The sequence below is a fragment of the Cenococcum geophilum genome (genome assembly GCF_001692895.1).
Source record: "Cenococcum geophilum 1.58 unplaced genomic scaffold K441scaffold_95, whole genome shotgun sequence".
Classification (NCBI taxonomy): Eukaryota; Fungi; Ascomycota; class Dothideomycetes; order Gloniales; family Gloniaceae; genus Cenococcum; species Cenococcum geophilum.
The window spans coordinates 80,100-147,521 of NW_027137653.1; the positions used below are offsets into that span (position 1 = coordinate 80,100).

Here is a 67,422-nt window from a genome sequence, read left to right on the forward strand (position 1 = left end):
AGAAGTTAAAGTCGTAGTCATCTTTAAGGGTAAACTTAAATCGGCCAGGGGACTTCTAGTTTATTTAGTAGTAATAGCAGTACTTTATAAGATGTTTAATCGCCTTAACCTTAACTTCATAACCTGCTCGTTAAAGAACCCTAAGCAGTCAGTGAACGGATAGGTGGCCAAAACAACGATATAGTTGACATAGCTCTAACTCGGTCAAGTAACTCCAAGCAACGCTCCTTTCTAGCTGTTAAAGGAGCAACCAAGGGTGACCCCACTTGCGTACAACGGGCACCCGATTATCTCCCTAAACAAGCATATTCTTAAGGTTATTAAGCTTAACGCCTAATTTGTCTATATCTTAGATGCAGAATAGGAACGGGGTATTCGCGGGAACAACGTAGAAAGTAATATATCCTAACGGGGTTTAGACCTTAATTGTGCCGAGAGAGATTATAGTACCCTTGCCAAAGCGAATTGTATATTGGCCTGCCGTTAATTAGTTAATTTAGACAGAACTATTAAGCTGCTAAAGAGCTCGGACTTAAGGTTCTCCTACTATAGATACTCCTGCGGCTCCAGTATCTGGCATAATACTATAAAAGACGTTCGCCGAATATCTGTCGTTAAAGGAGAACGCGGAACTTTCCTTTAGCTTATTAAAGATATCTAACCTTATAACAGAATGGAGCGTAGATTGGTTATTAAGGACAGCAATGGTTTATACGCTATTTACCTCACCATACTCGGTAAAGTATTAGTCGGGAGAGTAGTCCTCAATTTCCATATCCATAAGGAGCTGTTCAGCCTCATCAATCTCACCCTTAAGATCTTCTTCGCCTTTATATTAAACCAGGAAGCTTTAGAAGTAGGCTATAGTAACTTCTCAGTTTCCAACGTTTCATGCGCTCTGGCGAAACTTATTATATGCCTCCTTTTGTTTATTAAGGGGGTATCTAGTTAACTAGCAATTTGGCTTCTTACAAATGTAGTATTTCTTCTGCTAATTATTATAAAATAAACCTCCACAAGGACCTCTACAATTGCTTTATAGTTGACATTAATCATACCCTCTACCGTATCCCCTGCCACAACTACTATATATTCAATCAGTCCAGTTATAATCGTATTAGTCGGCTGGGTCGATTAAAGTAGGTTAGAGTTAGGCGTTAAATTACTATACTTCTTAAGAGCGTAGGGCGGTACCGATAGAGGATCTTAATTAAGCACATACTCCTTTATAAGTACTTACAGGGTTAAAGAAAGCAAGGTTACATTCTTCAACACCTCGGCATACGCTAATAACTTAATTACATAGGCTAAAGTCCTCTTAATATAATTCGGATAAACCACGCTAAATTATCTAGAGTTAATTAAAGAGCTTTTAAAGACAATCAAGTCGAGAGGCACCTAGGTTTATAGCAATAATTCTTAGGAAGGTAATCTCTCTCCATTCCAACATATACTGCTACTTATTCTCCTCTATTTTAAAGTAGCATCTTATTTTATATATTATTCGGTTAAAATCGTATCCTTTTCCTACCAAACGATTATAATAGAAGGTACTAGCTCGGCCCTTAAGCATAACTGAATAAGTAATGTAGTATTAATTAGGTTCTAGTCCAACCTTCTAGCAACAGTCGTAGAAGATACGTAACTTTAAATTGAGGATATTATACAGTTCTCCGCCAAACTTCTTCTCCTATTCTAAATAGAGCTTTATAAGCTCTGTAAGCATTTTTAAGGTGCCTCTAATTAGTATTTAGCTGCATTGCATTACAGGCTACAATAGTAACGTAGATCTAGTTAGCGGAGTTTAAAGGTTATTAGACCGCGAAGCAAGGGGATCTTACGCTTATTAGGGGTTGTTAATTAAGGCTGCGGGTTAAGCTGGTTAATACAGGGGAGTTAAAGACAGAGGTGGAGGCAATAGATATAGAATGTTAGAACTCGTGCCTAGAGCGATAGAGTTAGAACGTATCTCTAGTGGTGTATTACTTAGGTTCCATTATGATTTAAGCTTCTTCATAGTGCGTAGTTGGTGCTCAATCTCTTATAGAGTCCATTTATGCTCTTCCTTTGCATTAATAACGTATTCCTAAATATTGTCCCTAATACTACCCCCATCCATAGGGACAAATACTCTATACTCCCGAAGGAAGTTACGGAAGTCCCATACAATATCTTTATTTATAGGAACCTATATTTCCTTTATCCATCTAATAAAGTCCTCCTTTATACAATACCATAGCGCGGTATTATCGTATTTGCTATCTTTATAGTGTTCCATACAGTATACTAAAAATCCATTTAGGTCCTGTTGCTCGGCGGTTACAAAGTCGGTTACGGCTCTATCCCATATCTCCGGGTTAATATCTTTCTCATACTTCTTTGGATAGGTTAACGCCATAGTAGGTAGAATTAACAAGGTGTTATACGTCAAAGGTAGGTAGGATTTTCGGTTTTATAGGATCTCGTAGGTTTGCTGTTAAAAGGTAGGCAATTTAAGATGTTGTTTAACGCGTTTCGGACGTCAACTTAGGACCTTAGGTTTAGTAACACTTCTAACCTAAAGTACTCGACCAAATCTTCGTAAACGTAATTGTTCTATATAATAGATATAACTTGGTATCTCCTAGTACTTAGTAACACTTCTATTACTAGTTTTCCGCAAGTTTAAGGTAGCACAGTATCGCCGGGATCCATTCCATATAAGCGCATATGGCACCCCTATACGAGACTATCTCTTCTGTTAATAACCTAGCTGCTCTATAGTTAACTATGTATTCAACCACTAATCAGTGTTGGTGTTATAGGGTAACTCACTAATGCTACTTAAGTAGATACAGTGAATGTTAGTTACAAAGCTTATTGTTTAGAATTAGGGGGTAGGTAAGGAACCTAAGGTTCCTTACCACGCTAGTGCCGCGGCGACACGTGACGACACGTGACGACCGCTTGCCTCATTCCCGACAATTATCTATACTTTTAGAATTTTAGGCCGCGCTAAGTTAGTAAAATATTATAGCTTTCTTTTTACTATTAATATAGTCCCGCTATATTTTAGTAGTAAAACTAGTCTAATTAGTAATAAAGTCCTTTATCTAAATCTAAGCCAATCTAGCCTACTTTACTGCTAGGTAGGCCGCGTTTACGTAATTTAAGGTCTTATATATAGTTTGCAAAACAAACCTAATAACCGTTATACTAATAAGCCTATAACCTAAACACGGCTAGATAGAGCTTTACTCCCTAAATATATAAATATATCGCTTATATTATACTATTACTATTACGGCACTAACCTGACGCATACTGTTTTATACTATTTTATACTATTTCCTACTATTAGCTGGCCCACCACTAGTGACTTAGCGGCCGGCCCTACTATTTATATATAATACCCCCTTTCTACCTTCTTCCCCTCTTTATACCATAACGTAGTTATTTAGTTTACTTTATTACAGCACTATAACAGTTTATAGTATCTTTAATTTACGCCCTATCGCGATTACTAATTTCTTATACCCTAGCTAATTAACCTCTACTCTAGAGCAATTGCGACCTATACGCGCCTCTGCTAAAACTAATATATCCCTAGCATAGTCCTAAAACAATCCTTAGTTTTTACCTAACGCCTAGATAGGCAACACTAATAACGCCGAGATAGCCGAAACCTAAAACCCCCGCGACGTTTTTATAGACCTCTTTATAGAGATATACCCTAATATTATATAAATAATCCGCCGCTTCTTACTATACCCTAAGACCTTTAAGCCTAGCAAAGCTTACCTTACCCTTATTAACTATACTAACGAGTTCCTTAATAATATTAAAGTAGGACTATAGTATATATATAATATAAACACCGCTAATAAAAAAGCTAATAAAAACCTTAGTGCCCTTATTACTTTCTAAATAGGAACTATTAACTCCTAGGTAAAGACTATCGCCGTTTTAAAATAATTAACCCCTATAATAACAGTAGTAACCTAGCAGAAAAAACGGAGATCTAAAGACCCGCTAATATTTAGCGGAAAAGGCACCCCGCTAAAATAATAAGCTAATTTTAAGACCTGGTATATTAAGATTAAGGAAGTCTTTAACTGGGACTAGGATTACTTTAATATAGTTTAGTCCCAGATCCTTTATATCTTGGATATACTAGAGAATAAGGCCTATAAGTTTATTAAGTAGGGCCTAGAGCTTATATATAAGAACCTAAATAATATATCTGCATAGAAATGGCCTACTAAAGAAGATATGCTTAAAGACCTTACTGCCTACTATAAGGTCCTTAATATAACCTAGGTTTAAAAAAATAAGCTTAATTATTTCCCCTAGGGCAAGCGTAATTACTAGTTTTAAAAGAGAGAGCTTAATAAGCTAATAGTCCGCGCTAAAAAGACGGATAAATAAAAGGTGGACCTACTCTAAAAGTTTGTCTCTCTAAAGATAGAAGAGCTGGTACTTAAACTTGCATATAAAATTAATAACAGTAACTATATAGGTTAGAGTAAGTAGATAAATATATTTATTAAGAACTTTATAAACTATATACACTAAGCTAACCTTAAGAAGAATATTAACTACTACCTACCTACCTAAGCCTCTGCCCCTATATTAACCCTAACCCTAGTAGTAACTAGAGAACCTATAGACCTTAATAAAATCTTAGATATAGAGCGTAAGCGCCGCGTTAATAATAGATTATATCTTACCTATAGCTACCTAGCTATTAGAAGGACGCCTATAACCCTACTAAGATAGTAAACCTAGTTTTAATACTACCCTATTAAATAATACAAACTAATAACCGCGGATGCGGCGACTGTAGAGTTTATTATAAACGTGGCAATCGCGGAGCCTATTATAGCCGCAGCGAATAACCTCCCCCCTTTAACCCTACGGCTTAGTTACTTTAAACTATACCCTATATAGGAGCCTAACCCGTTAATAACGCCTAGTATTAGTAACTCCGCGCTAGTAAATATAAATATAGCCACATTATTAGTAAAGTATTATCTTCTTATACCCTAACTAAGACTAAGACTAATACTGCTAGCTAGATAAACACTGGGCTACTCTGCTAAAATAGCGCTATACCCTAGTTATTAAAAGGCAGACTTTTAAACTAAGTCACGTCTAAGGGTTTAAACTATATAAGAAGGAAGACGAGAAGATTAAGTCCCTATTACTAGATTAATTAGTCCTTTTTATTAGTAAGCTATTACTTAATCTTAGATTAGCAAATAGTAATAAAAAATTAATCCTTATTTAAACCTAACTCTCCTTATTACGTAACCTATACCCCTAAGTTTATATTAATATAATAAGCCTAGTAGACTTTAGTAGTACTATAATGGTATTTACTAATATAGAGTCTATTATAAGAAAGTATAACGTTATAACTAAGAAGCTGCTAGTACTTAGGCCACTATACCTCGCAAATAGTATTCTAACTTCGCTTATTATGGACTACTTTACCGCCTAAATATTAATCGGCCTCTATACTAAAGCTATACTCTTTTTTATTACTAAACTCTCGCCTACTACCCTAATTATCCTAGGTATACCTTAGCTTTAAAAGCATAAGCCCTATCCTAGCTTTAGGGAACTTAAGATCCGCTTTAACTTAGACTACTACTCTAGGTACTACCTTCTATAGGGGATAACTAACGGTAATAGGGACGCCCTATATAGATACTTAGTACTACTAACCCTAGTGCCTAGGACTATATATAAAGCCCTAATAATAGAAGATATTTTTAATAAAGGGGAGCCTATATAACTGTAAAGAAATAAGATAGTAGAAGACTGGACTACTTTAGTACTTAAAATCAAAACGACGGGCTAGCTAGCCCTGCTAAGACTAAAGAAAAAGGTTTACTTTACGCCGCTACTATTAAGAATCTAAAATTAACCTAGGCACTATTTAAACCCTAGCCGCCTAGCCCAATACTCGGAACTAAGCTATATACTATATACGCATACTATAGCTTGTGTTATAGTAAGGACTAACTATAGAACTACTAAGACCTAAATAATAGAAACTGTACTACTGTAACGCCTAACCTTATACCTATCTCCCGCGCGTACCGTATAGGGCCGCCGCTTTATTTCCGCCCCCCTAGGCTAACTAAGCTGTACTAGCCTAGCCGTAGCACTAGAGAACTAAATACGCCCTAACCTAGACGACATTAAATGCACTTATGCTATTAATTTTACCCAGTTCTATAAATAAAAAGACGTAAAGGTAATAAGGATCTATATAGCAGAGCTAGTAGAACTAGTTAAATAAGATAAGCACTAATAGCTGCTTAAAGAGCTGCCTATAGGCCTAATAGAAGTACTAAACCTATTAGAAAGGTCTTTCCGCTGGTTAGTAGAAGGCGACTATATAATAAAGAAAGCCCGTAAAGTACTCCCCCCCTATTTCTATAACTTCCTTAAGATAAATCTAAAAACTAAACCTAAGCTTTTATATCGGAAGATAGTTGATATTAATATTAAAAAATTCCTAAAAGGTAAACTAGGATTAACCCACGAAGATATTCTATAACGCCTATTAAAGGAGTTTTATAAACATATTAAGTACTTCCTCCCTAAAAACATAGATAAGCTGCCCCTTTACTAACTACAGGACTATAAAATTAAGATTATCCCTAAAAACTAGGCCCTATACTATAAAAATAGACCACTCTTACCTACTAAACTTAGGTGTATAAAGAAGTGAATTAATAAGATACTGGATAGGGGTTTTATCTACAAATTAACCTCACTAGCTACTATACTACTCCTCCTCGCTACTAAGCCTAGTGGCAGTATATAAATCTGCTATAACTACTAAGGCTTAAACACAGTTACTATTAAGAATTGGTACCCACTGCTACTAATCCGCGAGACACTTAATGCACTTTATAGTGCTAAATACTTTACTAAACTTAATATAATTGCTGCGTTTAACTAGATCCGGATTATAAAGGGCTATAAGTGGCTTATAGTATTTATTACCCGGTTCGGACTCTATAAAATACTAGTTATACTATTTAGCCTCTATAACGTACCCGCTATATTTTAAAACTATATTAACTATATTCTATATAACGCCCTTAATAACTACTGTACTGCCTACCTTAATAACGTCCTTATCTTTTCTAAAACACGCGCTAAGTATACTAAGTATATAAATAAAGTTATCTAAAGACTTAGTAATGCTGGACTTTAGATTAATATTAATAAGTTTAAGTTCTACTCTACTAAAACAAAATACCTTGGCTTAATTATCTTAACTAATGGTATAATTATAGACCTTAAGAAGGTACAGGCCTTATAGGAATAAAAGGACCCGATATTAATTAAAGAACTATAATAATTTCTTAGCTTTGCGAACTTCTACTAATAATTTATCTAAGGCTACTCTGCTATCGCTATACCTATAATAAAACTCCTAAAGAAGGATATTAGATGGCTATAGGGACTAGAATAAGCTAAATCGTTTAAGGCCCTTAAGGGAGCCTTTACTTTGGCACTAGTACTAGTATACTATAACTATATAAAGAAAACAGTAGTAGAGATAAATATATTAAATTAGGCTTCTGGCGGAGTCCTTTCCTAATATAATAATAACGGAAAAATTAAAACTGGTCGCATTCTTCTCCGTAAAGCACTTTACGCTAAAGTATAACTATAAGATCTATAATAAAGAACTCTTAACTATTGTTAAGGCTTTAGAGGAATGGCGCCCTAAGCTATAAGGGACTAAGGAGCCGTTTAAAATTATTACTAACTATAAAAACTTATAGACGTTTATAACTACTAAGCAGCTAAATTAGCGCTAAGTCTAGTAGGTAGAGTTCCTTTTATAATTTAACTTTATAATTATATATAGACCTAGTAGCAAAGCTACGCTCCCTAACGCCCTAAGCCGGCTACTAGGAATAAGGCCTAAGAACGCTAATAATAAACGCCTCCGCTACTAAGCCTAAGTTATTATACTACCCTAGAAAGTTAACCCTATAATCTTAAAAGAATTACTATATAAATCCTATAACTTTAACAACGTAGAGTTTATAGTTGCTCTGGATCCTAAAATAGCTAAAAAGTTACTAGATAAGTTAATTTAGCTAAAATACTAAAAGAACGAACCCGCAATAGATATAGTAGCGGCCCTATATAATTAGAAAGCTTACTATTAGCTAAAGAAGATTAGGAAATTACTCTATTGCAATAAGTTAAAATATAGTATTATTAATAAACAGATCTACTTCCGCCAATATCTCTTTATTCTTAACGCCTTAGACCTCCGCCTAAAAGTTACCTATTACTCTTATAGCAGCGGCCCTACTAGTTACCCTAGCTGGGTTAAAACTCTTAACCTCTTAAACTAAATATACTAGTGGCTAGGAATCTCCTAGTTTACAGCTACCTTTATTAAAGACTATACCCTATACTTTTACACTAAAACCCCCTATTTTGCCCTACCTAGTTTTTTAAAGCTACTAAAATTACCTACCTACCCGTGGACCGATATCTTAATTAACTATATTATAACACTGCTAGTATACTAACGCTACGGTAAGGTATATAAATATATCCTAATTATTATAAACCGCCTAACTAAAATATAATATCTTATTTTAGTAATAGGACTCTTAATAAAGGAGCTAGTTAATGGCTTTATTAATAATATATATAAGCTCTATAGTGCACTAAGCATAATTATCTCTAATTACGGTATATAATTTATTAGCTACTTCTAGCAACGACTAAGTAAACGCCTTAAGATAACCTTGCGATTAAGCTTAGCCTAGTACCTAGAAATAGACGGCTAAACTAAAATTATTAACGCTGCCGTAAATAAATACCTCTATGCTTTTGTTAGCTTTATATAGGACAACTAGGTTAACTACCTACTACTTATTAAGTTTACTATAAATAACTAAGTTAATAAGAGTATAGGCATTTCCCCATTTTTTATAAACTATAGCTTTAACCCTTACCTTAGAATCGAGCCTACTGGCCCCTACCTACTAACACTATTAGTATAAGTAAAGAAGGAGTTCTTCTACGCAGACTTTATAGCCAACCACTTTAAGCGGATATTAATATAGCTTAAGGCCCTAGCCCGGATTTTATAGTAACGCTATAAAAATAATGCTAATACCTATAAGGATAAGAGCGTATTATTCTACAAAGGTAATATGGTTATAGTTAGCTTAGAAAATATAAAAATAAATAAACCTAAGAAGAAATAGGATAATAAATGGGACGGCCTATACCCTATACTCGCAGTATACTAAGGGGCAGTTATAGTAAACCTCCTAAACTATATCTAAGTAAATAAATCCTTTTATATATCTAAGGTCCGCCTATAGGCTACTAAAGAGATCTCTAGCTAAGCAAATATTAATATTATAGAGCGCCGTAATATATAAGGACGAGTGGCAGAGAAAGATAATAATAGCAATATAGAAGATAAATAAGAGTTTAAGAAAATCTTTAATATATATAATAAAGACCCCTAAGGCCTAACTTATAAAATTAAATAGAAATATTATAAGGATATAACCTAGCAGCTAAAGGAAGACCTAAAGGGTTGCGAATAAGCTATATAGCGCTTTTATAAGCAATACCCTAAGAAACTAGGACCCCTAGACTAGGCATGAGATAAGGAAAAGTTATACTAAGGTTGCGGCTAACCACTGTATTAAAATTTATAGTAGTTAAGATGTTATAGAACTTTAACTAGCGGTTAAAGTTATTTAATTAGCTAAATTCTTGCCAAGAAACGCCACGCGGATTAATTTAGGTGGCGGTATAGAGTTCTACTAACCTTACTTACTAAATTAACTAATTAGGATTTTCCATGCCCGGTATAGAAAATCGCCATTAGCTTAGCTAAGGGCGGTAAGTAGAACTAATATCTTTATGGTAAAAAATAGGCAACCCTATATACTGCCTATTTTTAAGTTATTTGTTTAGTTTAGGGACTAAACTATTTAGGGGAGAGGAGTACTATCACGGCACTAACCTAACGCATACTATTTTATACTATCTTGTACTATTTCCTACTATTAGCTAACCTACTACTAGTGACTTAGCGGCCGGCCCTACTATTTATATACAATACCCCCTTTCCACCTTCTTCCCCTCTTTATACTATAACGTAGTTATTTAATCTACTTTATTGCAGTACTGTAATAATTACTTACTACTAAAGCCATTTGTACCTAATACTTAGATTATTCTAAGCCGCCTATAACAAAGCTTTATAGGAAATACTATAGTAGACTTATTAATGGGCTAGGTATATAGATATAGGTTAAGTTAATAAATAAACATAACTGGCGAAGTAGTTGTCTAATAAATTAACTCCAATTATATTCTAAGATTTACTATAAAGAAGAGAACTATCTATAGTAGGGACTATAGTCCTTTAAATATATAATACTACGCTTAAGAAATGTACTAAGTACGTCGGTACGTTAGTATGTCGGTATATTATATTCCTACGTCCCTACATTCCTACGTTCCAAACTTGTAACGTAACTTACTACGTAACTCAGCTACCCCTTATTTTATAGCTCGATCAGTTCTAGCACCTCCCGTACTATCTTAACTAACCTATATATATCTCTTCTTAATAGTTCTACTACTGCCGATATAAGGTCCGTAACACTTTATCTAATACTTACTAAAATTACTCTTAATATATTCTCTATACCAATAATAAGCTCTATATATAAATAAGCTTTTAGTTAAGCTAAAAGGATTATTACTAATAAGCGTAATAGACTATTAGCCGATATAATTAAAGGCCTTTTATTAAATAGTTTAATTAACTATATTAACTCCGGTAGAGCTTTAACTATACGCTAGTTAATAAGCTTAAATATTAATCTTATTAGCTATAAGCTAACAATGGAGGTAGAAAAGTTGGTTTAGTAAGATATATTTAATAGAGCTTTATATTTAATTAAATCTAATATAAAAATAGAGCTTGTAGAGCCTTTACTACTAACTATTCTATCTGTCTTTTAAGTTTCTATAAGTACGTAGGACGAATTTAGCTATATTTAAATACTCTATTAGGTAAATTAGGGTTAAATTTTTATTTAGTAATATTAATATTTGTATATAGAGAGGTGGTACTAAAAATCCGCAATAAAATACTATTAAGTCTATATTAATTTCCTAATTAGGATAGCTAGCTAGTAGCTTAATAGTTAGTAGGCATTATCTAACAGTTAGCAGATAGTAAGCGATCCAATTAATACAGTTAGTTAGCTATTTTGCTTAAGCTTATAGCTAGGCTAATTATTAGATATACTATACTTAGGGGTAGCCAAGACCTAGCCAAAGGCTAGGCTTAGCACCTCTTTATAAACACCTCTGGCTTATAGCCCTTCCCTTTTTATTAGTTTGTCTCTCTTTTATTACTATACTCTTTACCATATTGTCCACTCCTCTATTAACTCTTCTATAACTTATACTCGGCTTATTTACCCCCTACTGTATATCTAGGCAATATACTTTACACTATTATAATAATAAGAGAGCAACTAACTAATTAAAACTTTAGATTTTGGAAAGCTTTATTTACTACCTTACCTAAAGGCTTACTAACTCCCTTTACTAGATCTAATATTATTTTAGTAGTAGGTTAAAAGGGTATTAAAGAAGCTATATTTAAGTTGCTGTGAAAGAACTATGCTATAGTAGACGCGTAGGAAAAAGATTTATGCCTAAAACACCAGAAATAAATATATAAACTCCGCCTACTAAATAAACTTATACTTTATTTATATACTAGATATAGAAATTTAAATAAATGTAGGTGGTTGAAGTCTTAAGAATTTTGGTATAAAAATGCAGAGATACGAGCCTTCGTGTTTACGCGAATTTTACACGTTGGTGGTTTGGTAAGTATGGCCCACTATAATTTTCACAATAAAATTAGTAGGGTCGTATTTGTCCGACTAGGGTCGTAGGTGCTAAGCAGTAACTTCGGTTATCTCAGGTGCCTCAGCCGCTTCTCCGAGGAATTTGTGGCGTTGCATAGTCCCACTCTCTTGCCACTGCCCCACTCTGCCCAATTAGCGGCGCGCACTAACTCTTGCGAACTCTTAAGCCAATAGAACGTCGCGCTACCCCCTAGCCCCCCTGTAACCCCAAAATTCCTCTGCGAAGTGTCTGATTATGGGCGCGCGTTTGCTGTAAACCGGGCGCGATTCTTAACGTATGCCAACTTTAAGCAACTCTAGCAGCGTAAATATACCAGTTATAGTCTTAGTGCGCGATGCATTTAAATTAAAATCTCTTCTTTTATTTAATTATAATAATTATAATTAGCTAACTACTGTATTAGGGGGCGATATACAGCCTTAAAGTTTAAAGATGTATTTTTAAAACTGGTTTTTTTTGCCAGCTGCATCGAAACAACGGCCGTACTCTACCACTACTACTCTATTTCCTTCTAAATTTACAGAGGTGCCTCTTTTATCCTATAATAACCAGCTCACCTGGTTAAACTAGTAGGTATAGATTTGCTTTGCAAATCCTATCCCTCCATCGTGCTGCAGGGGCTGCTTTGTAGCAGGGTAAGCTTTGGGCAGAGCCTCGTGTAGGGCTTTAGTAGAGCATCGTGCAGAGCATCGTGCAGAGCTTCGTGCAGAGCCTTGTGCAGGCGTGCAGNCGTGTAGATTGCAGACGTGTAGATTGCAGACGTGCAGACGTGCAGACGTGCAGACATTCGTACGGGCGTTCGTGCGATTAATTAATTGTATGGACGTTCATAAAGCCGTTCGTACGGGCGTTTGGTTGATNGATCATATAGACGTTTATAGAGCCGTTCGTGTAGACGATTATAGAGCCTTCCTAGTAGTATATTAGTGCTGCATATTAGGAGAGCTTTGGAGCTCCGTACTAAGCTTCGAGTAGAGCTTTGAGCAGAGCCTCGCGTAGAGCTTTTAAGCAGAGCTTTTGAGCAGAGCTCCGTGCAGAGCCTCGAGTAGAGCTTCGAGCAGAGCGTCATGCAGAGCGTCGTGCAGAGCGTCGTGCAGAGCTTCGAGCAGAGCTTCGATAGAGCTTTGAGTAGAGCGTCGTGCAGAGCCTTGTGCAGAGCTTCGAGCAGAGCTTCGAGCAGAGCTTCGAGCAGAGCTTCGAGCCGAGCAGAGCTTCGAGCCGAGCAGAGCAGAGCTTTGTATAGGCGTTCGTGCAGGCGTTCGTGTAGGCGTTCGTGTAAACGTTCGTGCAGGCGTTCGTGCAGGCGTTCGTAGACGTTTGTAGGGGCGTTTGTAGGGGTACTAGGGGGACGGTCGGGCTCTATTGCGGATGCAATATAACGTATTCGGTAAGCAAGTGGCCACTGCAAGCATGTGGCCACCTCACCAAAAAACCAAAAAATCGATCTTTAGTATCTCAACAACAACTAAATAATAAATTCTAAAANTTTAGATTTAGACTTTCATATACGCTTTGCAACTCCTATTAAAGTTGCATAGTAATTAGTTNAGTAGTTTTTAAGATATAGAGATTTTGCTTTATTTTGGCCCCAAAATCATAATATCTTAAAAACTACTAGACTAATTACTATGCAACTTTAATAGGAGCTGCAGAGTGTATATAAAAGTCTAAATATAAATTATTACAATTTATTATTTAGTTGTTGTTGAGATATTAAGGATCGATTTTGTGGGTTTTTGGTGAGTTTTTGGAGGTGGCTACATGCTTGCAGTGGCCACTTGCTTACCGAATACGTTATAGAGTAAGAGATGAGCTTTTGAATAGAGGTATTAGCGAGCTAAGCAGCGCTATATTAGGGGGCGATATACAACGTTAAAGGCGATAGAACTGTTTTCTACTAGCGAGGCTGTATAGCCTTTATAAAAGGCGCCCATAATCTCTTAGACCCTCGGAGAGGAATCCACCTCGGCGCTCTGTAATTGGCTGCTAAAGCTAGCGCAAGCACTAACGCATGCGGCGTACATGAGCTGCGGCGCCAGTCGCTAATTGGCTTAGGTGTGGCGGTGCCAGCCGCTAATTGGCTCAGGAGTTTGCAGGAGGTAAGGTGGATTTTCTCTCCGAGGGTCTGAGTCAACTGAGATAAAACTTCGGTACGGCGTTGCCCAACGTCACGTGGCCGGGTGTAGTGATTCTCCTAAATAGGGGCTCAATCAAGTCAACACTCACCCTATGCTTCGTTAGCTGCCTCGCAGAGAACAAGAAGTCTCGTGAAGCGGCGCCTCTACCGCGGCTCCATCCGGCACGCCCCGTCACCATGTCCGCCACCAAGCCCACGACACCGCCAGACAACACACTCCAGAACTTCAGCCGTCAAAGTCCTTGCGTCTACTACCTCTCTAACTCCGAGCCAACCGAAACCGAGACAAGCGCAGAATCTGTCATCAATAATGCCGACATCGATAATGTCAATGCCAGCAGCAACCATAGCGATAGCAGTCCGCCCAACCTCATCATCCTCTGCACCTGGGTGAATGCCGCACCCCGCCACATCGCAAAATACACCGCAGCCTACTCATCCCTCTACCCCTCAGCCGCGCAACTCCTTATCACCACCTCCCTCGCCGACATGTCCTACCGACGCAACCCGACCCAGCGCTCCCGCCTCGCTCCCGCCGTCCGCACCATCGCGGCAACCTCATCGTCGACGCCGTCCCCCTCTCCCAGCCTACCGAACCCGAACCCCCGCATCCTCCTCCACATCTTCTCCCACGGCGGCGCCCACACAGTCTGCCAGCTCGCGACTGCCTTCCGCGCCCAGACCTCCCGCCCTCTCCCCATCGGCGTCATGATCCTGGACAGCACGCCCGGCCACGGCACATACAAGCGCAGCCTTGACGCCATCGTCTTGAGCATGCCCAAGTCGGCCCTCATACGCGTCCTCGGCACGCCGCTCGCGCATGCGTACCTGTCAACTGTGTGGTTGATGGATCGGTTGTTGGGGGTCGAAAACGTCGTGCAGCGGTTGCGGCTTGGTTTGAGCGATAAGAGGCTGTTCGCCGAGGAGGCGCCGCGGCTGTATGCGTACTCGAAGGCGGATAGGATGGTCTGGTGGGAGGATGTGGAGGAGCATGCAAAAGCAGCGGAGGACGCAGAGTGGGAGGTGGAGAGGGTAAGGTTTGAGGAAAGTCCACACGCAGGGCATATCTTAGAGGATGGGGAGAGGTATTGGGGTGCTGTGAGGAGGACTTGGGGGAAGGGTAAGGGGTAGTGTCGGCCATTGCGTAACGTTTCCACAAAATTCAATCGTTCCGATACCGATTTGGCTGAGAATAGAATAATGTGAAAGTTGCATTTATAAAAGTGTTCATACATAGTATCGAATGCTTATACAATCACGACCTTTATGCCTGTGTCTGAAAAAGGTCAGGTGAGATCAGCTGATCGTTCTGCTTATTGATGTACCCCTTTACCTCAGAAGCTTAGACCTTACCTCAGCAGGCTCAGACGTGATTCTGTTGGTGCGGATTTTCAATCGGTCCGCAAGCTGACTAACTACATTTGTGCGAAACCACCAGAATCACGTCTGAGCCACATTTCCAAGGTTTCTTAGTAAATCCGACGATATTTGCGTTGCGGAGGTTGCGGATATTAAAATAACTCAACACCAGTATTTTATATTATTCCCTAAAGTTGATCGATTATATAACAGAACGTAGGCTTTTAGAATATATTATTTTTATTACTTAGGTATTTTTAGGTCTTGTGATCATTTTCATTAAAAAAAAAAAAGCGTTATTAGCAATTCTGTGACCATATATAACTTTATTAAACGCTGGCTAATATATATAAAACCTATATAGATCTATAATAGGTACCTTAAGGCACCTACTATAGCCAGGTGGATATATAATATCCACAATATATTAGATAATCTCCCTATAAACCTCATTATATGCTAAGTACTAAGTTATAGATATTTAAGCTAACCTATAGTATACTACTATAAAAACTTATTATATATAGAGATAGAGGGTTAAATAAGATACTAGAACAGCTGCTACTATATTAGGTGCCGGATACTTAAAATTGAAGAAGTTATAGGATGGAGCGGGAGCGACGGCTCCGAATAGATATCCGCAACGTCCTCAATCGCACTGCGGGTCTCTTCGTGCAGAGCTTTGAGCAGAGCTTCGAGCAGAGCCTCGTGCAGAGCTTCAAGCAGAGCCTTGTGCAGAGCTTCAAGCACAGCCTTGTACAGAGCTTCGAGCAGAGCTCCGTGCAGAGCTTCGAGCAGAGCTCCGTACAGAGCTTCGAGTAAAGCCCCGTGCAGAGCTCCGTGCAGAGCTTCGTACAGAGCTTCGTGCAGAGCTTCGTGCAGAGCTTCGTGTAGAGCTTCGTGCAGAGCTTCGTGCAGAGCCTCCGTACGCGGAGCTTTCGTACGCGGAGCTTTGTGCGGAGCTTCGTGGAGAGCCTCCGTACGCAGAGCTTTGCGGAGCTTCGTGCAGAGCTTCGTGCAGAGCTTCGTGCAGAGCTTCGTGTAGAGCTTCGTGCAGAGCTTCGTGCAGAGCCTCCGTACGCGGAGCTTTCGTACGCGGAGCTTTGTGCGGAGCTTCGTGGAGAGCCTCCGTACGCAGAGCTTTGCGGAGCTTCGTGCAGAGCTTCGTGCAGAGCTTCGTGCAGAGCCTCCGTACGCGGAGCTTTCGTACGCGGAGCTTTGTGCGGAGCTTCGTGGAGAGCCTCCGTACGCAGAGCTTTGCGGAGCTTCGTGCAGAGCTTCGTGCAGAGCCTCCGTACGCAGAGCTTCGTGCGGAGCTTCGTGCAAAGCTTCGTGCAGAGTTTCGTGCAGAGCTTCGCACAGAGCCTCGTGCAGAGCCTAAGTAGGCGAATCGCCCGTTCGGCGGCGCTTTTTGCTTGACATCGCGGGGGTTAATAGGGTGGATATATTGATCGATTATAGAGCTGCCTCTGCGGATTAATTTGACGGTATTTCTAAGATAATAGCTGTTGTGGGGGGGTAGATTAATTTCGTTTAAGAAGGTGACCGCTCCACATACAAACAAAGTCGGATCGCTTAAGAAATGCTGGAAAAGTCTCTCAGACCATAGAATCAACTTTTTGACAAAAAAGGTTAGCGATATCCGCTTGCGGATATACGTATGTCCGCTAATTGATTCTACGGTCTGAGCTTGCTTACCTCAGCAAGCTTAGACGCGATTCTGTTGGTGCGGATTTTCAATCGGTCCGCAAGCTTACTAACTACGTTTGTGCGAAACCACCAGAATTACGTCTAAGCGTGTTTCGTAATACTTATAAGCATTCCGGCGATATCCATGATTTTTCCTATACTTGCAGTTAAATTGCTCAACCACAACGGCTTAAAATACTACTAAAAGTTCATCGATTATACAACAGAATCTAGGCTTTTAGAATATATTATTTTTATTACTTAGGTATTTTTAGGTCTTGTGATTATTTTCATTAAATAAAAAAAAGCGTTATTAGCAATTCCGGCGATATATATAACTTTATTAAGCGCTAGCTAATATATATAAAACCTATATAAATCTATAATAGCTACCCTAAAGAACCTTAGGTAGTTATTGTTTGGGTAGGCTGTACAGAGGCTCCGCGTATAAAAGCTCTACACGAAGCTCTACGTACGGAGGCTCTGCACGAAGCCTTACACGAAGCTCTGCACAAAGCTCTGCACAAAGCTTTTATAGAGTCTCCGTAGTAGAGCCGTCGTACGCAAAACCGTTGTACGCAGAGCCTCCGTACGCAGAGCTTTGTGCGGAGCTTCGTGCAAAGCTTCGTACGGAGCCTCGTGCAGAGCTTCGTGCGGAGCCTCATGCAGAGCTTTGTGCAGAGCTTCGTGTAGAGCTTCGTGCAGAGCTTCGTGCAGAGCATCGTGCAGAGCTTTGTGCAGAGCTTCGTGCAGAGCTTTTGTGCAGAGCTTCGTGCAGAGCTCATGCAGAGCTTCGTGCAGAGCCTCGTGCAGAGCTTCGTGCAGAGCTTCGTGCAGAGCTTCGTGCAGAGCTTCGTGCAGAGCTTCGTGCAGAGCTTCGTGCAGAGCTTCGTGCAGAGCCTCCGTACGCAGAGCTTCGTGCAGGGCCTAAGCGGGCTAATGGGGTAGATATATTTATCGATTATAGAGCTGCTTCTGCGGATTAAATTAATGGTATTTCTGAGATAATAGCTGTTATGGGGGTGTAGATCAATTTCGTTGAAAAAAGGTAACTGCTCTACATACAAAAATAAGTCGGATCGCCTAATAAAACCTTACGAAAGTCCCTCAGAACTATAGTATATCCACAAGTTACGTTTATATGGCTGATTTAGCGGCTAAGTCACGATTACGCAGGCGAGGAGCCCGTGCGTTCAGCGACTATAGATGTTACCCCATATCTATAGTTGATTTTTGATCGCCAGCGACACTACGCTCTTAACACCCGTCGAGCGCTATGCGGTAGAGCCTGCTGAGAGCCTTTCTACTTATTACTAGAATGGTAAGAATCGGCCTATGGTTAATGAAGATATTCGCGTTTTAAGTTACGCGCCGCCATTATATAGCACCCTAAAGTACCCCATTAAACTTATACGGTACTAAAATAAGCCCCTAGGGGGGCTATAGATAAAGGTTTTAATAGAAGACCTCTTAGTATCTTATTAGAAGTTATATATATAACTATTTTAAAGCTTTTTTACCCGCTTAAAGCCGTTTATAAAGCTAATCTAGCGAGCACTATATTTGCTCCTATTATAGATTAACCTACTATATAGCCGCTTCCTCGCTAAACTTTTAGACCTACGTAACCCGCTTAATTTCCTTAATAACCTTAAGCTATAGGGAGTACTATTAAACCTCCTTTTGCCAGCCGGCCCGCTATTTACTGCCCTATTTAGAATCTAGCGCTACTACGGAAGGATTGCCTCCTAGCCCTTCGGTCTACTTACGCTAAAGGGCCCGTATAGAGTTCACCGCGCGGCTTATATAGTATATAGGTAGAGACCTAAACCCGGGCTCTAGCTAAGACTGCGGCTATAGCTACGGCTACGGCTATAGTAGCGGCGGCGGTAGTAGCGGTGGCGAAGCTATACGGGAAAAAGAGCCTATAGCGCTTACCTAGGCGGACGTATATTTACTAGATCCCGTAATAGATAGAGCTAAAGGGGCTACTTCTATAGGCGGACGCGGGGGGTTAGTAGACTAGCCCTAAGGCTATACCGCAGCTATAGCCGCAGCTATAGCTAAAGGGGCTTCTAGTTAAAATATAAGGCCTCTAGACGTTAGTAATTAAAGTTATAAAAATTAGGCCTACTAGGACTTATTTAGATGGTCTAATAAGCCCTTAACCTTGCTAGCTGTCTACTTATATTCGGCGTATAAAGCCTTTAGTTAGTTAGTAAGGAGTAGTATAGCTTAGTAGAGAATTAACAGCTAATTTAGGCTCCCCTCCTCTTCCTATAGGCAGGGCTTTAAATCCTACGCGAAGGCCTTATATACCTTATGCTAAAAAATAGGGTGGCTCTATATTAGATGGCTTGGGAATATCTTATAAAGAGTTACTAAGTTCTATAGAATAACCTCGCGGAGGTAAAAGAGAAGGTTTATAACCCCTATAGCGGTAAGGTTGTTAATCTAGTATAGCTATAGGCTAAAACGGCCCTTTTATTTGTTTAGTTTAGGCTATATTATTAATAGTAGTATATTAGGCGGCGTAATACCCACACAGCGGATTTTAAAACAGCCTATCTATAAGGGGTATCCTACTATTAACCTTATAAACTCTTACGGGAGAGAGTTTAAGTAATAGCCTACTATCTGCTCTTAGTTTTACCTCCTAGCGCGCTAAATCTAGTCCTTACTAACCCCCTTTAGCTCTGCCGTCTTAACGCCGGCGCTCCGCCTAATATATATCTTTTTTTTAAAGAAGACGTTAACGTATTAAAAGGCCTTTGCGACCTAATCTCGCTATAAGTTATATAAAAGGGCTGCCTTATAGTCCCTACCGCTTTTAATTAAGCATATATTATACTATACTAAGCGCCTACTAAAGTCCAGGAACAGCTTCGTACTAAGATCCTAGTAGTATAGAAGATAGAAAGCTAGCCCGCTAAGTATATAAATAAGCGGCTTCCTGTTCCGTAGGGCCCTAATAGTCTTAAGGCGGCTATGCTGGTTCTACTTACCTATATATATAGTAAATATTAAGGGTATATAGCGCGTAGGGCCTTTACCCTTAAACTTAAAGGTAAATAGATCTAAGATCTTAGTGGAGTATTTATTGCCGCTATAGGTAAGTATATAATAGCCTAGTAGGATATTAATAAGTATATAGAAGTAGCACTCTAGAGATAAGGCGGCGCCCCTAGCCTAGAGCTTACGGCAGATACTCTAAAACTCGTCCTCGGTATAGCCGTTAAGGAGGGTATCTTCGCCCTTATCGACAAACTGCTCTTTCTCACACTACGCGTCCCTCCGCTATAATGTCTTTAGGTACTCCCTAATGCTATCCTCCCGCAGAAACGGGTGGCTGTTTATTTCTATAGCTTTCTACATTTAATAGAGGTCCATTAAAGTAGTAATATAGCCATAAACTAACCGCTATAAGAACCGCGTCTCCTCTTAGGGTACGTTAATATTAGCTTTACGGCTCTTCCCTTTTAAGGGCCGGCTTATAACCTCCTTAATAAGGAAGAGAAGTAGCTTATCCTTTATAACGGTATCACTATTATAGTACTGCTTCCGTTTATAGAAGGCCTAGGGCCGGACAATACGTTAGTTATAGGCCGCGATACTTTTAGGAGAGGGGGGGTATTACCTTAAACTCCTTCTGCTTTAGATTATACGTTAAAGACATATTCTTAGGCCTTATAGTACGCATAAGGGCGAGGATATACTGCGCGTTAGCGTGTAATTTAGTATTATTAGCGATATTAATCTCTACGCGGTTAGTTAGCGCTATTTTATATAGTAGGTATAATAGCAGATATGCTGCCGCAATTAAGGATTAGGCAGGAAGGACTTTTTTATATATACTTAGGGCCCTAATGCCCCTAATTACCCTATAGTTGGGGTTAATTAGCGGCTTAATTAGCGGGTAGCCCTAAATATATAAATCTCCTCAGCTTGGCGCTGGTGGCGCTATAGAGATCCTCAAATCTAACCTAGGTGGCTGGCTAAATACGTAATTTTTTGGCTAACTAACGATTAGCTAGGCCTCTTATACTAATAATATATCTATAGTTACGTTTATATAGCTAATTTAGCGGCTAAGTTATAATTACATAGGCGAGGAGGCCCGTGCGTTTAGCGACTATAGATATTACCCTATATCCACAATCGATTTTTAATTGCTAGTAACACCGCGCTCTTAATACCTGTCGAGCGCTATACGTAGAGCCTGCTAAGAGCTTTCTACTTATACTAGAATGGTAAGAATCGGCTATAGGTTAATAAAGATATTCGCGTTTTAAGTTACACGCCGCCATTATATAAGCACCCTAAAGCACTCTATTAAACTTATACGGCACTAAAATAAGCCCCTAGGGGGCTATAGATAAAGGTTTTAATAGAAGACCTCTTAGTATCTTATTAGAAGTTATATATATAACTATTTTAAAGCTTTTTTACCCGCTTAAAGCCGTTTATAAAGCTGATCTAGCGAGTACTATATTTACTCCTACTGTAGATTAACCTACTATATAGCCGCTTCCTCGCTAACCTTCTAGACCTATATAACCCACTTAATTTCCTTAATAACCTTAAGCCGTAGGGAGTACTATTAAACCTCCTTTTACTAGCCGGCCCGCTATTTACTACCCTATTTAGAATCTAGCACTACTATAGAAGGATTGCCTTCTAGCCCTTTAGTCTACTTACGCTAAAGGGCTTATATAGAGTTTACCGCGCGGCTTATATAGTATATAGGTGGAGACCTAGACCTAGGCTCTAGCTAGGACTACGGCTGCGGCTATAGCTGCGGCTATAGTAGCGGCGACGGCGGTGGCGGTAGCGAAGCTATATAGGAAGGAGAGCCTATAGTGCTTGCCTAGGCGGACATATATCTACTAGATCCCGTAATAGATAGAGCTAAAGGGGCTACTTCTATAGGCGGATATGGGGGGTTAATAGACCGGCCCTAAGGCTATACTATAGCTGTAGCCGTAGCTATAGCTAAAGGGGCTTCTAGTTAAAATGTAAGGCCTTTAGACGTTAATAATTAAAGCTATAAAGATTAGGCCCGCTAAGACTTATTTAGATGGTTTAATAAGCCCTTAACCTTACTAGCTATTTGTTTATATTCGGCGCGTAAAGCCTTTAGTTAGTTAGTAAGGAGTAGTATAGCTTAGTAGAGAATTAATAGCTAATTTAGGCTTTTCTCCTCTTCCTATAGGCAGGGCTTTAGATTCTACGCGAAGGCCTTATATGCCTTATGCTGAAAAATAGGGTAGCTCTATACTAAATGGCTTAGGAATATCTTATAGAGGGTTACTAGGTTTTGTAGAATAACCTTACAAAGGTAAAAGAGAAGGTTTATAACCCCCATAGCGGTAAGGTTGTTAATTTAGTATAACTATAGGCTAAAACGGCCCTTTTATTTATTTAGTTTGGGCCATATTATTAATAGTAGTATATTAGGTAGCGTAATACCCATATAGCGGATTTTAAAGCAGCCTATCTATAAGGGGTATTCTACTATTAACCTTATAAACTTTTATAGGAGAGAGTTTAAGTAATAGCCTATTATCTGCTCTTAGTTCTACCTTCTAGCGCGCCAAATCTAGTCCTCGCTAACCCCCTTTAGCTTTACTGTCTTAGTGCTAGCGCTTTACCTAATATATGTCTTCTTCTTTAAGAAGACGCCGATATACTAAAAGGCCTTTATAACCTAATCTTGCTACAAGTTATATAAAAGGGCCGCCCTCGCGGTCCCTACCGCTCTTAATTAGGCGTATATTATACTATACTAAGCGCCTACTAAAGTCTAGGAACGGCTCTGTATTAAGATCCTAGTAGTATAGGAGATAGAAAGCTAGCCCGCTAAGTATATAAATAAGCGGCTTCCTATTCTGTAGGGCCCCAATAGTCTTAAGGCGGCTGTACTAGTTCTACTTACCTACGCGTGTAGTAAATATTAAGGGTATATAGCGTATAGGGCCTTTACCCTTAAACTTAAAGGTAAATAGATCTAAGATCTCGGCGGAGTATTTATTGCCGCTATAGGTAAGTATATAGTGGCCTAGTAGGATATTAATAAGTGTGTGGAAGTAGTACTTTAGGGATAAGGCGGCGCCCCTAGCCTAGAGCTTATAGTAAACGCTCTAGAACTTATCCTCGGTATAGCCGTTAAGGAGGGTATCTCTGCCCTTATTGGCGAACTGCTCTTTCTTACGCTGCGCGTCCCTCCGCTGTAGCGTCTTTAAATACTCCCTAACGCTATCCTCCCGCGGAGATAGGTAGCTGTTTATTTCTATAGCTTTCTGCATCTAATAGAGGTCCGTTAGAGTAGTAATATAGCCGTAAACTAATCACTATAAGAGCCGCGTCTCCTCTTAGGGTATATTAATATTGGCTTTACGGCTCTTCCCTTTTAAGGGCTGGCTTATAACCTCCTTAACAAGGAAAAGAAGTAGCTTATCCTCCGTAATGGTATCGCTGTTATAGTACTGCTTCCATTTATAGAAGGCCTAGGGCTAAACAACGCGTTAGTTACGGGCCGCGATGCTTTTAAAAGAGGGGGGGTATTACCTTAAACTCCTTCTGCTTTAGATTATACGTTAAAGACGTATTCTTAGGCCTTATGGTATATATAAGGGCGAGGACATACTGCGCGTTAGCGCGTAATTCGGTATTATTAGCGATATTAATCTCTACGCGGTTGGTTAGCGCTATCTTATATAGTAGGTATAATAGTAGACGTGCTGCTACGATCGAGGATTAGGTAGGGAGGACTTTTTTATATATACTTAGGGCCCTAATGCCCCTAATTACCCTATGGTCGGGGTTGATTAGCGGCTTAATTAGCGGATGGCCCTAGATACGCGAATCTCCTTAGCTTGGCGCTGGTGGCGCTGTGGAGATCCTCGAATCTAACCTAGGTAGCTGGCTAAATATATAATTTTTCGGCTAACCGACGATTAGCCGGGCCTCTCATACTATAGAATTAACTTTTTAACAAAAAAGGTTAGCAATATCCGCTTGCGGATATACGTATGTCCGCTAATTAATTCTATAGTCTAAGCTTGCTAAGGTAATAAGCTTGCTAAGGTAAGCTTAGACTAAGAAATCGATTGCGGATATTGGAATATCCGCACCGTCCGCTAAGCTGATTTAGGACGGTAATTGTTTTCTTAGTATAAGAGGCCCGGCTAATTGTCGGTTAGCTGGAAAATTATATGTTTAGCTAGCTACCTAGGGTAGATTTAAGGATCTCTATAGCGCTATTAGCGCTAAGCTGAGCAGATACGCGTATTAAGGGCTACCCACTAATTAAGCCGCTGATTGACGCCAACCGTAGGGTAATTAGGGCCATTAGGGCCCTAAGTATATATAAAAAAGTCCTCCCTACCTAATCCTTAATCGCGGTAGCACGTCTACTATTATACCTACTATATAAGATAGCGCTAACTAACCACGTAAAGATTAATATCGCTAATAATACTAAATTATGCGCTAACGCGTAGTATATCCTTGCCCTTATATATACTATAAGGCCTAAGAATATATCTATAATATATAATCTAAAGTAAAAGAAGTTTAAGGTAATATCCCCCCCTTTTTAAAAGTATTGCGGCTTATAGCTAACGTATTATCTAGCTCTAGGCCTTTTATAAACAAAAGTAGTACTATAATAGCAATACCGTTATAGAGGATAAGCTACTTTTTTTCCTTATTAAGGAGGTTATAAGCTAGCCCTTAAAATGGAAGAGCTATAAAGCTAATATTAATATACCCTAAGAGGAAACGCGGCTTTTATAGTGGTTAGTTTATAGCTATATTACTACTTTAATAGACCTCTATTAGATATAGTGTAACTAACTACCGGACCTTATATATTACCCTATTTTACCTATATTAGCACTACCCTCGTATGTCTTAGATATGTTTAAAATGACTTATAGGCTTTAGAGTTTAGGGTCTACTTTTATGTATTTATACCACTTAATTTCTATAGATTTATAATTAAGTCGCTCGTTTAATTCCTATATACTGTAAAGCTTATAGTTATAAGCCCGGCCTGCCTACCGTACTACATCTAATCTATATATTTAGCGCTTATTAAGCAATTAATATGCTACCTTATTTAAGAAGTCACTACTTCTTCTACCTTTATAAGTGTTTTAAGCTTCTTTTAGGTACCGCTGTTGTACTTATAATTACCTTTATTTACTAAACGGACGGATAATCAAATATTATATTAAATATTGATCGTACTAAGCCAAACCCGACTAACTATATGACCTACGACTGTATAAGCCCAACCTCCTTTAACCTAGATATATAACCATTTAATAGAGTTAACCTATCTACTATAGCATAATGACCTTATATAGCGTCTAAGTAAGAGCCTAGCTAGTGTAATAGCCCGAGTATAAAGCTAGAGCGAGATGCTAGAGCATAGAGCTAGAGTAGAAGCTAGCTTAGATATACTAATAGTAAGAGATAAGGATATTAGGTAGATATAAGGAAGGTACTAAACCAATAGTAGCTAAAGGACTATCGCTAAAACTAGATAACCGTTTAAACGACTAGCTAGCGAACACCAGATTAATTCGACTGGATTAATTAAATTAAATATTAAATATTGAATTAAACTAAACTAGAGCCTTAATATAGGCCTGTTACTAAATTAAATTAAGGCCTCCTAGGGAGGCACTAATACTACAACTAGTCGCAGCCATTACGCTATAGACGCCCTTCCGAAATACTAGCCTTATTGGCACTAGCCTTATCGGCACTAGTTATAACAACCGCAACGTCACTAAATTTAACGTCTTAACGTTACTAGAGTTATTAATAACTACCTCTAGATCTACCTTAATTATAGCTTATATGGCTACAGCCTAAATAACTACCTTAAATATAGATTAAATCACTATACCTCTTTAAATACAGTCTCCTAAGAGATTAGGGAGGATGCCTTTTTAAATATAGTTTCCTAAGAGGCTAGGGAGGACATCTCTTTAAATACAGCTCTATATCTAGAGATATAAAGTTAGGGAGATATATTTTAAAACAACCCTTTTATTACTCCTGTTTAATACAGTTTCTACCTATATTTTTCTTTCTACAGCTTTAACTACACCGTTAAATCTAGGGGGGTATGTAATCGACTACTGGACCTTGCATATTACCCTATTTTACCTACGTTAGCACTACTCTTGTATGTCTCGGATACGTTTAAAATAACTTATAGGCTTTGGAGTTCGGGGTCTACTTTTATGTATTTATACCACTTAATTTCTATAGATTTACAATTAAGTCGCTTGTTTAATTCCTATATACTGCAAAGCTTATATATAGAAAGCTATAAAAATAAATAGCTACCTATTTCCGTAGAAGGATAGCGTTAAGGAGTACCTAAAGACGCTATAGTAGAGGGACGTATAGTGTAAGAAAGAATAGTTTATTAATAAAGGCAGAGATACCCTTTTTAACGGCTATACTAAGGATAAGTTCTAGAGCGTCTACTATAAGCTTTAGGCTAGGGGCGCTACCTTATCCCTAGAGTGCTACTTCTATACGCTTATTAATATCCTACTAGGCCACTATATACTTACCTATAGTAGTAATAAACTCTCCGCCGAGATCTTAGATCTATTTACCTTTAAATTTAAGGGTAAAGGCCCTATACGTTATATGCCCTTAATATTTATTATATATATAAGTAAGTAGAACTAGTATAGCTACCTTAAGACTATTAGGGCCCTACGGAACAGAAAGCCGCTTATTTATATACTTAGTGGGCTAGCTTTCTATCTTCTATACTACTAAAATCTTAATATAGAGCTATTTCCGGACTTTAATAGTTACTTAATATAGTATAATATACATCTAATTAAGAGTGGTACTAGGGACTATAAGGTGGCCCTTTTATATAACTTATAGTAAGATTAGGTTATAAAGGCCTTCTAATATATTAGCGTCTTCTTAGAGAAGAAGATATATATTAGGTAAAGCGCTAGCGCTAAAACAGCAGAGCTAAAGGGGGTTAGTAAGGACTAGATTTGGTACGCTAAGAAGTAAAACTAAGAGTTAATAGTAGGCTATTACTTAAACTCTTTTTTATAAGAGTTTATAAGGTTAATAATAGGATACCCCTTATAAATGGGCTGCTTTAAAATCCGCTATATAGGTATTACACTACCTAATATACTGCTATTAATAATATAGCCTAAACTAGATAAATAAAAGGGCTATTTTAGCCTGCAGCTATACTAGATTAATAACCTTACCGCTATAAGGGTTATAAACCTTCTCTTTTACCTCTATAAGGTCATTCTATAGGACTTAATAGCCCTTTATAAAATATTCCTAAGCTATCTAATATAAAGCTACCCTATTTTTTAGTATAAGGTATATAAGGCCTTTATGTAAGATTTAAAGCCCTACCTATAGAAAGAGGAAAGCCTAAATTAGCTATTAATTCTCTATTAGGCTATATTACTCCTTACTAACTAATTAAAAGCTTTATATACTAAATATAAGTAGATAGCTAGTAAGGTTAAAGGCTTATTAAACTATTTAAATAAGTCCTAGTAGGCCTAGTCTTTATAGCTTTAATTACTAACATTTAGAGGCCTTATATTTTAACTAAAAACCCCTTTAGCTATAGCTATAGTAGTAGCTATAATATAGCCTTAAGGCTAGTCTACTAACCCCCTACGTCCGCTATAAAAGTAGCCCCTTTAGCTCTATCTATTATGGGATTTAGTAGATATATATCCGCCTAGGTAAGTACTATAGGCTCTTCTTTCCGTATAGCTTTACTACTACTATTACCGCTATTACTACTACCGCCACTACTATAATAGCTATTGCTGTAGCTATAGCTAGAGCTATAGTCCTAGCTAAAGCCTAGGTTTAGGTCTCTACCTATATACTATATAAGCCGCACGGTAAACTTTATATAGGCCCTTTAGTATAAGTAGACTAAAGGGCTAAGAGGTAATTCTTTTATAGTAGCGCTAGATTTTAAATAGGGTAGTAGATAGTAGGCTAGCTAACAAAAGGAGGTTTAATAGTACTCCCTACAGCTTAAGGAGATTAAGGAGATTAAGCAGGTTATATAGGTCTAGAAGGTTAGTAAGGAAGCGGCTATATAGTAGGTTAATCTATAATAGGAGTAGATATAGTACTTATTAGATTAGCTTTATAAATGGCTTTAAGTAGGTATAAAAGCTTTAAAATAGTTATATATATAACTTCTAATAAGATACTAAGAGGTCCTCTATTAAAACCTTCGTCTATAGCCCCCTAGGGGCTTATTTTAGTGCCGTATAAGTTTAATAGGGTACTTTAGGGTGGCGGCGGGCAACTTAAAACGCGAATATCTTTATTAACCCACGGCCGATTCTTACCATTTTAGTGCAAGTAGAAAGCGCTTAGCAGGCTCTACGCATAGCGCTTGACGGGTGTTAAGAGCGTGGCGTCGCTGGCGATTAAAAATTGACTGTGGATATGGGGTAACATCTACAGTCGCTGAATGCACGGACCTCCTCGCCCGCGTAATCGTGACTCAGCCGCTGATTCAGCCATATAAATGTACCTGTGGATATACTATTGGTCTGAGCTTCTGAGGTAATGATTTCTATGTGTCTGAGCTTGCTGAGGTAATGATCGCAGTACTGCCGCCGGCTGGTTTTGAAGAAATGGAAGACGACTTAGGCGAAGCGTAGAGCTAGTAGGACGACAATAAAGAGACTGGAAATAGAAGACAATCCTAAGGAAGATTCTTAAGCCGGAAGAAAATTAAGGATACGCCAAGGAAGTTAAGAGGAAAGGTAGCCTAGAAAGGGAAGGAAGTAACTACGGAAGACGTCACGAAAAAGGCTAAGAGCTTTAATTGATCAAACGACGATATAGAGTCTCAATTGGATAACAAGCGGAAGCCTAATTGAACATCAACAGATTCGAAAGCTTTGATTTATTATACGACGATGAAGAGTCTTAATTGAACAACGATACGGAAGCTTGACAGATGTAGAGCCCAGATCGGTCGCACGTCTACATGGAAGCCTTGATTAGTTGTCTACGCAAAGCCTTGGTCGTACGTGCAGTAGATAACACCTTGAGTCAAGCTAGAGTCTTAGTCAAATCTTGATCGATCGGATGCCGGTCTAAGCCGAATATAAATATAAGATATATAATAAGGGGCTATTAGAACACTTCCGGAGCTTTCGGCTATACTCTCCGAGCTTCGGACTCCCTCGCAAGCGCGGACAATTATTGTCCACTTCAGACCACAACATAGCCGTGCGTGGGGTTGTCTTGATGCAGTCCTACCGTACAGTAAATGAATGAGGTAGAGGTTTACAAGTTTACATCTCCCGTGCTCTTTAACAAACCCTATTCATTCTACCTAATCTAGGAAATATAGAAAATAATCCTGAAATCTAATATTCTAAGGCGCCTTCATCAACAGGTATGTATCCTCGCTCTCCTCCGTCTGCTTTGATTCGTGTTTAGCCCGCAGCGCCTCAACAGCAACCTGTCCCAACCGCGCAACTGACCCTGCATTCATGATTTCGAGTACGCTAATTTCCAGCCCTAAGCTCCGGCGCCACCAGTTCCGGATCTCGATACTCACCAACGAGTCTACACCCATGGCAGAGAGTGACCGCGTTACATCCAAATCCTCCTCCGGCTGTAACATGAACGAGCAGATCCTGTGGCCTATTTCCTGTGTAAGGAAGTCAAGGCTTGCTTTGTCGTCTAGAATTGCTAGATCTACCGAAGCCGAGGAGAGAAACTCCTTTAGACCTTCGCTAGCCGTTCCCCCGCTGGTATCTGCTGCTACTTCGAGATTTCTATAGAGAGCCATGCGGATATCTCGCTTCCAAATGGTTCGGTTACTAGGGTCAGAGAGTGGCCTAGTAGACCTCAATCCGATCGTAAAATGGCTTGGATTGGAAAATCCGTCCTTCGATGGCTTCGCAGGTCTCGATTGACTGATTGCCATTTGCATAGCATCAAGAAGATCTTTCTCCTCTAACGTGTGTGCACCTGTGGCACGGAATTGCTCCAGAACCGCGGGATTCTGGCTAACGTAGCCGACATCCTCCATAACGCCAACATCTATGACAGACGCTGGTAGACCTAGGTAGTGGCGATGCTGCACGAATGAGTCCAAGAAAGTGTTGGCTGCCGCGTAGTTGGCTTGACCCCATTGGCCCACGATACCAGATATAGAGCTGAAGAGAACGAAGAAATCAAGCTTCGCGGTTTGAAATGCTCTGTGCAGATTCCAGGTGCCATCAACCTTCGAAGCAAGAGCCGTATCCCAATCTTCGTGTGTTAGCTGGAGCACCGCCCGGTCCTATGAATCGTCAGTGGGCTGCTGGGAATATCTAGCCTTATCAGGGTTCTTACCCTCAATACCATAGACATTTGGATAACACCGGCGATCGGCCTTGAACACATGGCGACTGCCCGTTCCACATCATCCAGATTGGCCACGCTCCCTGCCACTGCAGTGATGGTGCAGCCTTGGACCTCAAGCTCCTGGAAAAAGGCTTTGTCTCCGCTGGATCTTCCCGCTGAGCGAGAAAGATAGACCAAGTGTCGTGCTCCGTTCTCAACCATCCACGTTGAAACAGCACGGCCAAGCCCTCCGAGGCCCCCTACCAAGAGATAAGACGCTTCTGAGGACAAGGCAAATTTCCGTTGAGCTCTGGCCATAGGCAGCTCATCAGGATCTTCCGGCATCTTCACGACTATCTTGCCGATGTGCTGACCCTTCTGCATATACCTGAAAGCTTCTCCAATCCGCCTGGCCTCAAAGACCCTGACTGGGCGGATCGGTTCAATTTCCCCTTGTCGGTAATATGTAATGCACTGTTCAAGCAGCCTATTCCTTGTCACCAGAAGGTCTTATTTGTTTGGCTCCTGATCATTTGAACTCACCTGTGACATGCTTCCGGCTTCTCTGCGGCAAGTTGCGCCAGATCCACCCCGAAGAAAGATCGGTTGGACTCGAAGACATCCATACTCAACATTCCATGACCGATGAAGTCTCGCTTCCCAATCTCAAGCATTTTGCCAAATTTTGCAACGCACTGCCAGGACGCGTGTAGAAGCTCGCCTGACAAGGAATTCAAGACAACATCCACCCCTCTTCCATTAGTCTCTCGCATGAGATTGGGCAGGAAAGAAGTGCTTCTTGAATCGAAGATACGGTTTCGAGGGATTCTAAAGGTATCAATAAGGTATTGAGCCTTTTCCTCATTGCCTACTGTTGCATAAATCTTCTCCAATCAGCTATTATTTACCACAAATACAACACTACTTACCTCTGCACCCATCATTCGACAGATTTGTATTGCTGCTAGACCCACACCACCACACGCGGACTGAATCAGGACAGTCTGTTTTTCAGTTCTTAGTCAAATGTCTGAATGTAAGAAGCGAATTGTTTACCTCGCCCTTTTCCAGCCTCCCGACGTTAATCAGGGAGTGGATCACCGTGCTGTATACGCACGGCATGGTGGCAGCGTTTTCAAAAGTAAGGCCATCTGGGATACGCGCACACAACTTTGCCGAAGTCATCATTCGCGTAGAGAAGCATCCAAGGTCTGAGATGAAGACCCTGTCTCCCACGCTTAAATCTTTGACCTCCGGTCCGACTCGGCAGACGACGCCAGAACCTTCCAGACCGAGCTTATCTTTCGGCCCATCGACAATCCCCATCGACACGAGTACGTCCTAGACAACCTTTTCAATGATCGAATGCTAATGGGTTGGCTCTCTACGTACCTTGAAATTCAGTCCAACACAGCGAATACTAACCTCGACTTGATCTCGCACCGGTTCGCCCATCTCAATCTGCCCCCAGGAGAGCGAGTCGAGGAGCCCGTATTTCCCGATTTCCAGTCTCTTTGGTGCGCCGACCTCTGGAACGGTACAGAGCTGATCGGCTGCAGATACCCAGTGATATCTGCTGGTGTGCACTATGCCATTGTACAAAGCATATTCATAGTCCGGATTCAAATCGCCTTCCTTTCGTCGTCTTCGAAACTTCTCATAAAGCTTGACCAGTGCTTCCCAAGAGCCCAAGTCGAATCTGTCTACCTCGAAAGTTGCGAAATCCAGCGACAGCTCTGACCTGATTGTCCGAGCCATTCCTAGGACTAAGCCGTAGCGAGGGTCCTCACATTCTACCTGCGCCCGCTTGGTAACCCAAAGTGTACCCGTGGATTTGGAGTTAGACAAATAGCACTGGAAACCACTCAGCTTCTCTCCCGAAATGCTGTCGAAGAATGGGCCCTCCAAATCCAACAACGAGATGACGTCTTGATTGGCCGGAGGAGTCTGCTCCAGACTGCACCAGTTGATAACATATCCCTCTTGAAAGAACTGCTGTTCAACATTTTGAGCCCACGGGGTGATATCGGAACCGTACAGAAGAGTAACCTGTTTTGGGAATGAGGCTGTATCCAAGGCCATCGAAATGATATTGGCATTGATCTGGTACGGCTTCTCATCATCGTAAACGACCGCGTCTGCTCCAGTGAATCCAGCATTCCGAAGCTCTTCGTTCCACCGCTCCGGGGAGACATAAGGCTCGTCGTCACGCTGGTCGCCATTACCAAGCCACCAACCAGGGAGAACACCCTATTGACCAGTGAGTCGCCAAACGCATACTATTGTGCTACTTAGAGAGGACATACCATGATATAGTTGATCCAACGCATTGCTTGTAGATTGTTAGCCTTCTCTACTCCATATATGTGCTTCACAAGAGTACCTACCTGGGCAAAGTTCTTGGAGGAAGAGACGGCCACCGGAAGCGAGAAGTTTTCGCACATTCCGTAGGGTTGTGCCAAGCTCTGGAGTTGCATGAAGCACCTATTGCGCTATCAGCCAGCGCGCTCCAGTAATATCTGAAGACACATACATTGGAAGCGATGATTAGATCGTAACCTTCAGCCTCGAATCCTTGATCAATTGGATTCTTGCTAATGTCGAGTACTGCAAAATCAATGCCTTGGTACTCTTTGAACCTCTCCTTAGCGGCCACGAAGAAGCCAGAGGATATGTCGGTAAAGCTGTATTTCGAATACATGCGCACACCTTCCGGTGATTTGAGGTCTTCAAGAACGCCAGCAGTGGTCCCGCCGGTTCCAGCGCCTATCTCAAGTACCCTGAGCGTCGGTTTCGCGTGGCCAAGTAAGGAAAAGAAGTCTTTGCAGTCCCACATCTCTTGGTAGAATTTGTAGAGGTTCGTCAGACCGCTATCCTGGACCAGGAGCTCCACTGGGTCAATCTTGCCTTCGAAAATGTTCTGGCAATTCTCAAGAATCCTTCGGATAACTTTGCCTACGGAGGCACCCTCTGTTGCATCCACTTCAGCAGCGATGTCTCTAAAGAGAGCCAATCGAGACGGCGAGTCCGCGACCGCCCATCCTTGCGCTTCCGGAACAATATCATGCTCTCCTTTAGCAATGCTCACTACTTGGGCGTCAAGCCAGGCTCCGAACTTCTTCAAATGCTGAGATGCAATATTTAGTGATGCTATCTGGTGGGCCGTCTCGATCATGCATAATAAGCCGAGCTTTTCGACCATGAGGGCGCTTTCCTTCTTACTTGCCAGCGGGCGCATCAGATCCTTTGCCGAGACAGAGTCGATGTCTGGCCTCCACTCAAGCCGCGCCGCTGCAAGCGTGTCCGAGTCCTCGGAACTGGCCTCTGTCTCGAACGGAGCGAATGTGCCTCCTTGGAGCGAAAGGACTACCTCGTTATTTGACGTCGCAATTGCATCACCATGCACCGTGCCTTTTGTAGTGGGGCGGGCTGAAACTTCCAAGGATATTAGAGGGCTTCCCTGGCCGATGTAGATCTGTCCTATAGTTGCCGGGACGGCCAGTTTGCCTAGCCGACGAGGTATACCGCCAGACATTGCCACAGTGAACAGCTGCAAACTTTGGTCAATCGTAACTGGGTGAAGAGCGTACGCGCGCTCATGCAATTCCTGTTCATCGTATAAGCTTGCAGTAGCAAAGTCACTCGTAGGGCTTGCCGAGATGTCTTTCAGTCTCTGGAACTGTGGCCCGTAGTTTAGGCCGAGCTTCTTCATGGCCAAATACCATGGACCAGACTGGACTTGTCGGGCGAAAGGCTTTACCTCCTTTGGCGAATGTTCTTGGTCCGGTCCTGCTCTTGCTTGGCCCACGCAATGCTTGATCCAAGCACTTCCGTTGTACGAAGATATCGTGAAGTCATACCATATCGACTCCAAACTATCGGTGAGCTTCAGCGGCTTGAAGCTAGTGATGAGCTCCGTCATATCCGATTCCCGCAGCACCAAAGCCGTTTTCACGACCAGCCGTCTTACTGTGTAATCGCGAGAGCCGGTGATCTGACTAATGGCTTCACCAGCTGTAGCAATGTACCCAGCACATGGAAATACAATGTCCTCGATAATCTTGTGATCCCGCATCCAGGGGATGTCTTCGAGGCGGAGCACGTTCCTCCATGCGGGCTCCAGATCACTTGATTCGAGCATGCGGGAACCCAGGAGCTCGTGAGGAGGGAACTGGCGCAACCTCCAGCCTCGAGTGACACGGCTTTCGCTCCAGTACTTAGTGTCGTGATGCCATGGGTACAAGGGAAGGTCCGTCAGGACATTTCCAGGACCATTGATGGCCGAAAAGTCAATGGGAATACCGTGCTGATACATCTGACCAGCTGCCGTCAACAAGCATGTCACCTGCTCTTTGTCTCTAGCGAGCGTGGGAACATAGACGGGCTCAGGTTTGGCACCGGCGGCTTGGAAAATTTGCCGGAGAGGACCAGCCAGCGCTGGGTGGGGTCCGACCTCCAGGAAGAGCCTATCGTGCGCTCCTCCATCGAGGATCGCTTTGGCGGCAGTGTAGAAGAGCACTGGTGACTCCATGTTCTGACGCCAATATGCGGCATCTAGCTGGCCCGGCTTTGAAATGACTTTACCAGTCACGCTAGAGTAGAATGGCACCGTAGGCTGTGTACTAGTAACGTGAGGGACTAGCAAGACTTCATATGCTTCTCCAATCTCCTTCATGTGGTCTGCGAGGCTATTAGCTCGACGCTCATATGGGCAGCAACCTACAATTAAACAACACGAGCGACTCACGAGAATGATACGCCATCTCTACGCGGAGCCTCCTGCAAAATGTATCAGGCTGCTCCGTCCTGACCCTTTCAAGAAGATTGTCAAGCTTTTCTACATCGCCAGATAGAGTGATGCTCTGAGGACTATTCTCGCACGCAATGGTCACACCGTCCACCAAGTAGGGTGTCACTTTCTCCCGACCTAAGCCAACAGCTGCCATGCCACCAGCGCGCATCTGCAGCTTGGTCACTTGGCCGCGGTAGTAAGCAATGATAATGGCTGCTTCAGTAGTAATGGCCTTGGCAGCGTAGGCTGCGGCGATCTCGCCACTCGAATGTCCTACCACTGTGGCTGGGCGAATATCCCATTGGTTGAGCAGGTTCACCAGTCCGATCTGGGCCGCTGTGCAGAGCGGCTGCGAAAACTCGGCCTTGTCGATGCGAGCAGCATTTCCGACTTTCGAGAGTTCCTCTAGACCCAGTATGAGAGGCGAACCAAACCATGTAAGAGACAAGAGAGAGCTACATACCTTCTATGCTCCAAGAAGGTGGATGTTCCAACGCCTGCAGGACCCTGTCCATCTTCCTGATATCGCTGCGAAAGCTCTCGAACGTTGCAATCAGCTCCTTGCCCATTCCAGACCATTGGGCCCCCTGGCCGGTAAAGACAAAGTTTAGGGGGGGCGGCGTAAGGCGCGATTTCTGGAAGTTGGATATCTCCAGCGGCACATTCTCGCTCGCGATGCTGAATGCCCTGTGTGTCAGATGCTCTCGTCGAAGCCCGAGAGTATAGGCTATATCGTTGAGCGCCGTCGGTCGAGACTCAACATACTGCTGGACACCAACAACTCTTCTCCGCAAGGAATCTGCGTTGTTTGCAGAAAACAGGAGGAGTCGTGGATCGGTCTGTGCGGTTGATAATCTTTGACGATTGCGTTCCGTGCGGAAAGAGGAAGCAGAATCAATAATCACCTGAGAGCTTCAGCAAGCATGCCCAAGCCTTGATATGGGGCAGGATCTTACATGTGCATTTGCGCCGCCAATGCCAAAGGAGTTAACGCTAGCTCTTTCGCAGCGGTCCTCTGGCCAGGGGGTAGGCTCCAAAGGTACTTTCAGCTTCGCTTTCTTAAAAGGAACTAAAATTCAATTCGTTATTCCTCGATCAAATTATAATGTCCACAGCGCGTTTCTTACTCTTAGGATTCGGAACTGAGAAGTTGATATTTGGCGGTATCATGCCGTGTTCGAGAGCCAGGACAGCTTTGATAAGGCTTGTTATGCCAGAAGCACCCTCTGAATGACCGACGTTTGGTTTCACCTGATTCGTCCGTCAGTGGGGAAATGGCAAAAGAGAAGCATGCATGGTGCTTACTGATCCGATGAACGCTCCCCTGCCCTCGAAAACGTTGGCAATCGCTGCAGTTTCTAGGGGATCACCAACTGCAGTGCCAGTCCCGTGACACTCGACAAAACCTGTCTGCGAGATGTCACGGATTCCCGCTACCCTATAAGCTCTGCGGATCATCTGTTCATGGCTCTCCGAGCTTGGATACGCAATGCCGGGGGTTTTGCCATCGCAGTTTGTCGAAGTAGACCGAATGACAGCGCGGATGGGATCACCGTCCCGCAAAGCGTCGTCCAGCTTCTTGATGTAGATTGCGTTGATGGCTTCACCCCGTGCGTAGCCGTCGGCTGCGGCATCAAACGTCTTGCATGACCCTGTGGGCGAAAGTACACCCTGCTCTGTCATGGCAATGGTCATCGTCGGGGTGATGATTAGGTTGGTTCCGGCAACAACCGCTGATGAGCACTCGCCGCTATACAGTGCCTGGCAAGCCTCGTGCAATCCCACCAAAGCTGACGAACAGCCTGTTCGGATAGTCATGCTTAAATCTCTGTTAGCCCTTGATCGCTGGCTCAATATTCTAGACTGACCTTGGACCCTTCAGGTCATATTCGTAAGAGACTCTGTTAGCGATCGCGAAGTCCCCAGAGCCAGTAATGCGATACATGCCGAGATGCTGAGTATCCTTGTTTGAAAGGTCCAACCAATCTTCTCCAAAGACGCCAACGTAGCAGCCGATGTCTCTCCCACGCCATCCGGTCTGGCCGCCGTTCTCCATGCATTCCCACACGACTTCTAACAGAAGCCTTTGCTGTGGGTCGAGCTTTGCGACTTCAGCCTTGTTCATCGAGAAAAATGCTGCGTCCAGATGCTCTAAGTCGTCCTGCAAGAAGTAACCGTGCTGCATGCTAACTGTGCCAGGCTTACGAGTGGGGCTATGAAAGGCGTCAATGTTATAGCGATTACCTGGGATTCGACAACGACCATCTTTCTTGTTGATTAAGAGATCCCAGAGATCGTCGGTGGAATTAACGGCGCCCGGAAGTCTCAATGCCATACCCACAATGGCGACAGGTGTAGCTGCAATGTTCTGACTTTCCACCCCTCGGCCATTGGAGAGACTGTGGATGCCATTGGATGTGTGCCGATGTGACAGTCCATTACCAATGTAGCTGTGCGCGTTGTTCGAGATTGCATCGCGGTCTTCGGTGTCCAACGCATTCTCAACGCCATTCATGTAACCATTCGTATTGTTGGGATGTCCATTACTCAACCCATCGCCGTTACCGGAGTCAAACGTAACAAAAGGCATGCTGAGACGCCAGGTCGCAAAAGACAATATCACAAGAATAACTGACAGGTCTGCACAACGATGCTTCCCACTCTGTGTACTGGAGTTTTCAGGGACATGACACATATTTATATCTCCAAGGAGTACAGTAAATGCGGAACCAACACTGCAAACTCGTTATCCCGGTGTTGATAATCGGCAAATCCCAGCCCTCCCCCTCGAAGAATAGATAACAAGCCATGGCAGCATTTGGCAAATATGACAAATCTCCGCCTGGAATTAACTGCGGCTAGTCCCTGCTCAGTTGGACATCTGCTGTGCTTGAGCTGCATTTTCCAATAATAGTTGTCTGGTAAGCCGTAAGGCTAACCCCTATACCCTATCCGTCCTCCTGGGTAGAATTGCTAAAATAGAACCCAAGATATTGGCTAAGCTACTCGAGTGGAGTCCGTCCTGGGGGATAGGCTATTAACGGGTTTTCTACTAGTTGAGGTGAGGTAAATCCTAAGGCCCTAAAGAGGATCATGCATCATTGTAGTCGGCGGCTCCAGGTAGTCCCCACTAGACGGTACGGTTAGCGTATAGGTTACGCTGGTACATCCCGGGGCCCACAATCGGCAGCCAGGTCAGAACTCTGCCCGCACTTGACTTGATCCCACTCCGTGGTTTAAATGATAGAGTGTAGCTAGCATATATGCGATATGCAGCGCTGAACAGTGTTCAAAGAATAGCCAGCTTCCCCCTTCGGGCTTAAGTCCTCGCCTTTCGCTAGGTATCTACACATCATTTCCCGGTATGAACGCTATACTCCTAAAGGCGGTAGGATGTGTCGTAGCATCTGCCGGAAGAAGCAGCTTCGCCGACCCAATGCGTGCATAATCGCCATGAGAAGAGTAAGTCGAGTCGCGCCCAATTACCCGGTTCTGAAGGTGCCCTGCATGCTACAGCAACGTTTTAATCAGCGAAAGGCTGATTAGGATCAATATCCTAGGACATGTGATTTTAATAACGGATCGGAGAACAGCTCGCTTAGATGACAGTTGTGGAACTGCTCCGACGTGTCACCCCTGACATTGGATCTTTTTCGACGTTAACCGTGTCTTCTCGGCTAACCCCAATTGCAGATGCCGACGCGCTTACCACCTGCATGCAGCATGCGGGCCGAGCCCACGTTGGTGCACGTCTAAAATGGGAAGTGTCTGACGAGTCAGGCATTCATTAACTAAATAGCTGGGCATCTTGGCCCAACCTATGAAATGCCAAGGATTACGGACTCAGTAATTCAGTGGATATTCCGTGGTCGGCAAACCTTGCAGCCGCTCCAGGCAGTTCCCTAGGGACTTTGCAAGAAAGACTCCATCTGTCTATCAGGAACGACCAACTGTTGTCAAGAAAAATAATCTTCAATATGGGCTTGATCGCAGAGGATAGACGATCTATCGTCGATCGTGTGAAAACTATGTCTCCGATATTTATCGGCGCCATGGTCTTTTATCTTCTCTTTGCTCTACTATTCAGGTCGCATCAAAGACGCCAAAGGCTCTCCAAGCTTGGTGAAAGAGCTCCATCAGTACCTTCGCAGCTCCCCCTTGGTATGCGATATACACACATCATAACCATCACCATACTAACACCTCTATCAGGTTTGGACGTTCTCATAACAGCTGTCAAGCGCATACATGCCGATCAGTTCTTCGAATGGGGCAGGGAAATTCTTAACGTACCCGGTCGTACTGTGGAGCTCAGCATGCTGGGAATTAGCATTGTTATGACGGACGATCCTAACAACATTAAAGCCATCTTGTCCACAAAGGCAGGCCGCTTGTAAGCCCCTGCACTTATAGTGTGCTAATTTAGCTATAGTTCTCCAGTTTTGGGAAAGGCGAAACTTTCCACGAGATATGGCGGGACTTGATGCTCGATTCCGTGTTTGCAAGTAAGTCCTGGACACCGTTGAAAAGGGTCTTAAAAGCATCGGCTAAGATTTCGTAAATGCAGCCGATGGAGAAGTATGGCACACGAACAAAGACTACCTTCGCGAGCACGTACGTTAAGCGTCTCCGGTTCCCCGTCCCTCGAAGCTTAGTCGAGCATTCCTTACTGTTCAATAGACTGCAAAATTCAGACCTACCGACTATGCCATCACTGAAAAACACGCCCAGCACCTCATCCGAAATATTTCGGATGGCCAGCCGCATGACTGTCTCAACGAAATCGACCGCTTCTCCCTTGACGTGGTTTCTGATGTGTTCTTTGGGACTTCTGCGGGAACTCTTTTGACAGAGGAACAGCCTATTAGAGAGTCGGTGGAGAAGATGTATAACGCAAATACGCAGAAGCTTCTGCTAGGGTACGAGCTTCCCTATGTTACAAGCCAAGGCGACCTGTTGCTCATATTGAACTGAACAGAGACCTCGGAGCACTGCTACCGGGGAACAAAGCTGCTTCAAAAGTAGTTGATGATTATCTGAACGACTTGATCGATACCGCATCCTCAGATACGACTAAGGATCCCACTGAAAAGGCGAGGAAAGAGCAGACGCTGCTTGGATCGATGGTTGTTCGGGGAACGAGCCGCAAAGTATATTTTTCAGAATCGCGCCCGCTGTAGGTGCACCAACTAACCTTCGAGTAGCTAATCAAGGATCAACTTATGGCGATTCTCCTTGGTGGAAAGGTCAGTGCAATCACTACTCTTCCGCCTTCGCCTTTTGCATTGTTTGGAAAGGAAAAAATCTATCTGCCGATACTGTACTGATCTTTTCGGTAGGACCCCGCCTCAATCGCCATAACATGGGCGCTGTACCAGCTCGCCCGAAACCCAGACATGGTCGAAACACTCCGAAAGGAGATCGAATCAACGTTCGTATCTCACTCACCCACACAGCTCAGACAGGAAGAAGCCGCTTACGCATCCAGGGTCGGAATGTCGAATCCGCCAGAACCCCACAATTTGAAAAATATGCCCTACCTGCACAACATCGTGCAAGAAACGCTTCGTCTGCACTCTCCGCGTGAGTCGGCTTTCGCTTTTCTAAGCTCGCTCTAGGCCCCTGCTTCAACCTTAAGTTTAAGCTTTGATGACAGGAAAGAGACTGATATATACGAATGAGACAGTCGGCTTCAATATCCGCACAGCACTGAAAGACACTTCCCTCCCCACCGGCAGCGGGCCGGAAGGGAAAGACCCCGTCGGCATCCTGAAGGGCACACACGTTAGTAAGCAGATCCCCTCCTCCCCCTTCCCACCAATCCGCCAGCTACATCCACCCGCCGAACTGACGTGCATTGGATTGAAAAGTTATGGCCAACGCATCCCTCCAACGCCGCGCCGACCTCGTCGGCCCCGACGCCGACACCTTCAACCCGCGGCGCTGGGAATCGTGGAAGCCGGCCATCTGGGCGTATCTGCCGTTCAACCACGGACCGCGGATCTGCCTGGGGAAGAACTTCGCTGTCATGCAGGTGGAGTATATACTGTGTCGGCTGTTTCAGGAGTTTAAAGGGGTGACGCTGGTAAGTGAGGATGGGGGAGAGGGGGGGAAGGGGACGGAGGTGAAGATTCGGATTGCCCTGAATACGAAGCCGGCAGAGGCGATTATGCTGAGGTTTGTAAAGTAGGGGGGGAGGAGTGAGTGGCGCTCGGGGGTGGTGAGGGGGTTCAGCGCTTCGGTTGGAGGGAGTAGTGGAAGGAGCCGCGTAGCAAGAATCGATATGATCTATCTGTTAACGCCGAGAGCTGCCCGGACCGGGCGAATACGTGGAGCAAAGACGCATGCCGAGACCAGTACGCTCACGATCCGATTGTGGCTGCATGCCGGCATCAGCCTTCCTCGAGATTGCAAAAATTGCCCAGCGTTGCCTGAGATAAGGACCGTGCGTGATCGATATTTATTGCAGCATCTGTCACGGGCCAAGAGGCCGCGTTTGGCGCAATCCACCAGGGACCTGAGACATACCGCCCGTTAACCGCCCCAAATATTCTAATGGCAGAAAACTTCTGCAGCCCCACTGCATCTACTACACCCGCCAACGCCATCGCTCTAAGATGGTGGGTAAGGACTTCCCTAGCTTATATCTTACTTGACTAACAATAGTCTTCCGTCAGCTTATAACTAGGGCTTATGCCCTAGCTATCCCTTCCCACGCTGGCGTCCACAGCTCGGCGCCAAGCCCACGAACATTAGTACTACCGCCAAGCTCTTAGTCGAACGAGAGCCTGTAATTGGCCAAACCCTTATCGATATGCGTAGACGTAAAGCAGCGTGGGAAGGGAAGGCTATAGAAGTATATTAAAACGCATTGTGAAGTGAGATATAGATAGGGAGTCCAATTGGTATAGCAATGGGTTGTATTAACGACGGACGAATCCTTAACTACTATCATCAATTTGCCCTCAACATGCACCCTTCTTCAAAACGCGCGCGACTTGATTGACCGGTGAGAATCCTGCCTCTCAACGAACTCGACGAAGCTTCAAGTCCGGTAGAAGCAAGGTTCTTACAGCCAAGCACATAGTTTCGCTATGATTACTATGCACCGTTGGTGGCAGTCGAGCGAGATTGGATGCGCGTACCGAATTTGGATCTCTCGCCGTTCTCGCTAAAGGGGGTGGAGCAGGCTATACCGGGGCTGACCGCTACGTATGGGATAGCCCGCTGCTAATTCGCCGCGGTGCAGCGACACGTTCGACTGGACCACCGTTCAGCCTCCCGCCTGCAGGCGTCTTGCCGAATCCGCCACAGCCGACATTCCTGCGCCACCAACACGCACCCTCGATCTGCCTCCGGCGAGTCAGGGCTGCATCCTGGTCCTTCGCATCCGACGATGCCCACACTTGCGCCTGCATGCACGAACGTACGGCCCACGCGAGGAAGCCGCAGGAATGGAAAATGCAACGCCGAATCCCATTTTTCTCTTGCATCATAAACGGATAATCCTCCGCTCTTGGCCCTTATCAACGTCCGTAGGAACGGAACTGTACCACCAGGTATTTGAAAGCCAATCGTGGGAAGTGCATCAGGGTAAATACACCCTCCTGTCAATTCCGGTTGTTAGCGCAACCACATCTGCACGGCCTTACTTTCCCTTAAACAGCAAAAATACCAAAACTTCCCCTATAAGAAGGCCGTGCAGACATGGCTGCGCTAACAACCGGAATTGACAAGAGGGTGTAGAGGCAATTACTGTCTGACTGTTACCCTTTGAGAGAAAACGTTGGGCGATAGGATTCTGTGCATTCTGTGTCGGCCTCTTCTCGTTCGGCCAACGAACACACAGCCTCCTTCGTTATTGCCTTAGGCTCCTTACTGCTCGACTTTCTCGTCCACAACTTCTCTTCCAAGTGCCTTCAGCCTGATTAAAGCTCGATTTCATTCGGGTTCTGATCTAGAGACGCCCACTCAGGATGACTGACGTACAGTCTGAGGATAACAAGAGGGAGGGTGGTAGCATCCGAGATGTTCCCTCAGAGGAGCGCACCGACCCGAGTCCTGAGACCCCAAAGACGGAGTGGAAGCCAGGGCCAGGAGAGTGGTTGATTCTGATCTGCCTGGCTATTGTGTCTTTGGTGGTAGCTCTTGATGCCACGATTCTCGTCCCCGTTCTCCCCGTATGTTTCGCCCTCAGGCCGTGACTAATCACAAACTAACATGCAAAGACTATTGCGAACGCCATGGACGGAAACGCAACTGACACGTTCTGGGCTGGCACTTCCTACCTCCTCACCTGTGCCATTTTCCAGCCTTTCATTGTTGCATTGTCCGATGTTTTTGGTCGCCGCCAGCTCCTGTTCTCATCCGTCCTGCTATTTACAATTGGCACGCTCGTATGCTGCCTCGCCCAAAACTTCACCCAGCTTCTCGCTGGTCGTTCTGTCCAAGGAATTGGAGGAGGCGGCACTCTATCCCTATGCCTCGTTATTATGACAGACATTGTCCCGCTCCGCCAACGGCCCACCTACAACGGCATCATCCAAATGGCCTGGGCGCTCGGAACCATCACCGGGCCCTTAATCGGCGGCCTCTTCGCAGAACACAGCACCTGGCGCTGGGTCTTCTACATCAACTTCCCCTTTTGCGGCATCGGACTCGTAATGGTACCGCTAGTCGTGCGCCTGCACGCCGAACGCGCAAGCCTCAAGGAACGCCTCCTCTACGTCGACTGGACCGGGGGTGCGCTGTTCATCGCGAGCACGTGCAGCTTCCTAATCGGCACGACCTGGGGCGGGGCGCAGTACGCGTGGGACAGCTGGCGAACGCTAGTGCCGATCGTGCTCGGTGTCGGAGGCATAATCGGAACACTGTGCTGGGAGCGGTACGGCGCGCGCAACCCCTTTATCCGGCTGTGGTTGTTCAAAAACCACTACGCCATCGCAGCGTATGTCTGCGCAATCCTGCAGGGCCTGCTAGTTAGTCATCCCTTTTCTCTTCTCCTCCTTTACGTTCCTTTCCTTCTCCTTCCTTCGCTTACCTGCGTAAATAAAATCTCCAGATGTTCTGCGAGCTCTACTACCTCCCCATCTACCTTCTCTCCGTGCGCTCCCTGTCACCCACCCTCACCGGCGTCGGTCTCACGCCCATCACGGGCGCCCTCCTGCCCACCTCCGTCCTGGTCGGCGCCCTCATGACGCGGCTCGGCCGCTACACTTGGGCCATCTGGTCCGGCTGGGCCGTCACCCTCGTCGCCACCGCCCTGCTGATCCTGCTCTCCACTTCCACACCTACCTATGGCTGGGCGCTGCTGTTTGTGCCGGTTGGCTTAGGACATGGCTTGGTGCTCATGTCGCTGAATTTCTGCGTGCAGGCGCTCGCGGATACGAAGGATGTGGCGTACGCGGCGGCGATGTACACCTTCCTCCGCACATTTGGGATGTGTATCGGGGTCGCGGTTGGCGGGACCGTCTTCCAGAACCGCCTGCTGCACTACCTCACCACCTCTCCCATGCACCTGCCTAACCCCGAGTCTGTCGCGCGGAATGCGGAGGGGTTTATTGCAGTGTTAAAAGCGCTGCCGGTGGGATCGGCGGAGAGAAGGGGGTACGAGGAGGCGTATGCGGAAAGCTTTAGGAATGTATTCGAGGTGCTGACGGGGGTGGCGGCGCTGGGGGGGTTGGCAAGCGTGTTTATTGGACATGCGTCGATGGATAGGGAACTAGACTCTGAGCATGTACTGCAGAGGGGGGGTGAGGGTTCGAACTAGGACGGAGCGGAGGAGGCATGTTATCGACTTACGTAGGGCCTGTATACAGTGTTGTAAACTGTACTCAGCGAGGCGGGGTGACGGTTATGAAAGAGCGGGGCATCCCTGTTACGTTGCTTTGTCAGCTAAGGCCAGGGGGCTAGATGCTGAACTTGCCCTGGCTCGGAGATTTCGTTGGCCAGAAGCCCTCAAAACGCTGTTTATCATCGCGGAGAAAGACTGCGGCTATTCTTTTTTCCAACGACGTTGTCTATTCTTTATGGCATATGGTAATTCCAAATTTAGCGCTGCGGGGCGCCTGTTCTAACAGAGCAGCAGATGCAAGGGATGCGGCGATTCTAAACATCGGCTCGGAACAGCTATTGCCCGGAACTTGATGATGATGATGATGATTTTACCTCAGCAAGCTCAGACCATAGAATCAATGCGTGCCCTAGTGACCCAGCGCTGTGGGACCATTACTAATTACCGTTAACATGTTTTACCACCGAACGCCGCACTCCTCGCCGCACGCCTCGCCGCACGCCTCGCCGCACGCCGCGCCGCACGCCGCCCTTCAACGCCGCACCCTACTTTCTGCGGCTTTTTATTAACCTAAAAATTAATATTTTAAGAGGCCTGCTTTATAAGAAGAATTTTAGCCTCTTTCTGAAGGATTCGTCTTGTTGTTCTTCGGGATATATTAATGTATCTCATTGTTCCACCAATTAGACCCCCTGTCTACTTCGTGCCTCGCAGGAGACGCCCAGCAAGGCGATATGCAACGGTAGAGGGAGGTAACAAGCGAACGTTGGAGGCTCTACAAATTAACGGTTGAACGCCCGATTCAACGTCTTGTATAGCTTTTTATATGGAGGCTTCGGCTTCGCGAGAACTAAATTTAGGAGGGGGCATGCTGGTTTATGCTGGAAATTTTCAATTTGGGTGTAATTTGGCAGGGAAGAAGGGGAGGCATAGGCGCGGATGGCTTGCGGGGGGTGTCTCGTCCGCGTGCTATCGATAAGGGTCCACCAATCGGATTAGCTGAATTTAATACCCGTGAGTCTTGATTCCGCAGTTCGCGCACAGACCCTTCCTCTGAGAAGCTCGACGGGTTATGGCTCGCTTCCCATTGGACGTAAAAATATAAATAGTATTAACTTTATAAAACAAAAGGTGTTCCACCAACGCATGGGATAGTTAAGGCTATGCAGCGACTCTTTTTATACCTTCGGGGTGCCTCGAGTTTTGGGTTCCCCCGATAACTCCCCACTGTCCGCAACGCCTAGTGAACATGTTTATCCGAATAACGACATTTCTACTGCTTACCAGCACGCTGGTGGCGGCGAGCAACGTCACCTTTTTCCTTAGCACGATAACGGATACATGTAGTATGGACGGAGTCAGCATGAGCGCCCCGGAAAACACAGCCCACGGCTCGTTATGCGCGTACGATTCTGATTCGAAAATAATATGGGCATGTCCAGCGCCAGACTCGTAGGCTCAACCCTCCGTAAAAGCAAAAAGAGCGGAGTAGCTGACGAATGCGACGCAGGATGTGCTGGGGCGATGCTGAAGACTGCCACGGAGGAAACAGTACGACGGCCGCTTCTAATCAACTGGGCTGCCCCAACGGCTCCCCGACGACCTGGTGCTGCGATTTGCAGGCGGAAAACTGCACCGAGACTGCCGGTCAGATCAACATTTGCTGGGCGAAAGGCGTAGTAAATCCGAACGCGGGTGTCCCCCCGGCTGCCGCGTCGTCCATCGCCGCGTCGTCTCTGGCGGCGATAAGCAGTTCTGCAATCGCATCCAGGCTATCCGCACTGGTAACGGCTACATCTAAACCCACTTCAACTTCTGCGACCACTGCACCGAATACGGCAAGCGCTTTAGCAACTTCTACACCGTTACCATCATCGTCAGACTCCGGATCGCTATCTCGAGGCGCTATAGCTGGTGTGGTGGTTGGAGCTATTGCTGGCTTTGGTCTGATCGCTTTAGCCGCGTTCCTCGTATACGTATACTGCAGGAAGATGGGAAAAATAGGAGCTGGGCAACCGACTGAGTACCAACAGCAAGGATACTACGGTCTGCCGATCCAAAGAAACGAAGCACCTGCCGCTCATCATCAGCCGTTAGTCGAGATGGGAGTTGAGGAAGTTGTGCATGAAATGTTATCGCAAACTGCGCAAACTGCGCACAAATAATGTGACGGGGGGTTTTTTTTGCGCGACCAAGGAGGATAGTAGAACCAAAGCCACCTGGCGGATACCATCTAGAGCACGAAGGACATTCATGTCGGCAGAAGAATTTCCTGCCAGTGGCCTTCGCCACAGTCCCAGAGCTCCGGTTAAGACGGCTGCTCGGAGTGATTTTAGGGAGTGTTCGATGGCAATCTGAGGTTTTTTCAATCCGAGGTTGCTCCATGCTTTCACCGACGTCAACTAGTAAATATTTGCGGCGTTTGATTTGGCGGTTATACTCGATCTGATTTGGAGCCGGGTGTTCGGTTGAGCGCTCTAGATAGCCTTAGATAAGGCTCAAAATTAGCGTAGTCTCTGCTCACATTAATTATTACCCAGCCAGAACGAACCTACCAGCGAACCTCTGTCGCCAGTTTCCGGTTGCGTCTGCATTTGTGTCACGTTATCCCTTCGTGTGGCAAGTTTTCTTGGACTTTTCGTATATGCACGCCTCATAAGCCAATCTAGAGGCTCTATACTATATAGAGCTTGGTGTTAAAGCCTCTGGTCAATGCGGTTGCCCAGCAGCAAGGGTGCTGGCGCCTCACTGACGCTTGGATATTGCGGTGAACAGCAGCGACGTGGCCAGGAAGCCAATAAAATCTAGTGTAGTTTGACCAAAAAGCTTCAGTTCTGTTACCGTCTATTTGATTATTGAATTGTCAGTAAAATACTGTCCTTATGCCGCCTAAAAAACGTTGTGCGTCTTTAGCCCTAAAGCCTTTAAGGCCTCCAAAGCCCCTAAAAGCACCTTAAGCCTAGGAGTCCTATTTACAATCCTTTTAAGCAACGCAGTATACACATGATAGCTTGTTGGTAGCTACGCAGTAGGTAGTAGTGCTAACTGAGGATACTAAGGAGGCTGCGCCAAGCAGCTAGATGGAGGATATTGAGGACGAATTAGGAGCCGTTTTTAAGGCCCGCGGCAAGACTGCTAAGGATAAGGCAGATGAGGTAGATAAGACTAAACTACCAGAGCTATTAGCTGAAGAAATTATAAGAATGGGCCTTTTTACCGTTCCTACTTTATAGGAGCCTATAACTGCTGTTCCTAAACTAGATCTTAAAGTTATTAACCTTTTAGATAAGTTAATATTCGCCGCTCGGCGTACTGGTGAGCCTATTAGCGGTAACGTGGGCATTAAATTTAATAACCTTTTTAACTAAAATAAGGGTAGTAAGCGCTCTGCTTACTATATACTAGTAGATTAAATTAGTATAGAGTCTGGTGGGTGTAACGGCGCTATCGCACGTTACCTGCTAAATTCTACTAAATTCTGCCGACCTGCAATTGGCTCGCCCAAAGCTAGCGCCTTAGCGGCTTACCCTATATATTTGTTTACATCGGTCCTAGCAACCCCTTTTTTCCCTTCTCCTTAGCTTAGTATCTTCGTAATACAGCATTCTATAAGCTTTGGTTTAGAGGCATTTATATAAGCTGTAACATTATACTAAGCTTACCTTACCCTACCTAGGAAGGCCTTAATAATATCCCATCCTAAAAGAAACTTCGTCTACAATGACGCGTTAACGCGCTATACTTAAACACTAAAACAACTCTATATTACCTGGGAAGGCCTAAATAATATCCTACCTTATAAGCTATATAGGACTAGACCTATACCCCCGGAATTAAAACCAAAGTATATAATACTAACAAACCTTAAAAAGCTAATAATAGTACCTAAAGTAAGCTTATCTAAGAGAGCTGCCTCTACCTAAGAGGAACCTAAGATCCAATTAGGATTAGAAATTAAAGACAATAATAACATTATAAACGTATGGGAGTAGATTCGCGCCCTTGCAGCTAGCTAGGAAGCTAATTATCTTAAAGTGAGAAATATATAAGAGACCCTATAAAAGATCCTAGAAAGCCTTACGGCCCTATAAAATAGCCCAGCTTCCCCTTTTTAAAGCCCTAACTAACCTACTTACTCTACTAAATATAATATACTAGGGAGTATAGATATAATAATAAAGTAATTAAAGTCCGTTAAGCTCCCTAACCCCCTACTATTATCTAATAGGATAGACCCTACCTTTAAAAATTAGAGGATTTAAGTATAAGGAAAGCTCCGCATTAACTATAACTATTTCCTTTCTAAAGAAGCTAAAATACTCTACCTCTTTAGTTAAACTACTGGGGACGCCTAATGGTACCTTTAAGCCAAGTTTAAGGATAAGTCCCCTATCTAATTTATATCTATTAACAGGATAATACGGCACTTAACGGCTATTTATATTAACCTAAACAAAGTACGGAACGCCTAGTATAACTATAACCGCCTAATAATAAAACCGAACTAACCCTTTACTAAAATTTAGACTTTATTTCTATACCTTATAGGAGGAGGCTAGGTTCCCCTTAAGAACTACCGATTAGACCTATACAATAAGCTAACAATTCGGCTATAAGAGAAGATTGCTATAACCTTAGATAACCTACTAACTTATAACAGACTTACAGCTTATTACCTATTATTAGACTTAGAACTAAAGCGGATTAAAGCCTATCCTAATTAGTAAAGACAACTCTATAGTAATTAGAACTTACTAGCTACACCTATAGAAGCTAGAGCAGGAAGATAAGCTATAACTACTCTTATACTAAAAGCAGTTACAATTATATACTAGCGAGCGACACCTAACTAGCTATATACTACGCTATTAACTAGTATTCGCCGTAATGCTCTAATTAACCCTACCTTGGCTACGTGCTATAACTGCGATAAGGAGGATTACTTTACCTTATCTTGCCTAGAGCTAAAGGATATAGGTAATATTAAGGAGATAGAGAAAGGAGAAATATCTAATAAGTTGGGAAAAGAAGAACCCTAGGGAAAGACTCCCCCCTAGGGTACCCTATTAATCTTAAAGAAATTAATTTTAGTTAGTTAATAGGTAGAAAGTATTTTATAGTTCTATATATAGTATCTTAAAATAGATATAAAGTTAATATAACTACCCTTATTAACACTAAAGTAAATAGCTTTACCTTTATAAACACTACTTATATAAATAATGTTGCCAAGTTTCTAAATACAGAAGCCATCTAACTAGAGAAGCCTATCTAAGTAAAAGGCTATAACGGCTAAGCCAGTTAGCCGGTTACCTATATCTTAAAGTTATATATCGCTCTTAACGGACGACGCTAATATAGTATCCCCTTTTATATCCTAGACCTAGGGTCCTATAATATAATCCTTAAATAAAAATAGATGTCCTATTTTAATATTTGGTTAAATATATAATAAAGATAGTTTATCTAGCCGGAGGATAGACTAAAGTTACCCTCCTTTATTAGGGAGATCCGAACTAACCATAAGACACTAGCCGTAAGGGCTAACTTTACCTACTAGTAGGATATCCTAGCCCGTAATCTAGCCTTTATCTAAAAAAACGCCTTATATAAAGCTAGAAAGAACTCCGTCCTAATAAAGATACTCTCCTAAAGCGCTATATTTAAAGAGGACTCTATATATAAAAGCGGGACAGATAGTAATATAGACAACGTCTAAATCGCGCAGATCTAACCGGTATAAAAAAGAACGTATTAATAGGATATAAGGGATGACCTCTAAAAGATATAATAGGAGTTAAAAAAAGTAATAATAATGCTAGTGCCCTAGAAGTCCACAAAGTTACGTACGCCCCTATTATTATATAAACCCCCCGCTATAGACATTGGCGTAATTAGCGCTATAGCGTTCTACTTTAATATATACCGGAAGGATAATAAGGTCTTTATAACGAGCCTATATAAGATTAACCAAATTATTAATAATAGGGAGGAAAAGCCAGCTGAGGAAACTAATAAGGAACTAGTTAAACGCCTCTTTCCTACTATTTATATAAATTATAAGGATACATTTTTAAAGGCGGCTTTAGATAAGTTACCCCCTTACCAGATGTATAGTTATAAGATTTAATTAGAAGCTAATAACTTACTAAGTTATAGCCCCCTCTACTAACAATTAACGGACAAGCTAAAAGCAATAAAGTAGTACTTAATTAATAACCTAGATAAAGGGTTTATCAAGCTAAGTTAAGCCCCTTTTACTTCTCCTATTTTATTTATAAAAAAGCCTAATAGAGGCCTTTACTTTTATATTAACTACTAAAAGTTAAACGCTATTACTTAAAAGGATTAGTATCCTATTCCTTTAATTAATAAGACCCTTATATATCTAAGCTGGGCAAAGATCTTTACTAAACTTAATATCCGTTAAGCTTTTTACTAAATTAGGATAGACCCTATATCTAAAGATTTAACCACGTTCTATACCTATTATAACTTCTATAAATATAAAGTTCTTTCCTTTAGACTAATAAACGGACTAGCTATATACTAAAGGTATATAAATAACGTTCTTTTTAATTACCTAGATAAATTCTATATAGTATACCTAGATGATATTCTTATATACTTAGACAACAAACTTAAGTATTAGGTTTATATTAAGAAGGTCCTAAAGAGACTACAGAACGTAGGCTTATAAGATAATATTAAGAAATGCAAGTTTAGGGTAAAATGTATAAAATACCTTAGGTTTATTATAACTACGGAAGGAATTAAGGTTAACCCTAAGAAGGTAGAGGCAATCTATAACTAAAAGCCCCCTTATATAATAAAAGGAATCTAGTCCTTCCTTAGTTTTTATAACTTCTACTACTAGTTTATCCGCAATTATAGAATTATAGCAAAACCTCTTATATAACTAACCAGGAAGGACACGCCTTTTATCTTTAATAATAACTATATAGAAGCCTTTAAAGAGATAAAGGATTAGCTTATCTCTTCTCTAATTCTTTATTACTATAACCTAGACTTTAAATTAATGCTAAAAACGGATGCCTCTAATAGGATTATAGCGGGAATCCTATTATAGTTATATCTAGACAATAAATAGTACCCTATTACTTTTTTTTTTAAAAATAATAGACCCGGCTAAGTATAACTACGAAGTATATAATAAAGAAATGCTAGCTATTATTTAATTACTTTCCTAATAGCGCGTAAAGCTTAAAGGTATAAACTCTCAGATTAAGATATATACAGACTATAAAGCCCTAAAGTACTTTATAACTATAAAGCAGCTTACTAAACAATAAGCCTAGTAGGCTAAGACACTCTTTTAATTCTTTTTTACAATTATATATTATTCTAGTAAGTAAAACTCTAAGGCTAATACCCTAATCTAAAGAGAATAAGATATAGGACCCTAAGATAAGCTAAAGACCTAATATTAGACGCGCGCCCTTTTCTATCCTAAATAGCTTAACCTACAAATCCTTAAGGAGCTATACTTTTAGCTAAACGAGCTAGTATTAATAGAGGAGACCTTAGATAAACTAATAGGGCTAATTAACCGCCTTTTAACTGCAAACCGCACGGCTAACGCCCTAAAGGCCCTTCGCGATTAAGCCGCGAAAGGAGACCCCAATTTTAAAGTAGAGGAAGGGTTGCTTCTATATTAGGAGCGGCTTATAGTCCCTAATATTAATAATCTATAGACTAAACTAATCCGCGAAGCTTATTACTAAGTTTTTATAGCATACCCTAGTAAGAACAAGACCCGTAAAATTATTAACTACCACTACTACTAGTTAAGAATAGTTATAGATATTAATTAATATATATGGAACTGCGAAGACTATAGGAGAGCTATAATCCTATAGGATAAGACCCTAGGACTACTTAAGCCACTCCTAATACTAGAGCGCCCTTAGTAGTATATCTTTATAGACTTTTATAAACTNNTTANGGACCGTAACGGATANNATATAGTTATAGTTATAGTTAACCGCTTTAGTAAACGCCCGTTCTTAATTCCCTATTATAAAAATATTAATGCTAGAGAGATAGCCTAGCTATATATCTATTACGTCTACCAAATTTACGGACTACTAGATACTATTATATCTAATTATAGGCTATAGTTTATATCGGCCTTCTAGAATAAATTTACCTAGATCTTAGATATTAAGCTAAAGCTTTCTATAGCTTACTACCCCTAGATAAACGGTTAAATAAAGATTATAAATTAGTACCTAGACTAGAGGCTTAGGCCCTTTATTAACTATTTCTAAGATAACTAGTCTAAACTACTACCCTTAATAAACTACGCCCAAATAACCCTACCCTATAACTCTATAGGGTTTACCCCAATTTAGCTAGAAATAGGATACTTGCCCTATATAAGCTTTAACTAAAAAAGGCTAAAAAAACCCTAGACTATATAAGAGAAGCTATCTTATACTAAGGCCTAACAGTACGCTAAACACTTAGAGGAAGCCTAGATGGTAACCCATAAGAACCTAGAAAAAGCTTAAAGGTTAATAAAATAGTAGGTAAACAAATACCGTTAAAAGCCTAACTTTGCCCCTAGTAATATAGTCTAGGTTATAATAAGGAATTAAAAGACCGAATAACCTAGCTATAAGCTAGACTACTAGATGGTAGGACTATATAAGGTTCCTAAGAAGATAGGCAACTTATATAAGGTAAAGCTCCCAGATTTAATTAGGGTTTACCCTATTTTCTCGCTAGATAAGTTATGGAAAGCTATAAACGACCTATTACCTAGATAAAAGAACGAGCCTCCCCTACCAGTTTAAGTAAACGGTAATAATAAATGAAAAGTTAATAAAATACTGGCCTATAAGATAGTATAGGGAACGCTAAAATATCGTATTTAATAAAAGGGCTACGATTTAGACCTAACTTAGTACCCTATATGGAACTTTATAGGCTACCCCTAAAAGCTTAAAGAGGTTTATAACTAATACCCTAATATACCTAGACCCCTAAAGTACCTAGATAAATAGATAAAATGCTAGTATAATAAAGATAATAAGTTACTAGAAGAATATAGGGACAAAAACGCCCTAAAGCCCTAATATAGCTATTCTGCCAAATTCTACCATATTTGTAACGGAGCCTTATAGTAGGAACTACGGTGGACTCGTTAATGGGCTAGGTATATAGGTATTGTAAGTAAGTTAACAACGTAATAATAACTAGTGGAGTGGTTGCCTAATAGATTAACTCTAATTATATTCTAAGAATTACTATAAGGAAGGAACTATTTAGGTAAGGACTAAGGGTCCTTAAATACACAACCGTACTCCTATAAAATCCTTCTTATACGTAATATATATATTATACGTAAGATACGTAAGTTCCTCTTATTCCTCTTATTTAATATATAGCACATTATATAACCTTAGTTACTATTCCTTATTACATAGTTCTACGGGTTCTATCTTAGACTGTGCCTATATTAACTAACTAGCTTCCTCTAACTCTTCTCTAAGTAGTTATAGTATTATACTTAAAGCGTTCGTAATACTATCTCCCTCCTCTCTATCTTTGTCCTTAAAGATACCTAGCATCTCCAAGTTATTTATTAGAGGTGTAATATCCGTCTAATTAATTTAGTTAATATTATTACTTATAATACCTAAAGCCTCTTCTTCTTTATACGCGCAACGTCGTGCCCATACTATTGCTGCAATATTATTACTTAGTAAAATAATACTATCTCCGTGTTCTTATTATGCGAAAGAGGGGTTAATATATATTGCGTTAGCGAGTTCTTTATCTTAATAACCCTTTTCTTATTTAGAGTGCACTAAAGCAAACATTTAATTGTTCTGTGATATTCGCTCTACTTCTAACGCTAAATATACGCGTCCTATAACTCTTAATAATCTCTAAGTTCCCTAAGTAATTTGTTATAGGGTCTTATATTTAATCTACTACTACGAAGCTTAATGTAACGGCGCTATCGCACGTTACCTGCCAAAATTCTGCCATATTCTGCCGACCTGCGATTAGCCCGCCTAAAGCTAGCGCCTTAGCGGCTTACCCTATATATTTGTTTACATCGGTCCTAGCGACCCCTTTTCCTTCTCTTTAGCTTAGTATCTTCGTAATATAGCATTCTACAAGCTTCGGTTCAGAGGCATTTGTACGAGCCGTGACATTATACTAAGCTCTCCCTACCTTGCCTGGGAAGGCCTTAATAATATCCCACCCTAAAGAAACTTCGTCTGCAACGACGTATTGACGCGCTATACTTAGACACTAAAACAACTCTACATTGCCTGGGAAGGCCTAGATAATATCCTACCTTATAAGCCAGATAGGACTGGACCTATACCCCCGGAATTAAAACTAAAGCGTATAATACTGACGAACCTTAGGAAGCCAACGATAGCACCTAAAGCAAGCTTATTTAAGAGAGCTGCCTCTACCCGAGAGGAACCTAAGATCTAATTAGGATTAGAAATTAAAGACAATAATAATATCGTAAATATACGCGAGCAGATTCGCGCCCTCGCAGCTAGCTAGGAAGCCGATTGTTTTAAAGCAAGAAATATATAAGAGACCCTATAAGAGATCCTAGAAAGCCTTACAGCCCTATAAAATAGCCTAGCTTCCCCTTCTTAAAGCCCTAGCCGACCTATTCACTCTACTAAATACGATATACTAGGGAGTACGGATACAATAATAAAGTAATTAAAGTCCGTTAAGCTCCCTAACCCCCTACTACTATTTAACGGGATAGACCCTACCTTTAAGAATTAGAGGATTTAAGTACGAGAAAAGCTTTATGTTAACCACAACCATTTCCTTTCTAAAGAAGCTAAAATGCTCTACCTCTTTAGTCGAACCACTGGGGACGCCCAACGGCACCTTTAAGCCAAGTTTAAGGACGACTCCCCTATCCGATTTATATCTGTTAATAAGATAATACGGTACCTAGCGGCTATCTACGTTAACCCAAATAAAGTACGGGATGCCTGTTATAACTATAATTACCTAATAATAAAACCGAACTAACCCTTTGCTAAATTCTAGACTTAATTCCTATACCTTATAGGAGAAGGCTAGGTTCCCCTTAAGAACTACTAATTAGACCTATATAATAAGCTAACAATCCAGCTATAAGAAAAGATCGCTGTAACCTTAAATAACCTACTAACCCATAAAAGACTTATAGCTTATTGCCTATTATTAGACTTAAAACTAAAGCGGATTAACGCCTACCCTAATCGGCAGAAGCGACTCTGTAACGATCAAAACTCGCTAGCTATACTTATAGGAGCTAGAGCAGGAAGATAAGTTACAACTGCTCTTATACCAAAGGCGGTTATAACTACGCACTGGCGAGCCTCACCCGACCAGCCACATACTACGCTATCAACTAGTATTCGCCGTAATACTTTAATCGACCCTGCCTCGGCCACGTGCTTTAACTGCAATAAGTAAGGTCACTTTACCTTATCCTGCCCGGAGCTAAAGGATATAGGCGATATTAAGGAGATGGAGGAAAAAGAAACGTCTAATAAGTTAGGAAAAGAAGAACCCTAGGGAAAAACTCCCCTTTAGGGTACCCTATCGATCTCGAAGAGATTAATCTCAGTCAGTTAATAGGTAGAAAGCATTTCACGGTTCTATATATAGTATCTTAAAATGGATATAGAGTTAATACAACCGCCCTTATTAACACTAGAGTAAATAGCTTCGCCTTTATAAATACTGCCTATATAAATAATATTGCTAAGTTTCTAAATGCAGAAGCTATCTAACTAGAGAAGCCTGTCTAGGTAAAGGGCTACAACGGCTAAGCCGGTCGGCCCGTTACCCACGTCTTAAAGTTGCATATTGCTCTTAACGGATGACGCCAATACGGCATCCCCTTTTGCATCCTAGACCTAGGGTCCTATGATATAATCCTCAAACGAAAATAGATGTCCTATTTTAATATTTAGTTAAACGTATAAAAAAGACAGTTTGTCTGGCCGGAGGATAGACTAAGGTTGCCCTCCTTTATTAGGGAGATCCAAACCAACCGTAAGACACTAGCCGCAAGGGCTGACCCTACCTACTAGCAGGATGTCTAGGCCCGTGACCTAGCCTTTACCTAAAAAAACGCCCGCCGCGAAGCTGAAAAGAACTCTATACCGACAAAGATACTCTCCTAAAGCGCTACGTTTAAAGAGGACTCTACGTACGGAAGCGGGACAGATAATAATATAGATAACGTCCAAATCGCATAGATCTAACCGTTATAGAAAAGAACGTATTAATAGGATATAAGGGATAACCTCTAAAAGATATAATAGGAGCTAAAAGGAGTAACGATAACGCCAGTACCTTAGAAGTCCCTAAAGTCACATACGCCCCTATTGTTAGTTAACCCCCCTACCATAGATATCGCCGCAATTAGCGCTATAGCGTTCCACTTTAATATATACTAAAAAGACAATAAGGTCTTTATAACGAGCCTATATAAAATTAACCAAATTATTAATAATAGAGAGGAAAAGCTAGATAAGGAAACCGACGAGGAATTAGTCAAACGCCTCCTTCCTACCATTTATATAGGCTATAAGGATGCATTCTTAAAGGCGGCCTTAGATAAGTTACCCCCCTACCAGACATACAATTATAAGATTCAATTAGAGGCCAATAACTCGCTAGGTTATAGCCCCCTCTACTATTAATTAACGGATAAGCTAAAAGTAATAAAGTAGTACTTAATTAATAACCTAGATAAAGGGTTTATCGAGCTAAGTTAAGCCCCTTTTGCTTCCCCTATCCTATTTATAAAAAAGTCTAATAAAGGCCTTTGTTTTTGTATTGACTATTAGAAGCTAAACGCTATTACTTAAAAGAACCGGTATCCTATTTCTTTAATTAATAAAACCCTTATACGTCTAAGCTAGGTAAAGATCTTTATTAAACTTAATATCCGCTAAGCTTTCTACTAAATTAGGATAGACCCTATATCTAAAGATTTAATAACGTTCCGTACCCGCTATAGTTCCTATAAATATAAAGTTCTTCCTTTTAGACTAATAAACGAACTGGCTACGTACTAAAGGTATATAAATGACGTTCTTTTTAATTACCTTAACGAATTCTACACGGCATACCTAGACGACATTCTCATATACTTAGACGACGAACTTAAGCATTAAGTTCATGTTAAGAAGGTCCTAAAAAAACTATAGAACGCGGGCTTATAAGTTAATATTAAGAAATGCGAGTTTAGGGTAAAACGTATAAAATACCTCGGGTTTATTATAACTACGGAAGGAATTAAGGTCGACCCTAAGAAGGTAGAGGTAATCCGTAACTAGAAGCCCCCTTATATAGTAAAAGGAATCCAGTTCTTCCTTGGTTTTTGTAATTTCTACTACTAGTTTATCCGTAACTACGGAATTATAGTAAAACCTCTTGTATGACTAACCAGAAAGGATATACCTTTTGTCTTTAACGATAGCTGCATAGAGGCCTTTAAAGAGGTAAAGGATCGGCTTATCTCTTTCCTAATCCTTTATTACTATAACCCGGACCTTAAATTAATGCTAGAAACAAACGCCTTTAATAGGGTCGTAGCAGGAATCCTATCACAGTTATATCTAGACGGCGAATAGTACCCTATAGCTTTCTTCTTAAAAATAATAGACCCGGCTAAGTGTAACTATAAAGTACATAATAAAGAAATACTAGCTATTATTTAATTACTCTCCTAATGGCGCGCAGAGCTTAAAGGTATAAACTCCCGGATTAAGATATATATAGATTATAAAGCCCTAAAGTACTTTATAACTATAAAGCAGCTTACGGGGCGATAAGCCCAGTAAGCTAAAATACTCTCCTAATTCTTCTTTACGATTATATATCGTTTTAGTAAGTAAAACTCTAAGGCTAATGCCCTAACCCGAAGAGAATAAGACGTAGGACCCTAAAATAAGCTAAAGACCCAATACTAGACGCGCGCCCTCCTTTATCCAAAATAGCTTAACCCACGGATCCTTAAGGAGCTAGACTCTTAGTAAAATAAGCTAGCACTAATAAAGGAGTCCTTAGATAAGCTAATAGGGCTAATTAACTGCCTCCTAATTATAAACCGCACGGCTAACGCCCTAAGGGCCCTTCGCGAATAAGCCGTAAAAGGAGACCCCGATTTTAAGACGGAGGAAGGATTGCTCCTATACTAGGAGCGGCTTATAGTCCCTAACGTTAATAATCTACGGACTAAACTAATCCGCGAAGCTTATTACTAAGTCTCTACGGTATACCCTAGTAAGAACAAGACCCGTAAAATCATTAACTACCGCTACTACTGGCCGAGAATGGTTGTGGATATTAATTAATATATATAGAACTGCGAAGACTGCTAGAGAGCTATAATCCCACGGGATAAAACCCCAGGACTACTTAAGCCACTCCTAATACTAGAGCGCCCTTAGCAGTATATCTTTATAGACTTCTATAAACTACCTAGGGACCGTAACGGATACGATATAGTTATAGTTATAGTTAACCGCTTTAGTAAACGCCTGTTCTTAATTCTATGTTATAAGAACATTAATGCCAAAGAGGTAGCCTGGCTATATGTCTATTATGTCTACTAAATCTATAGACCACTAAATACTATTATATCCGATTATAGGCTATAGTTTATATCGGCCTTCTGGAATAAGTTTACCTGGATCCTAGGCATTAAGCTAAAGCTTTCTACGGCTTATTACCCCTAGACAGACGGTTAGATAGAGATCGTAAATTAGTACCTAGACTAAAGGCTTAGGCCCTTTATTAACTATTTTTAAGACAACTGGTCTAAACTACTACCCTTAATAGACTACGCGCAAGCAACCCTACCCTATAACTCCACAGGGTTTGCCCCAATTTAGCTAAAAATGGGATACTTACCCCGCACAAGCTTTAACTAGAAAAGGCCAAAAAAACCCCAGACTATATAAGAGAAGCTATCCTATACTAAGGCCTAACAGTACGCCAAACGATTAGAGGAGGCTTAGACGGTAGCCTGTAAGAACCTAGAAAAAGCTTAGAGGTCGATGGAATAGCAGGCAAACAAACACTGTCGAGAGCCCGATTTTGCCCCTGGCGATATAGTCTGGGTTATAATAAGGAATTGGAGGACCGAACGACCTAGCCGTAAGCTGGACTACTAGATGGCAGGACTGTATGAGGTTCTTAAGAAGATAGGCAACTCGTATAAGATAAAGCTCCCAGACTTAATTAGGGTTCACCCTATCTTTTTGCTAGACAAGTTACGGAAAGCTATAAACGACCCATTGCCTAGACAAAAAAACGAGCCTCCCCTACTAGTTTAAGTAAACGGTAATAACGAATAGGAGGTTAACGAAATGCTGGCCTGTAAGATAGTACGGGGAGCGCTAAAATACCGTGTCTAATAGAAGGGCTACAATCCTAACCTAACCTAGTACCCTATATAGAACTTTATAGGCTACCCCTAAAAGCTTAAAGAATTCCATAACCAATACCCTAATACGCCTAAACCCCCGAAGTACCTAGACGAATGGATGGAATGCTAGCATAATAAAGATAATAAGTTACCGGAAGAATATAGGGATAAAAACGCCCTAAAGCCCTAATACAGCTGTCTGCCAAATTCTGCTATATTCTGCCATTTTCTACCAGTACCGTAAAATTTCAGATATCTAGGAACTTTAACCGCCGGTTAAAGTTATCTAATTAGTTAGATCCGTGCTAAGACTTTTAGCGGCTACTCTTTCTAGCCTAGTGCTTCCACTTAGCCTATAATCGCCCTTTGTACTTAGTTAGGACGGACTTATATCCCCTTTGTCTCCTTATCTTATATTTTTATAATCCTATATTTATAAGCCTAGTACTACCCTATTTTTTCTAACTAAACCTAAGGGCAGGCTTTCTTTCAAAGAGGGGGGTGATGTAACGGCGCTATCGCATGTTACCTACTAAAATTCTACCATATTCTGCTGACCTGCGATTGGCCCGCCTAAAGCTAGCGCCTTGGCGGCTTACCCTATATATTTATTTACATCGGTCCTAGTGACCCCTTTTCCTTCTCTTTAGCTTAGTATCTTCGTAATATAGCATTCTACAAGCTTTGGTTCAGAGGCATTTGTACGAGCTGTGACACTTAATAGTAACCTGGCGTAAGCCCTAGCTAATCTTAAGCGTTCTTAGGATGCGGAATAGAAGGCCTTAAATACTTATATTGCGGCGTTTACTTATCTACTTTGTCTTAAAAAAGTGCGTAAGAAGGTTTGTTTAAAGGAGTGGAAACTTATTTAATAAGGTCTGCAGGAACTTGGTAATAAAAGAACGGATTCTCTTCTAATAGGGAAGGAAATAACTCTAAGTAGTTCGGCAGTCGCTCTTTCTAGGTCCCCCTTAGGTAACTCGTTCTTTGGCGATTCCTTATTAATATTACCTAACCTTTTCTCTTCTAATACTCCTATACCTTTCCTATAGCGTTCTTTAGGTTCTCTAGTAGCTCCTAGGTAGTCTTGTTATAGCCTATTTACTTTACTTTATACTATATTTTATTATCTACGTCCTTATAACTAATAATCTTTAAAACTTACTATTTACCTTCCTCTTATCCTCTATATATGTCTACTTTATAAACTAGTGGCTTAATATTCCCGTATACTGGCTCTAGTATTATAATATGCTGTATAGGGTAGATCTTTATCCTAGTTAGTAGGTTTAACTTAAATATAACTAATGAAATTTTCTATATAATTTTAAAAGGTCCTAGTCTAACATAATCCAACTTCTTGCTTAGTTGTTAACTCTTAAAATTTTTATATAGTAGCTATACTTTATCTCCCTCCTTAAGATCTAGTCCCTTAGATCTCTTAGCATCGTAGTACTTTTTCATCCTTTACTATACCACCTTAGCTATTTCCGTAAGGTCTGCGTAAAGATTTATTAAACTCTTTATTCTTTATTTAGCTATACTACTTATCTTTTTTACTTAATATAGTAATAATAAGGTCCTTGGCTTATATCTATAATTCGCCTTAAATAATAACGTGCCTATTCCTTCTTATGGTGTTCTATCTATCGCAGTCACGTAAGGGGATATTTTAATTTTAACTATATAATTGGGAGGCGCAGGGCTATAAGGTCACTCTAGGGCTAGTTCTTAACGGTTTTACTAGTACCTAGCACTTAAACCTGCTAAGGATTTGCCCTAAAGCGACCAGATATCCCTAACCGCAAGCCTATAGCTGCAAAACTATCTAACTGTAGTAGTCGCACTAAAGCGAGTTCTTAGCGGTTTTGCTAGCTCCTAGCACCTGCTGAAGAATTGCCTTAAAGTGCCAACTATATATAATGTATACTAAATGCAAGGGATGGCGGGTGGGAAAAGCGAATTAGCCACGTAGTAACTACGTTTAATATTCGCGAATATTATAGGAGGTCTTAGCATTATGTATTACTGAGATAAACACTGCTAAGTAATATATAGACGCTAGTATCTATCTATCGTAGTCACGTAAGGGGATATTTTAATTTTAACTATATAATTAGGAGGTGTAGGGCTATAAGGTCACTCTAGGGCTAGTTCTTAGCGGTTTTACTAGTACCTAGCACTTAAACCTGCTAAGGATTTGCCCTAAAGCGACTAGATGTCCCTAAGCGAAGCTCCTACGCCTAATAAGATATTACCGGATTCTGCCAAATTCTGCTAAATTCTGCTAAATTCTGCTATATTACCGGATTCTGCTATATTCTGCCACATTATCGCATTCTGCTATATTCTGCTATAATCTATAGACCCTGTCTTGTAAGCTAACTAATTAGGATTTTCTATGCCCGGTATAGAAAATCGCTATTAGCTTGCTTACTACTAGCGCCTTAGCGGCCCTCTTAATATCTTTTAATCTGCTACCTAGCAATCCTTACGCTAAGAGCGGTATACTATACTGGAAGTAAGAGTTAAGGCGACGGAGGTTAGTAGTCTTAGTCCTAATATATAGGCGAAAGGCTTCTGATAACCACTAACCTAGTTGCTGAATTTGCTGATATAAACACCCTAAATCTTTAGCGAACTGGGCAGCGCCCTAGTGGAAGGAGTAGTTTAAGTAGCCACTTAGGTTAATTCCAGCGGCTACTAGATGGGAGGAAAGGATCTTATAAATCCCTAAAGAGGTAAAGGGTTTACCATTAAGACTAAATAAGGGGGAGTTAAGAGGTTAAGGGTCCCTATTAAACAGCTTTGTTATAGCAGCGACTAGGTATAATAGGCCGCCTACTACCGCGATGGCAATATTAACGCCCTAATGTTGCTTATCGGCTTTACTCTATTTAAGGCGGAATGTTATTCTACTAGGCGTAAAGGTGATATCGCGTTAGGTGGCCTTTCTCGCTAGGAAGGTTATTTAGTTCTTAAGCTCCGCCATAGTATACGTAATCTTGCCTATCTGTAAAAATCTAGCAAATACAAGGGTAAATGCGGCATTAGTGTTAATATCTAGTAGAGATGGGCCGTATGTTACTACCTAGGCTAAAATATCCCTAGTAATGGGCTGCTTATCCTTTTTTACTAAGGGAGAGATAGCGGCTGCTCTAGTAAGTAATTGGTGTACTGTAGGATCCTTAAATACCGCAATTAAGATGCTGTAATCTACATAACGTAAGCGAATTGCGGAGATATAGGCTCGTAAGGTTTCGGCCTTAAGTCTGCCTATTTGTGGCTAGGAGGTACTAAACGCGCGGTAGGCAATCTATTCGCCTAGTTTACGCGGCTTAGCTAGGTAGGGAGAGACTTCTTCAAGTGCACAGTATGACTCCCAGCTGTTGACTGCTGAGGAATAGTTCCTATAGGTTGCTGGCGTAAGGCTATACTAAAGAAGGAGCGCGTAGAGGTTAGATGGCGCGTTAATATTATCCTTAAAGTTTATAGGTGGTTGTAAGTAGTTTGTTAGGTTTACGGTACCTAGTTAAAACTTATTAGCTTTGGTAGTAGTAAATTAAGGGCCTAGTATAGGTAGAACTAATAAATAGCCGCGGCCTGGAATTAAGATAGTGTATTAGCTAAGCCATTTAAATCACCTGGGATCTACTTTGCGGATATTGTAATATTATAAGCTATAGTAGCTAGCATAATCTTACGGAGCAATTTGTTTGCTACACTATAGATAACAGTCTTCTTAATGCCCTAGTGAACTACTATGCTATTAATATAAATAGATAGCGCGCTATATTGCCAGTTAGTGGACTATAGATTAAATACGTAAGCAATAGCATGCATCTCTTTCGGATTAATATGGTCTACTTATTAGCTGGGCTTAGGTAATATACTAAACGCCTAAGATTAAGGGAGATTGGCGGTATACCACTACTAGTTATCCTCGTGTTTAAGTTCCTTAAAGAAGTAAAAGCCGCTAAACCTAAACCGGGTAGAGGCGTTAGTAAAGAGATAAATGCGGGTACACTTAACGTCGTTAAAGAATAATACCCTATTACTTATAGTAAGTAGGTTAAGCTAGATATATAAGTCACTTTGTAACTTAGTGCTAAATCGCCTAGGTTTATACTTATTTGCTAAAGTCTCTAGCTAAGTAGAAATGAAGATCTAGAGGGATCTAGAGTAAGATTAACCGAGCCTAATTACGTGGGCGCACTATGTAAGGTAGCCCGTAAGCTACTAGGCTTAAAGGAATAATAATAAGCTGTATTAGAGTGCGGTAGTGACCTTCTTAATAGCATATAATTGTTTCTATAGTAATAACTAAGTTTGCATTTATATGGTGTTAATAGTATATCTTAAAACCTTAACAATAGTTCCTATTATATCTTTAGAGCTATTTCGGGGGATACCTAGGGAGTTAGTGACCGAGATGTAAGTCTGGGTAATAGCCGCTAAGTTATTTAGGTTAGCAAGAATAAAGATAAAGTTATTTAGGTAGTGTTCCACCTTATAGGGTAGTTATAAATAGAGTATCCAGTGTAGGCCTTCTGCGAAGAGGTTAAATATAAGCGGCACAGTTCGAAGACTAAAGGATAGGCAGTATTCCTGGTAGGTGACACCTTCCTAGGAGAAGCCTATTAATGTTCTTGCCCTATAGGATAGGGGGACTATACGGAACGCATCTTTAATATCTTTCTTAATTAGTAGACATCCGCGGCCTATAGAAATAACATAGGCCTAAATAGCGGTAACTATAGTGTATACTAGTGCTCCATATTCTTCTAGGATTATATTATTAACTAAAAATGCTAGTGAAAAGGAGAGATCATGGATTCGGCGGTATTCTCTATCCGATTTTGGCACTAGGCTAAGAGGTAAAACTATAATAGGCCCTATCGCGATTCTAATACATCCTTTTACAAAGTCTAATGTTATCTTTTTAGAGATAAGGTTAGCATTATCTTAAGAGGAGTTATAGTTCCTATAAGAGCTTAGGGTAGGAATAGATTCGGCTCCTATCTTACAGCTATAGGTTAGGATGCCTACTAAGATAGCTAGCAGGTTGCCCAGGTAGTTAGATAGGAGGGAGTGCTACGCTAAGATCCTTAGGGGCGATAGAGAGTAGTAGAGAGCCTTTGCCTTTATAAAGGTAGGGAATAACGGTAACGTATTAGGCCTAGGTCCTAGGCGTATAATTAAAGTTAATATTATAGTTAGGCTAGACCCTACTTTATAAGGTTCGCCTTACTATTCCTAGGCACAAGTTTTAGATAATGCGGTGTAATCTTTACTACACTTTAAGCACTTATACGGGTATTTACAAGTTATATTATCGCAGCCTCTACTATTAAACTTACGGCAGGTATTAGAGGTATAGAAGGTATTTAACCTAGGTCTCTTTAAGGCGGCAAAGCTAATAGTACTAGATATCGTAAGGTATAGCGTTATGTACTAGGCTAGTATTTGCCAATTAGCGGGCTCTAATTAGCCATTAGTTATTATAAAAGTGTAGTAGTTAAGTACTAGATTAAGTATATAACCTACCTAGATATACTAGGTTAATAAGATGCGAATTATATTTATCTAAAGAAGCATACTAGTAATAAGGTCCGGCGGGTATATATAGAGGGTGCTAGTAATAACCATATAGTTAGTAAAGCCTTTAAACTAGACGCCTTTATTTATAAATAGCTTCCTATTTACCTTTGCATTCCTTATAACTAGGGTACCGTTCTTAATCTATATCTTATTGGCGATCTTAATCCGAGTAGTATAGACTTAAAGGCGGGCAAGGTTTACTAGGTTAAAGGTGCCCTTAAAAATGTCTAGATAATCCCTTTTTATAACGCCAGGAAGGTAGAGTTTAAGCGACTTTATGCTAGGAGGGAGAGGCTTACTAAGGTTATTAGTTATAGTAGCTATTACGGCGGCTTATAAGGCCGAAGCGGCCAAGCCTAACTATAATTAAGCTATTTAAGCCAGGTGGTATTTATGCTGGCGAGCCTCCTTTACTAGGCGGGCTTTGCGCTCTTCCTTATACTTCTAAATCTCCCTTTTATCTTGGGCTTATTCCCTTTACTCTTTAGCAATTTCGCGCTCTTCTATAGCAGTAGCGCGTATATTAGCTTTGGACGGCATTATAGGGCTAATAGAGGAGGGTGTAACGGTTGTAGATAATAGTGTAGTTGAGGTAAGTCGTCCGGATAGGTTTGCTTATTAGGATTATATACGCGTACGGATATCCCAGTTGGTTATAAGCGGTAATAGCGTTATAAAATGGTTCTTAAACGAATAAATAATAAATATTAATAAGTTTAGCGATATTGGAAAGCGAATTAGCCACGTAGTAACTGCGTTTGATATTCGCGAATATTGCAGGAGGTCTTAGCATTGTGCGTTGCTGAGATGGACACTGCCAAGCAATATATAGACGCTAGTATGTATTATATATAAACTATATAACTAATAATAGTAATACCTAATTATTCTGTGCATAATTAATATAATGCCTTAGATACTATTCTAGTATCTAATTTAATCTTTCCGTTTAACTGCCTGTCTGTAAATAATATACGGTAGAAGTTACTGCTTAAACTTCTTGCTCTACTAAGAATACTTCCTAAAATACTGTTACGAATCTTGGATCTTTGTCCGATATAATCTTGCTTAGTGCTTTATATCTTATAAATACTTCTTTAATATAGATTCTAGCAATATCTTCCGCTAATATTTCTTCTAAATATACTATAAAGTATCCCCACTTTATAAGCTTGTCTACTATTACTAAGATTATATTATAATCTTGTCCGGTAATAGGATCTCTTAACTTTAGTAACTTAATA

At 41.7% G+C, this 67,422-nt stretch overlaps 6 protein-coding genes across 6 annotated transcripts; 4 read left to right on the top strand and 2 right to left on the bottom strand.

The window, feature by feature from the left end:
- Positions 1-14,455: 14,455 nt before the first annotated feature.
- On the top strand, positions 14,456-15,205 carry K441DRAFT_489475 (uncharacterized protein; the record flags this gene model as incomplete). Its single annotated transcript, XM_067641967.1, has 1 exon — positions 14,456-15,205. A coding segment is annotated over one exon (750 nt), but the record flags the coding sequence as incomplete, so codon positions are not given.
- Positions 15,206-29,582: 14,377 nt separating this feature from the next.
- pks7 (polyketide synthase) lies at positions 29,583-37,848 on the bottom strand (the record flags this gene model as incomplete). Its single annotated transcript, XM_067645015.1, has 15 exons — positions 29,583-30,497; positions 30,551-31,028; positions 31,085-31,425; positions 31,471-31,545; positions 31,598-31,882; positions 31,934-32,791; positions 32,848-32,873; positions 32,929-33,025; positions 33,075-35,221; positions 35,289-35,738; positions 35,797-36,238; positions 36,290-36,402; positions 36,461-36,584; positions 36,639-37,152; positions 37,202-37,848. 15 exons carry the CDS (start codon positions 37,846-37,848, stop codon positions 29,583-29,585), a joined length of 7,512 nt encoding a protein of 2,503 aa, XP_067496580.1.
- Positions 37,849-39,250: 1,402 nt separating this feature from the next.
- K441DRAFT_671284 (cytochrome P450) lies at positions 39,251-41,595 on the top strand. Its single transcript, XM_067650407.1, has 11 exons — positions 39,251-39,494; positions 39,546-39,715; positions 39,766-39,838; positions 39,901-39,947; positions 40,014-40,252; positions 40,312-40,483; positions 40,538-40,579; positions 40,673-40,764; positions 40,822-40,916; positions 41,020-41,121; positions 41,204-41,595. Exons 1-11 carry the CDS (start codon positions 39,311-39,313, stop codon positions 41,521-41,523), a joined length of 1,536 nt encoding a protein of 511 aa, XP_067496581.1. The 5' UTR covers positions 39,251-39,310; the 3' UTR covers positions 41,524-41,595.
- Positions 41,596-42,044: 449 nt separating this feature from the next.
- Positions 42,045-43,111, bottom strand: K441DRAFT_671287 (uncharacterized protein). Its single transcript, XM_067650408.1, has one exon. The coding sequence runs from the start codon at positions 42,827-42,829 to the stop codon at positions 42,542-42,544; it is 288 nt and encodes a 95-aa protein (XP_067496582.1). The 5' UTR covers positions 42,830-43,111; the 3' UTR covers positions 42,045-42,541.
- Positions 43,112-43,779: 668 nt separating this feature from the next.
- K441DRAFT_671290 (MFS general substrate transporter) lies at positions 43,780-45,326 on the top strand. The gene is made up of 2 exons (XM_067650409.1): positions 43,780-44,311; positions 44,395-45,326. Exons 1-2 carry the CDS (start codon positions 43,826-43,828, stop codon positions 45,100-45,102), a joined length of 1,194 nt encoding a protein of 397 aa, XP_067496583.1. The 5' UTR covers positions 43,780-43,825; the 3' UTR covers positions 45,103-45,326.
- A 966-nt stretch (positions 45,327-46,292) lies between these two features.
- K441DRAFT_671292 (uncharacterized protein) lies at positions 46,293-47,689 on the top strand. The gene has a single exon (XM_067650410.1). The coding sequence runs from the start codon at positions 46,638-46,640 to the stop codon at positions 47,289-47,291; it is 654 nt and encodes a 217-aa protein (XP_067496584.1). The 5' UTR covers positions 46,293-46,637; the 3' UTR covers positions 47,292-47,689.
- The last annotated feature ends 19,733 nt before the right edge of the window (positions 47,690-67,422 follow it).

Excerpts from the sequence above, each read along its gene's own strand:
- K441DRAFT_671292 (XM_067650410.1), top strand. The coding sequence starts at position 46,638 with ATGTGCTGGGGCGATGCTGAAGACTGCCACGGAGGAAACAGTACGACG.
- K441DRAFT_671284 (XM_067650407.1), top strand. The coding sequence starts at position 39,311 with ATGGGCTTGATCGCAGAGGATAGACGATCTATCGTCGATCGTGTGAAA. Across the intron at positions 39,948-40,013 it reads AAGACTACCTTCGCGAGCAC|ACTGCAAAATTCAGACCTAC; the intron begins GTACGTTAAGCG and ends ACTGTTCAATAG. Across the intron at positions 41,122-41,203 it reads CCTGAAGGGCACACACGTTA|TTATGGCCAACGCATCCCTC; the intron begins GTAAGCAGATCC and ends TGGATTGAAAAG.
- K441DRAFT_671287 (XM_067650408.1), bottom strand. The coding sequence starts at position 42,829 with ATGATGCAAGAGAAAAATGGGATTCGGCGTTGCATTTTCCATTCCTGC.
- K441DRAFT_671290 (XM_067650409.1), top strand. The coding sequence starts at position 43,826 with ATGACAGACATTGTCCCGCTCCGCCAACGGCCCACCTACAACGGCATC. Across the intron at positions 44,312-44,394 it reads CAATCCTGCAGGGCCTGCTA|ATGTTCTGCGAGCTCTACTA; the intron begins GTTAGTCATCCC and ends TAAAATCTCCAG.